The sequence below is a fragment of the Branchiostoma belcheri genome, unplaced genomic scaffold (genome assembly GCF_001625305.1).
Source record: "Branchiostoma belcheri isolate BF01 breed outbred unplaced genomic scaffold, Haploidv18h27 scaffold62, whole genome shotgun sequence".
Taxonomy (NCBI): domain Eukaryota; kingdom Metazoa; phylum Chordata; class Leptocardii; order Amphioxiformes; family Branchiostomatidae; genus Branchiostoma; species Branchiostoma belcheri.
The window spans coordinates 259,620-312,395 of record NW_017804265.1 but is presented as its reverse complement, the minus strand read 5'-3'; the positions used below and the strand labels follow the sequence as shown (position 1 = coordinate 312,395).

The window sequence follows — 52,776 nt, the reverse complement described above, 5'->3', positions numbered from 1 at the left end:
CATTTTCCGGCCAAATAACACGAAATTTGGCATGAAGGTAGAGTGGGCAAATACCTCGACGCGGTTTTTTCATTTTTTGTAAAATTAGTTTTATTTTGGGTTTTTGGTCCATTTTCTAGGCAAAAAATAATACATTTTGAGATCTGGTTCCCAGGTACTAAAACCAAATTACCTGAATTTGGTATGGGGATACCTTGGACATATGTCTACAAAAAGTCATTCAAGCTTTTGACATACACCACTTTATAATTGGGAAAATAAGGCTTTTTGGCTATTTTCGGACCAAAAATGTACATTTTTGGCTCCTGTGCCCTAATATTAAATCCGAATGACCTGAAATTTGGTATGGGGATACCTTGGACACATGTCCAAAGAATGTCATTCTCGATTTTGACATACACCACTTTAAAGTTATGTAAAATAGGGCTTTTTGGCTATTTCCGGCATTGGAAGGTTCCATTGCTGCATGGGGGTGTAGACTATTGGCAGCCATCGTAGGATAGATCCATTTTCGGTATGGGGGATGTGGTGAAGCCATCTGCTGCATTTGCTCTCAAGCAAATGTCGGCCTTTCTAGTTGACAGTTGTCATCGATACTAGATAGGGATTTTAGGAACAATGGCAGTAACGTCATTAATATATCGTCACTGCTTACAGGAGCATCATCATCAGCCATGCCATCATCTACGGGATCATCAGCATCAGCCATGCCATCGTCTACGGGATCATCAGCATCAGCCATAGACATGCCATCGTCTACAGGATCATCAGCATCAGCCATAGACATGCCATCGTCTACAGGATCATCAGCATCAGCCATAGACATGCCATCGTCTACGGGATCATCAGCATCAGCCATGGCATTGTCTACGGGATCATCAGCCATGCCATCGGGATCATCAGCCATGCCATCGTCTACGGGATTATCAGCCATGCCATCGTCTACGGGATCATTAGCATCAGCTATGCCATCGTCTACGGGATCATCATCATCAGCCATGCCATCGTCTACGGGATCTACAGCATCAGCCATAGACATGCCATCGTCTACGGGATCATCATCATCAGCCATGCCATCGTCTACGAGATCATCAACATCAGCCATGCCATCGTCTACGAGATCATCAGCCATTTTATCGTCTACGGGATCACCACCATCGTCTACGGGATCAACAGCATCAACCATCAGCTATTTTCCTGATCTATATCCAGACATCTGTGAAGCCGACAATGATACAACCGGATCGCACGACAATAACACAACCGGACTACACAGTTACTCGTGCGTCCTGGAGCTCATACGACAGGTCGGTTGTCGTGCGTCGGTCGGGTCGGCCCTGGTGGGTGACGTTATGACAGGAAACTCCAGCCTGTGGTCGCTGGCGGACCTGAGGTCGTACTTCAGCCGTGTGAGGGCCCGGGCGGACGCCGGGGACAGCATGAGCGCTTACGCCTGCTACCAGGAAGGTTAGTAATCTATATAGATGCTACTTCAGAACATTGTGTAGAGCAGTCGGAAGAGTAGGATTCTCGAGCTATGTGTTACTGGTTTACTGTGCACTGAAGCTAGATGTTATTGTAACGCTGAAGTCCCAAGCATAAAACAATTGTGACATACATTGGTGTTTTGCAACGTAGCGTTACATGCGATTCCAAATGTAAATGGTTATACATGTATATGATGATCAGGGCTAATATGACTGGTTCACTGTGCCCTGAAGCTAGATGTTACTGTAACAATGTAGTCCCAAGCATAAAACAATTGTGACATACATTGGTGTTCTACAACGTAGCGTTACATGCGATTCCAAATGTATGGTTATACATGTATATGATGATCAGGGCTAATATGACTGGTTCACTGTGCCCTGAAGCTAGATGTTACTGTAACAATGTAGTCCCGAGCGTACAACAATTGTGACTCACATGATGTATTGGTATTGTTACAACATAGTGTTACATGCGGTTACAAATGTATGGTTATACATGTATATGATGAAATAATTTACTGATGACAGTGAAACGGTAGGTTTAGTCGTGCTAACAGGGGTTCCAATCACCTGCCGTTTCAGGGTGCGACGATGGCTGGTTCTACAGCCCTGAGTCCGTCTCCAACACGTCCTCATGTTACCTGCCGGTCACCAACCTGTCATCCTACCGCAACGCCAGCGACTTCTGCCGCGCACACGGGGCTAACCTGACGGCCATCAACACTGTCACCGAGGCAGAATTCCTCCTATCTCTACTGAAAAAGCAGAACATCACAGCAAACTGGTACGTTGGCCTTCGACACGATGGTGTGAGGAACTTGAACGAAACCTTGTGGGAAAACGGTGACTCCTTGCACGACGACGTGAGCACCTGGCTTCAAGATGGAGTAAACGTCTCAAGTAACCAAAGCTGGTGTCTACAGTTGTGTGGATCGTGTTTAAGAAGAGAATCTGCATGGACAGGTGTGTCGTGTGAGAAGGTAAGACGGATCTTATTGGCCATTTGATTGATTTAGATAGTCTTTTTGTAAGTGCTCGACTTCATCTTGTTCTCAGAGGCTCCTTGACGATACCCTCTGACTACTGAGACAAAATTATGTTACTTACTCAAGCTTATGTAACTTGTAAGAGATACGAAAAGGTTTACAGCTGTAATTCCTTTGGTTAATTAGCAATCATTAGTCCTGTTTACATGATATTGTATGGGGAGGGAGTTTTTCTTCACATGTATCTGTTTCTATTTTAAGTTAAGTATTAAGTGGGTAGTAACTTGAGTGCAGTCCAACTTTGTCCTTGTCTTTGTATTGTTTCTTCAATGGAAAAACAGGTAGGAGGAAGTGTCTGTGAGAAGCCGGCCCGGAGCGATGTGGATGAGTTCTCGGCCTGTGCCCGCCCGCTGCTCCGCTGCCCTGAGGACGGAAGGTGCCTGACCAGGCTAAACCTGTGCGACGGCGTCTCTGATTGCGAGACCCTTGCGGATGAATCTAATTGCAGTTGAGTACATCTATCATCATCTATCATCACATTCATCTTCCTTGATACTTACATGTTTGGGGCTGTTTTTTTAAGACTTGCTCTCACCTAGAGTTTTCGACCAGTCACTCTGGTCTTCCTCAGTAGACCGAGGAAGACCAGAGGGTCAGTGTTGGAACGAGTATGTGTACCTTCTACTTCAAAGACTCGAGACGCCGAAAGAGAGAGGGTGAAGTAATTAATTATAAGACGATTTTAACTTAAAAATCAATATAGAAGGAAGACCCGGGGTTCTTTGTACGTCTGTTTCATGGATCTAGATTTATAAACTGATTAAACGGCATATCCTTTGTTTCTAGGCATCTGCCAACAGGGTGACTTTGGAATCTGCCGGGACTTTCTGGACTACAACGTGACGTCATTTCCGAACGCGTTCGGTCATCGCAATATTACAGAAGTCTTCAGCAACACATCGAGCGAATTCTTTGCAAAAATCCTTAATATTTCGTCTCACGAGGCTTTACCCAAATTTGTTTGTTCCACACTTTTTCCTGAGTGCCAGGCCGGAGGGATTCGCGTTCTTCCATGTAGAGATCTTTGTAAGGAAGCAAAATCGTCCTTCAAGTCTTTCAAGTCCGAAATGCAGGTTTTAGGTTTGTCATGGCCGGAAGTTTGGGACTGTTCTTTGTTCCCAAAATTTCGGAAAAGTCAAAACTGCTTCAGAGGTAAGCACAATCCTTTTAACATTAATTTTCATTTCAACCATCTTACTGGTTGATGCATATTTTCAACACAATACATTTATATTAATGAAATATTGTAAATGATATTTCATCTTTTGTTTGGATTTCAATGTTAACGTTAATGTTATACAAAATATTCTTTTGTGTTGATGTTGTTTGATGTTCAGTAATGTTTGGTGTCTATAGATCTAACAAAGGTGTTTTTTTCTCCATGTTAAAGGTATCATACACAGAATAACAGTAACACACGATCATTCCTGTTGTACACACTATTCGGGTACAGGTGGAATTTCCCTCTGTCTTCCTTACCTTCCTGTGTTGACTGTGATGTTTATGACAAGTTCTGAGTGTTTGTGTGAGTGTTTCAGTATGATTGGGAATGTATGGCATGAGTGGTATAGAGTAGCCATTATTATATTTCACTTCATACCATGGTATGGATGAAACATATTGTTTTGTGAGTTAAAATAATCACGAAAATGATTGAAACACTGTGAATTTGTATTATTTTGTCTCTCTTATTCTCAAATCATGGCACTTAATCGTGACTTACGGCAAAAAACAACAACAATTACTCAAGCAACCGGATATGATTTTTGAAATGGCCAGAGGTTTCAGGTACCATCCATGCACTATCTTCGTCTGTGTCACTGCCAGGTAGTGGATGCTACATGAAACGTCTGACCTGTTATTTGGCGTAATTATACGTCACGATTATGTGCCCCGATTTAAGGGTAAGAGAGACAAAATAATACAAATTTAAAGAGTTTCAACCAACCAGTTGCTTGAGTAACTGTTGTTTGGCGTATCTTATTGCCTGAATTACTTCATCAACTCATTATACTTGTTTCCTCCCCCCCCCCCCGCCCCCTGTAGGTTACGATGCCGGCTGTTCCTCCCCTAGTTTAGTGCTTATCGGCGCGGCTCCGTCGTTTCAGTGTACGGACATAAACCGAGCGGACCGGCTACAGCTGTCCTCAAAACTCACACTGGATAACTGCTCACAGAACGTCGAGGTCGGTTTGCCTCCATTTTCTAAAAATGACTCAATCGTTTAAAAGGCTCAACAAGTGAGATAACTTACATTGTACTAGCCTCTGTCAGGCTTCGGGAGGCGGCTGGAAAGAGTAGATATCGGCCAAACAGAGAGATAGTATGCCAGGGGAGTTGGTATGCTGGAAAGGACAGTACCCAAAATCTCTCTAAGCCTGGTAGAGGCTAAAGATAACATGCATTGTACATCACTTCTACGTTTAATGATGAGGCACTTTACATCCAAACACTAAAGCTACAATATAAAGTTAGAACCTTTGTTCCAACACCTAGAGCTTTTGACCAGTCACTCTGGCCTTCTTGGATAGAAGCCACGTGACAAGCCTCACAGGGTCAGTCTATTGAAGAAGACCAGAGTGACTTGTCAAAAGCTCTAGGTGACTTTTAAGTGAAAGTGTCTTTTATGTTTCCCAATCATCAGGTGAGGTACAACTGGACGATAAATTACCTCTTGTCGTCGGGGGAGATGGAAGCCGTCCCCCTACCCTCGGACGTCCGGCTGAACCTGTACGATGTGTTCGTGCCCGCTGGAGTCCTGGACTACGGTATCCTCGGCATCAAGCTTAACGCCACCATCTGTGGAGACTCCGCCGAAATTTGCGACGTCTTCATCGGCGACACCGATGCGCTAGGTTGCTTAATTTTTATGTTTACCGAGGGAAAACATATTGTTTTTGCTCAGTTTCTTCTTCTTCTTCCGTTCCAAACACCAACATCGATATCTTTTTTAATTAGAGCCTAAAAGAAAATGAAATTCAGTATGCTGGTAGGTTGGTAAATAAGACACTGAACTTTGGTCATTTTGGCCAACATAGATGTAAGAAATAATTTTACTGGCCAAACAAATTGGTGCAAAAAGTTGTATTTTAAGTCAAAAATCGAACTTTAGAACCCGTTTCGAACTTAAGAACAACGTTCGAATTTTCCACAAGGTAGTATTTCACGCAATATTTTGTAACTAATTTGTGACATACGTGTACGTGCTAGGTTGCTTCATGGTCGTGGATTCGCCCCTGGTGGCCCGGCTTGCGGGCGGAAGTTCCCGGTCGGTCCCGAGCGGAAGTGACGTCACGCTGGACGCGTCAGGGTCACATGATCCCGACGCAAACGTCACCAGCGAGGAGCTGACCTACGACTGGGGATGTGAGCTGGCACCATGTAAGTCTCGTCTTGTTTGAAGTTAAAACTTTTGTTGCAACACAAAGAATAGTTCTCACCTAGGGTTTTTGATAAGTCACTCTGGTCTTCTTCTCGTCCTTACAGGTGTTCGGCGAGATCGGCTTCAAAATTACCCAAGTTTAACTTAAATTCGTTTCGATTCGTATATACATGTGTACAACTAGACGTGCTATAATGCTGGTCAGAATGCTCCCGAACGTCAGTCGAACCTGGTCGGCTGGTGTTCAGGGGCAAGGTAGGGGGAAGGTCCTGGATGGGTGACAGGGTGTCATTGCTTTACTCAGGAACATTATTCCTTGCGCCTTGCATATTGGCACTGATTTATTCCAACATGTAATCACCAGACGTGGTGACGACACACTCAAGTTTCTTCAACTTATATTAATGCCGCCACCAACACAGGGGACAAATACATTACAGGACAATACTCATTTACACATGAGCTAAGTGAGGAAAGTCGTGTAAAGTGCCTTTCCCAAGGGCACAAGATCGGTGGCATGCCAGGACTCGAACCCGGGACTCTTAGTTCCGATTCGCACACTCTGCCGCTACGCCACACATATTGGCACTGATGTTTTCTTGTTTGCAACCCTTCCTACAGCTGGGAGTGACTGCGGGCTTCCTGCAGGTACCCTGGATCTGGAGACATCCGTCCTGAATGTCAGTGCAGCCGACCTGGTGCAGGGTCAAGTCTACAGCTTCTCTGTCCTGGTGTCGTTCACAGGACGCCTCTCGTCTGACCGCGTCACGCAGAAACTGACCATACTGCAGCCTGAGGTTCCCACAGTACAAATAAGGTACTATGCAAGTTATCATATGTAACTGTGTTGTAGTTACATGTTTAAAGTTAAAACTTTTGATCCAACACAAAAAGTTCTCTCACCTAGAGCTTTCCACCAGCCACTCTCGTCTTCCTCAGTAGATTGATCCAGTTCGTGCTACTATGCAAGTTATTACTCAAACATCAGGGCGCAACGGCAGAGCGCTCGACTCGGAACCAAGAGGTCCCGGGTTTGAGTCCTGCCATGCCACCTATCTTATGCCCTTGCAATTGGGAAAGACACTTTACATGACTTTCTTCACTTCAGTCAACACTCATTTTTACGTGAGTGAACTTGAAATGAGTAATGACCAAGACCATGAGGTAAACATGAGTATTGACCATGACCATGAACATTAACCATGGGCTGTAACCATTGTAAAACTGTTCCAGCTGCAAGTCGAACTGTGACGTGCGCGTGAACCCCTCCGAACGGCTGGTGTTGGAGGCGGGCTGTACCAATTGCGCCGCGGGGGACAGACTGACGTACGCGTGGAGTCTGAGTCCGGGCGGTCCGACCGAGACGGTTCAGCGGCTGGACTGGGCAAGGACTACCACAGGGAGCACCACACGCTCTCTCGGCATCAAGAGCGGAACCTTTCTGGTACGTCTAGACAGAAAGTTACATTTGTGTACCCGTGCCTGAGAAACTTATCTTATCAACCACAAAGTGACACTCATCTTCAATTTTATCAAAATTACAATATTGCCAATGCCGTTTTATAGTAGAGTGCACAGTCCAGTGGTTAGCGATCCTGTCTTTGGACCAAGAGGTTGGGAGTTCGAATCCCGGCTGTTGTTGCTCACCCAGCATGTACACTACTGGAGAAGGACGTTAGGCTGTGTTCATTGTGCTTGTCGAAAAGAGGAGAATTTCCCCGGTACAATGAACCGGTAACTACAGTAACTGTACATAGCGTTTGTCTACTCTGTCACGACCAGTGAGAGATTAGCTCTTCAGTGAGCTAAAACTGAATCGAGATCACTTTCCTTCCTGTCCCCAGGGTGCGGAGACGTACGTGGCGCGTGTGGAGGTGAGCAGAGCCGGTGTGACGGGGTTCGCTGAGTTCACGTTCACCACCAACACTCCTCCTGCCGCGGGGACGTGTGAAATATCCCCACCGAGAGGCACAGAGCTCACCGACCTCTTCTCCATCAAGTGCACAGGTGATTATAGTATTTAGTCTGGTATGTAGAAAAGTGAGTGATGTAGGAAAATGTGGAGTGAATTGTCGAAATAAAACTTTAACTTTGTCTACTTTTGAAAGCAGCTAAGTGACGCAGACGAGTGTTCTGTTCTCAGCAACTGAGCCTTTGGTCTAGCGTCTACCAGGAAAGAGTAGAAATTGGCCTACTGACAAATGATATGCCAGGGCAGTTTGCTGCTCCCGAAGCCTGTCGGGGGTCGCTAGGATCTTTGAAATCCAATAATTGCTATCTTCATCGTAAGCGGCAAACTGGTCACTTAGCCCGGACCAACTCCCCTGGCATGTCAATTTCTACTCTTTCCAGCCGCTTCCCGAAGCCTGGTAGATGCTATACCTTCGGTGGATTCCTATCTCAAGAAGAAGGTAAGCTCTACTTTCAACAAAGAACAGTGTCTTTAACTGTGAACATGTACCGAAGAGCATCTCACCAGATTGTTGTTGTTTGTTCCTCAGGTTTTGCGGACCCCGACACGCCTCTGACGTACGAGTTCTCCTACCAGACGGGCGGGGAGAACGTCGCCAGCTTCAGCACCACCGGGCAGGACAACTTCGTCATTCTGGGCAGGTCTCCGGTAAGAGAAGTTTAATACTAGTATTAAAAGAGACTCTTTTACACAACCGATCGTTTTATTTAGCCGACAATTTGGTGACCGCATGTTACCTTGCTCAGGGCAAGCCCCATTCTCACTCTGATAACATTGTACGGATCGAGCCGAATTGATTCGCTTTGATCCGGCTTCTATCCTGCTGCGAGCCTGATCAAGCCGGATTGAGCCGGATCAAAGCCGGATCAAAGTGAATCAATTCGGCTCGATCCGGACAATTTTATCAGAGTGGGTCTTTGACTGGATCACATTGCACAACACAGGTGTCGCTGCTATAGATACAGTCCAAAACACAAAATATTTCCATATCTGTACGGCTACAGGGAACGGTGTCTACCATGCGGTCCCAAACGTATAGGCGTGTAATATGTACATCCAAATCTTTATCAAGAAAAATGGAAATTACGACGTGTCTATTGCAGTATGTTACTGTTAGTGATGCAGAACCTACGCCTGCATACTCCACAGACTTCTCTCTATACTTAGCAACTGGAAAACCACACAAACATTAATTCATCTCTGAAAATATCTAGGAGGCAGAACTGGAGGAACAACCTTTACCAGCCGGTCTGGAGTCCAGGAACTATGCAGTAACCGTCAGAGTCACCGCCAGGGATTCACTTGGGGCTGAGACAGAAGCTATCCTCAGTGTGATTGTAAGTTAATTTAGTTAATTTACGGATGCATAACAGCACTTGGAGCAAAAGACCATTGACATTTAACATTTCAGCATTTGTTTGTGTGTGTGTGTGTGTGTGTTTGTGTGTGTGTTTGTGTGTGTTTCTGTGTGTGTGTGCGTGCGTGTGTGTGTTTGTGTGTGTGTGCTTTGTGTGTGTGTGTGTGCATGCGTGTGTGTGCTTGTGTGTGTTTGTGAGTGAGTGTGTGTGTGTGTTTGTGTGCGCATGCGTCTGTGTGTGTGTTTGTGTCTGTGTGTGTGTGTGTGTGTGTGTGTGCGTCTGCGAATGTGTATGTGTTTGTGTGTGTGTGTGTGTGTGTGTGTGTGTGTGTGTGTTTGTGTGTGTGCAACAGGCTTTAACCCCAGTATTGATGCAGCCGTACAATGATGCACAATGAAACACATTTTCTCCTGTGTATAAAGGTGAGGCCCATTTCGGACGCTGACTTCTCTACCACGGTGAGTCGGCTGATTGGAGACCAGAGTAGAATCAGCGAGTCTGCCAGTACAGGAGACACGCAGGCGGTGGTGTCCATAGCGTCTTCTGTAGGGACAGCTCTCAACGCACAGTCAGGAACGGGATCGGGAAGCAAGCGAGATCGAGAAAGGGTACTTTCTTCATTTTCTTTTTTTCAGGCATACGAACCTATAAATTTTAAACAAACATGTCCTAATCGCCAATTTAGCGCGATTGACCTAATTGCCTAATCTCCAAGCAGATCTTTTGGTGCCTGGAAAGATAGAATCAAATTGACCAGACAGTGACAAAATGGTAACTGTCTATCCAATGGATATATCCTGGCCAATTTGATTTTGTCTTTGGAGCCCAAAACCGATGCAATGGCCATGTGGGTAGAGTCCTCGCCTTGCATTCGGTAGACCGTAAATTCGATCCCCGACCGAGGTATACCAAAGACTTTTAAAATGGTACATACTGCTTTCTCTGCTCAGCACTCAGCATTGGAGAAAGAGTATGGGAGTTAAACACACGCTAATACTACCAGTGGATTAGCCCCTGCTGTGGTGATTATATGATGATATGAATCTTTATTGCATGTTCTTGCCCAGATGGGCTAAATGCACAAGAGGACATGCAGTATGCAAAACATGAGTATTTCATACTGGAACGCTATATACTAATGCAAAGTGCTAGGAATCTATACATTACAACAATTATAATTGCACAACTGTGTGGCCCAAGGGCTAGGAAACGGAGACTGACGCCGCCATATGGTTGCGGGAGGGCTTTAACTTTAACAAACTTTGGAGCCACCAAAAGATCTGCTTGCAGATTACTAACCGCCAGTCTATTCCAGCTACGGGAGGCGCTGTTGACGAGGTGGATCTCTGACGCAACCGATACAGTCCGCACGCTAGACACGGTGGAGCAACTGGCGTCGACCATCAGCGTTGTGACCGCCACTAAGGACGAACTGTCAACAACATCACAGGTTAGGGGAACTGTTTGCCTACACTTGGCCTGTTTTAGGCACTGGTAATACCACGAGGAGATTGTTGTTGTCATGAAAGATCATCTGTGTTGGTAAATACATGATTAAAGTCAAAACTTTTGTTCCAACACAAGAGATTGTTCTCACCTAGAGCTTTCGACCTGTATCTCTGGTCTTCCTCAGTAGACTGACCCACTGAGTCTTGTCACGTGGCTTTTCTGAAGTGTGACGTCCAACAATGAGGCTGCTGTTGTTGTTGTTACCTCCGGGGAAGGAGATATCCTTCTGACGAGGGGCACTGCTTTCGGTTACTGCTTACTGTGTCCCTGACGAAAGGTGCTACCTGAAACGTCTGACCGTTTCCAAAATCATATCCAGCCGCTTGACTAACTTTTTTGGCGTTTGCTTTCGGTTATGTTTGTGTGTTAAGTTGTACCTCACGATAGGTTCACATTGTCTATCCTTATCTGCCCACAGTTGGGTGGCGCGGCGTCGCTGTCCCGTCTGGCGGTGACGCTGGTGGAGAGGGCCGGGGACGGCGCCGGCACGGACGCGGTGGAAAACGCCGCGAAAACCATCATAACAGGTACACTTCCAGTCTCGTTTTAGACAGTAATCATATAGATCTTCATATACATCTATTTCTTATGTTAACCGAAGGAAAAGATATTGTTTTGCTAGCTCTGTTTCCTCCTCCTTCTTCTCCAAACCAAAAAGGCCAATGACCTGAACCAGACATCTCTCACCATGGTAACTAGTGTTGGGGTACATCATGTTGCAATTTTATAGCAGGAGGGATTTAGACTCCTGTCTGACCATATATATGAATGTGTTTGAGTAAGAATTAACAAAGCAGACCATATGCGAAGGTATTTTTATCTTCTTCTTTCTTAAATGTCGACGATCATGATTATGATAATTCTGGCCAAGGGTGTTATATGAACGTCCTTGTTCTCGCATCCTCTTTTTGACAGAAAAAAACGGTGCCTGTTGTTTTCCTTTAGGGTTAGTGAACATCATGCAGGCATCGTCTTTGACATCTTTGGAAGCCCGCGATGACGGAAACGACACAAGCAAGTCAAGCGTGCTCACACAGGTCCGTAGAGTCACAAGTATTTCCTAGTAGTAGTGGTTGTGGTAGTAGTAGTGGTGGTGGTAGTAGAAGTAGTAGTAGTAGTAGTAGTAGTAGTAATATGGCAATTTTTAATAGAGAACGTCTGTATGTCCGATGCACACAGTGACTAGTATATTGTATTTTTGTCTGTCCACCTTGCGTCCTACTCTTGTTACCTAAACATGAGACAAAGGATTGTCCTAGGTTTTTAGCTATGTATTTAATATGTCATTCATCTTGTATGGAATAAAGATGATTTTAACCCCCCAGTAGTGGTAGTAGTAGTAATAGTAGTAGTAGTACGGTAGTAGTTCTAGTAGTAGCGGTTCTAGAGGCTGTAGTAGTAGTAGTAGTAGTAGTAGTAGTAGTCTACTAGTAATTAGTGTAGTAGTAGCAGTAGTAATAGAAGTAGTAGTAGTAGTTGAGTATTAGTAGTAATAGTATTAGTGGTAATACTACTAGTAGTTGCAGTAAATGTAGTAGTAGTAGTAGTAGTACTAGTAGTAGTAGTAGTAGTGCTAGCAGTAATAGTAATACAGTAGGTGATACAGAAATTTGGGTATAAACTGTACACAGCAGCTATATTATATATATATATATGTATTTTGTTATTTGTGTCGGCAGACCGGGGCAGCCTCTACCAGCGTGTTCTCCACCCTGCGAAGCTGCACTACTGTAGTCTTCAGCAAGATGACGACCGGGCAAGAACCTGTTGTCATCAACGCGGATGGATACAACATGGCACTGCACAAACAGGAGTGCTCCGGTCTGGGGGGCCTGGTAGTCCGGACCTCAACAGAGAGTGACAACTGGTTCAAACTTCCGGACACCGTCACCGCGGACTTATACGGCAACAGTAGTAACTGTGGGGACGTCGACACAGAGGTGCGTTAACGTAACTAAAGCACAGCAGGAAATTGAAGAACTCATATTTCCGTAAATATTTTTGTGAGCTCTTATACAGAAAATTTCCTTGTGTACATGTAGTATTTGTACAATTTGTACCGAAACCACTATACTTAATCTAGCCATTGTACAGCCAAGCCGAGCCAAGAAGAGAAGAAGATAGTATAATCAACAGGCTAGGGAATACGGGAAAAAGGATTTAAGGAAGAAGGAAGAATTTAATAGCCAAACGTTTAAGTGTTATTCCAACACTCTTCATCAGTAAAATGTTAACATAGGATTTCCGGAACGAGAATATGGAATTTGACTCTTTAAAATGTCTTTGACATCTCCAGATGTCTGGCACCAACATCAACCCTTACGAGTTTGCGGAGTCGTCTGCGGGTGTGAGCAGTCACGTACTCAGTCTCTCACTGTTGGACGTGCTGGGCGAGCGGAACGTCAGCGGACTGAGCCAGCCTATAGACATCATGATCTCACGGGGCGCCTCTTCTGTCCAGTCCGAGAGAGCAGCGACCGCCCCGGTTGGATCTGGGCGGCTTAGCGTAAGTTAGCGTAACCATCCATCTACCATATTAGAGAATTCTGTCATGCCGCACGAAAGGGGGGAGGGGGTAATTGCTGCCGTAGAGAGCCTTCGCTAGATGTTACATGTCCAACAAAATAATAGCGTACCATCTCTGGTCTGCCACATCCAGTTTCTTTCCCAGTTTAACGTAAGCTGCCAGTCTTTTCAGATCCATAATGACAGCAATCTTTACGTTCAAGTTTAGGGGTCGTAAAGGTGGAGAAAGTGGGAAGAAACGCCGCCTTTACGCTTAGTTTAAACATGCATAAATACTACTTTTCGTGCCGTGAATGTACACATGAATTGTAAGGGCAATATGCTTCTTTTTCTAATTCTTCTTAAGTTTTGTAAAAAGCTACTCCTAGCCCAATCCTAGCTATTCTTAATCCCAGCTTTCTTTAACTTCGTCTTTTCCTATATGAACAGGTGCACAATGTAACGTCGACGTTCAGTGGGATGTCGGGGAATTCCTCCATCTTTATCCACATCGAGCCGCTTGTTACGGGTTTCCCCATCCATCTGTACCTCAAGAACAGCGTGAACGTTTCTTACGACGAGCACGACATGAACATCAGCCTCCCGGTCAGCGCTGCCTTGCGATATTCGGTGGAACTGCCCGACAGGACGGAGAGTTCGGACGATAACACCTGGCTCATTCAGCCTGATGATCTGCTGAGGTTTAACGAGTCAGAGTGGTATCTTGGTTAGTGAATTATAGTATTAGTATCCCTTTCGTAATAGTGGTAGTAGTAGTATTAGTGTTAGCATTAGTAGTAGTAGAAGTAGTATGTAGTAGTAGTAGTAGTAGTAGTAGTAGTAGTATGTAGTAGTAGTCGTCGTAGGAGTAGTAATAGTAGTAGTAGTAGTAGTAGTAGTAGAAGTAGTCGTAGCAGTAGTAGTAGTAGTAGGAGTAGTAGTAGAAGTAGTAATAGTAATAGTAGAAGTGGTAGTAGAAGTAGTAGTAGTAGTAGTAGTAATAGTAGAAGTGGTAGTAGTAGTAGTAGTGGTAATAGAAATAGTAGTAGTATTAATAGTAGTAGTAGTTGTAGTAGTATTAGTGGTAGTCGGCATCCTTCCATCTCGAAAGATCATGGTTGCACTAGCTAGATCTGGGAAGAATATACAATGGAAAACATTCATAATTCGTCGGTAGCAAAGACCGACATCGTTTGGCAAAGGTATGATATCGTGGAACTCCAGTTGACAATGCGATCCTTGTCCTTCCAGGCGTGGCCCATGAAGTACCATCAGGCACAGGAACCATCACAGATTCTGAGGGACAGAACGTCCAGCCTAGCGACTTTATGCTGAACTACACCATAACTATCTTCTCCAGCACGTGCCTGTACTTCGCTGACGATGAAAACATTTGGAAGGGAGACGGGTGCCAGGTTTGTAACAGCCATTCTCTCTCGAAGGTTATTGAACCAAACAATAGCTAGAAAGGTAACATTTGCAAAGCAAATGCATGTTTACCTTCACATATAGTCTGTTCTGTTAATTCTTACTCAATCACATTCATATACCGGTATATGGTGACAAGGGTCCAAATCCCTCCTGCTATAAAATTGCAACATGATGTAACCCAAAACTAGTTACCATGGTGACAGACGTCTGGATCAGGTCATTGTTGGGAGAAGAAGTATTATTTACGCTCATATCTACTATCATTCTATAATTTTCTGTTTTCTAACAATTAGCCTTAACTTCGTGTATGAATTCGCAATAAAGTTTGTTTCCTTGTTGTTTCGGTACAGACGGGACGACTCACCACGCCCTCCAGAACCCACTGCCTGTGCAACCACCTCACACCCTTCGCCTCCGGGTCCAGTTTCTTCGTGGCGCCCAACTCCATCGACATCGTGGCCTCCATCCTGGCGTTTAGCGACATCGCGAGTAACCCTGCCGTGGTCATCACCATGGCCGTCATCGTGGTTCTCTACATCCTGGTCGTCATCTGGGCGCGCAGGAAGGACAAGAAGGACCTGGAAAAGGTAGAACTGATCTTCATGAAAGTTCATCTGCGTTGGTAGTTACACTTTTGTTCCAACTTCCAACACACGAGATTGTCCTCACCTAGAGCTTCCCACATGTCCCTCTGGTCTTCTTCAATAGACGGACCCAGTGAGACTTGTCACGTACATGGCTTCTGTGTAGTGTGCGTCAACACTGGGTCAAAGGTACATGTAAAAGGCTACTTACTTCAAGGTCCATCACCCATCACTCAACTGCGACGGGGGCCGACATATCATTTAACATAAAACTTTGACCCAGTGTTAACGTCACACTTCAGAGAAGCCACGTGGCAAGTTTCATTGGGTCAGTCTATTAAGAAAGACCAGGGGGACTGGTCGAAAGTAATATCCAAGCATATCCTACGGTGGCAAAAGGCAGTATCAAATTGGCCAGGCAGTATTCATTCGCCAGAGATGATCCATACGCCACCCAAGGGCGTCTTTTGCTACCCTAGGATCTGCCTGGAGACTAGTCGAAAGCTCGTGTTGAACAAATGGTAGAACTCGTGAATGAAAGAACTTCACCATCCCTTGTTTTTGTGCCGATTCAGGTTGGCGTGACAGTGCTGCCCGGAGTGACGGGGTACCGCTACCGCTACATCGTCACGCTGTACACGGGGTTCAAGAGGTTTGCCGGAACAACTGCCAAGGTGAGCCTTCCGATAGTACAAGAATACAGAATACAGGTTTTGGATATTCACTCAGAATCTGAAGGTTCTGAGTTCGAATCCCTAGGAGGCCACACAATTGTGTCCTTGAGAAATTAGCTCTGGACAAAATGGACAAACCCTTTGGTCGATAAGAATATTTTCTTGTAATCTAACGGTTTCTATACTTAGTTTGTGACAGCCTGAGTTTCGTGACTGCCCTACGTAGGTCAAATCTCTTTATGTTTGAAAGGTAATTTTCTTGCTTTATAATGCTTCTTCTAGGTAGAGAGAAAGGACAGTTTGGAATTATTTCGAAAAGAGCAAAGAAAATAAGACTGACTCTACTGTTGTATTATTTGTCAGGTTGCCATCATAGTTACCGGTGAAGACGGGCAGAGCGAGCCCCACCTCCTGACCGATCCTGAGCGCCGTGTGTTTGAGACAGCCGGCGTGGACTCTTTCCTCATCACCACGGCCCAGTCCATGGGTCCTCTGTCTTCCGTACACGTCTGGCACGATAACTCAGGAGACAAGCCGTCCTGGTGAGAACATGTACAGTAGGGGCATTATCATCAGATAGCTTTAAACAATGTTTAGAGTTAGATGTTCAAGGGTTGGGTGTAACAAGTTGTTCGGTGTCATGTTGCCAGCTGCCGCCGCGCCGCGTGCCTGCGAAGCTGGTGTGCGACGCCGAAGGGCGGTTATACCGGCTAGTGTACAGATACAGATACAGAACATGCTCGTATATAATAGAGGGGATTCATTCCTCAAGCTAACCGACATCTCGCACACGCAGTCGTCCCTCAGTAAGACATCTGGAGCCGCATAGTTCCCGTTGAGAAGAAATGGCCCAAGCATGGGGCTCTGAGGCACACCTGAAGTAACTTGAAGCCATTTTTGGACTGACAAAACAGTTGCGTACGTCACTATTAATTTAGAAACTAAAATGTAATTCCCGTATTTGTACAGGTTCCTAGACCAGATCACCGTGTATGACCTGCAAGAGGAACAGAAGTATGTCTTCGTGTGTAACAGGTTTGTCAAGCTACCTTAGTCATTACTGGGAATTTGAATATTTACCTGCAATTATCGTGTCCATTTGGTGAGTACATGCGATGTGTGATAACATACCAGGACGGGTCATTCTTAGTTGTTTCTCCACCTGTACGACCTCCCAGGTGGCTGGCTGAAGACGACGATGACGGCCTGACAGAGCGTCACCTTCCCGTGGCGTCTGAGAGGGATCTCAAGGACTTCTTCTACGTCTTCTCCAACAGGATGGCCAAAGATTTCAGGTCATGAAAGTTCATTTGTGTAGCTAGTAACATTTTTATGTCAAAACTTTTGTTTCAACACAAGATATTTTTTCTCACCTAGAGCATTCGACCAGTTACTCCGGTCTTCTTCAGTAGAACAATCTCTTGTGTTGGATGAAAAGCTTTATTTTCAAATCACTTTGTTTCTGCTAGTAAATGCCATGTGGCTACTCTCCAAGCAGATTCTGTGGGGCTAGGGTAGTATATTGCCAGTCGTGGCGCGGTCAGTGATCACAGGCTACCAAGAGGTACACGCGGGCAATATAGACTCCCTGTGCCCCAGATCTGCTTGGAGATTGCCTGCATGCATTCCTGTGTTTATTTCTCATTGTATTTCTTTCTCCAGAGATGGGCACCTGTGGTTCTCCGTGGCCGGGCGGCCAGTCCGCAGCATGTTCACCCGTGTGCAGCGCGTGTCCTGCTGCCTGTCTCTGCTCCTGTGCACCATGGTCGTCAATATCGCCTTCTTCGGAGTGGCGGACGCCGCCGCACAGAACACGGAGGAAAAATTTGACGTCGCAGGATTCACATTCACATGGACAGAGGTAGTCCATTCTGTAAAAGGGTTAATGTCCCACCCCGAGGTGTATATGGTGAGATAATCCCCTGTCAGGAACGATAACCACCGAATAAACCACCGAGTGAGCATGGCGAACGAGGTGGTTTATGAGGTTACTTTTGAGATTACTTCTGAGGTTACGGCCTGATAACCAATGGGAAATGGTGCCTTCTGATTGGTCGACGTCTTCTGGCTATATGATAATAACATGTAAGACATGGGGAAGGTTTTGATTGGGGTTTGCTTGTTTGAAAATGCTCCTTGTTTGACTATGTTTGATCAAGTTTGATCAAGTTTGCTTGTTTGACCATGGGCCCTGTCTGTGAAAATTTGACATACTTCATTGAGTATGTGACCAGCTGGTCAATTCTAAATAAAACTGATTCTGATTCTTGTCTCATTTTTGTTCCAGCTGATGATCAGTGTCCAGTCTGCCCTGATCGTCCTCCCCATCAATCTGATCATCGTGCAGATTTTCCGCAACTTGAAGGTCCGCCCGGGGCAGGATGGGAGGGAATCTCCTCTACGTCATTCGGCCGGAAAAAGACGTCCGGGCGGTAAGGTCTAAACAAGCGATTGCGAGAAACATTTATAATCTCCAGGCAGATCTTTTGTTGGCTACAAATACAGTATCTTATCACCTCACCATTTGCCACCCAAGGCTGGCGTAAAATAAGATACCAGTACATTAAAGAGAACCAGATAGAATTCCTAGATAAATCTGCAGTAACATTGGTCTCTAGTACAGAATAAGAGACCCATACACGACACCTGGTGGAGTTCGGAACTGGTTCGACAGGAACACCGAGTTTCACAGGGTAAACTAGCACCAGCTTACCAACTTACTCTCTAACGCAATACCAAAATTCCTACGCCCCAGAGGCGTCGCCAAAAATTTGAACTAACGACAGTTTCCTTTTACCCACAGGCGCTGTAGATACAAGCAAAATGGACCCTGTCTGTGAACCAAACGCCGCGACCGATGAGGCTCAGACAGCGATGTCCACCTACTCCTCACGGTTTATGGTCAGCGAAGTGGACATCGGCAGCGTGTGCGGCGAGGAGGAGATGGAGACATTACACGAGCATGCTGATGAACAGGTATTACAGATCTAGCATGAAACTTCATCTGTGTTGGTACAAGTCATTATGATATAAAGACTAAAATTTGAGGTCCCTAATTCATTTCATTGTTGGAGAGAAAGTCTCTCTCTCCAACACGGAAATAAATTACCCCAAAGTTTTTGGCTGACTCCTTCAACCTTGTTCACGGAATGGACCTGACAGAGACGGGGGGCGACACAAGTTATCTGGCACGTTTGACCCGCCACTACGGTCACGTGTCCCTGACGTCACGTTCCAAGAGTAGACGGGTCGATTCCGTGAACAAGGGTGACGGAGTTAGCCGAAAATTTAAGGCAATTGATCAAAAGTGCCAGGGAGTTTATATCGTCCACCGTCTCTATTAAGTGATGCCTGGAGTGCCCTGATAGGCATTAAAGACGTATGGATTATCTTCTCTAACAGGTGCTGCACCCGCACACGCCGGAACCAACGCCAGTACAAACCACCACCCCGCCTGGGCAACAGAGCAACGTCCGCATGGCAGATGATGTCGTCATCAGGTGCAAGAGCCTGCCCTCGCTGAAGATACGCGTGCGCTCCGCCAAGGCACGAAGCTATACACAGACAGAGAACTATGCGGACAACATCCGGGAAGCAGCTCAGCTGATGGAGGAGCCAGCCAGCATCACAGACGCACAGACTAGTAAGATTGTGTCAAATCTTTAGAATACAATCATTTTATCATGATTATAGTTTCTCTGTTTCTATCTTGTCGTTTCTAGTAACAAAATAGCTGTATGCCGTGACAGTTACATTGAATTTCGCTCTTTAGTGGAATGCTTGGGCTGGAACGGCGAAGTGAAGCACACATTTACTCGGAACCATGAGGTCCCGGGTTCAAATCCTGCCATGCCACTGATCTTTTGTTCTTTATATAGGAATGAAACTTTCTTAGGCGTCAAATCCGTAAATATAAACCATGAGTCCGTTCCGTTTCCAATTTGTCATCATTGTCAGTAAGGAGACAATATTGTTTCTGTTTCAGGCAAAGAACCCCGCTTCCGTCAGATCATCCAGCAGAACAAGTCTCTCTTGAAGAGTGAGATGATCGCCGAGAAGACTCGGCTGGTGGATCACCTCGTGGCCAGGTTTGTAGCCAGCTACTTGTCAAACAGAACGTTTTAAAAAAGTTCTTGGCGACGTCTCAGGGAGGAGCCTAATGGTACAATTTGCAAGAATTCTAGGAATCGTACAGGAATTTTGTCCACAGGCATGGAATGTCCATAGGAATGTCTCCCAGTTAGAAAAGGGGTAAGCCACCACCATATGGTATGTTTTTGTTTAAATGAATAAAGTTTGAAAAAAATCTCGTCGCCAGGAACACTCTGACGAAACTGGAGAAGGAGGCGATCCAAACTCTCTCCCAGAAAGAGACGGAAGACAAGGTGAACAATTTCCTGCTGACGAGGATCGAGCGACAGGACGAAGGGGCGTTCTCTAACTTCTGTGCCGCTCTGACGCACGGGGCGAGACAGGGGTACCTGTCCGAGCTGCTGAAGGCTGGGGACAGGGAGGATCTTCCAGGTAGTTTTTTTTAAATGTTTATCAAAGGAAAACATATTGTTTTTGCTCTGTTTCTTCTTCTTCTTCTTCTTCTTCTTCTCCAAACCAAAAGATCAATGGACTGAACCAGGCTGTCTATCGCCATGGTAACTGGTGTTGGGTTACATTATGTTGCAATTTAATAGCAGGAGGGATTTAGACTCCCGTCTGACGACATATATATGAATGTGTTTGAGTAAGAATTAACCTTACCTGTTATCTGCAATTAATTTAGACATAGGACTTGTAATAAACTTATACATTGTAATACTAATAGAAAGATTGAGATACTTGTTGCTCAGACCATTCTGTCATTACTTCCCAGCCCTACTAGACTACCTGTACGCCGCGGCTCTTCACATAGCCGGCCGGCCGACAGCTGACATCATGTGGAGGGTCTTCCCGCGGCATCTCGGTCTGTCTGACGACGCCATCGAAACATGCCATCGCCAGAACCGCTTCCTACAACACAAGGTGGTTTTTGTTATTATTATTATTTCTTTTTTTTACAATGAAAACGTACATCTATTACAAAGGACACTTACATGTCATACGATGAGAAAATATCTAAAATCATAAAGAATATCACATCAGTTACTAGAGAATTATTTCAGCAGTGACAAGTTTTTGAAGCATAAGAATACTAACCTCCAAATTTTCGATGGCTATCAGTCCATCTTGTTCACGGAGTGGCCAAGTCTCGCGAAAGCGCGAGACTAGGCCCGAGACTAGGCCACTCCGTGAACAAGATGGACTGATAGCCATCGAAAATTTGGAGGTCAGGATTACGTTACACATGAATCTCTTCAACAATATTACATCAGTTGTCCAACTCCTGGTTAAAAATATCTTGTTTCATCTTTAAGTATGGCGGCAAGTGACAGACCGTTCCCATCTTTCTTTCCATCAACCACAAGGTCCTGCACTGCCTCCTCATGTGGTACATCAACCAGGGAAGACGGAGGACGCCTCTAGAGGTCATCCACCTCCTCAACTCCGTCCACGAGAAGACGAAGTGTTCCTGCAAAGCGGCTTGGATATGGAAAGTCAACTCGAAGGGGGAAGCAGTGCCCGAAAGCGCAAATGTTGATGATTCTCTTGTTGACGAGGCGTCCCAAGCAAAGCCAGAAACGTCCGGAATTGAGGAGTATGAGAACACAACATCCAGGGGGAAAGACACCGAAGATGCGACATCGTCTATCTCCTTCGGCACCCTTGAGCTTGACATGCCGCCCAGACCCTACTCAGCTGGCGAAATCCGGACCTCAGCGAGGCTGTCCATGGGGGATTCTGGACAGCCTGTTACGAGGCTGGCCATGGGGGGTTCTGGACAGCCTGGTCTTCTAATTAGCTCCGCTAGCAAGATCCGACCGCCTGCAACTCTAGATCTCTCCCAGCTGCCATCTAGCGACAGAGTCTACCAGCGCGAGACGTCCCTCAGCTCGTATCGGGAAGACACGTCGGACGGGTTTTTCGAGATCCAGTTCAGTGAACCCGGAAGTGGGATGGACGCTGAGGCGGGAAATGACGTCATGCAGGATTCGAAGACGGTGGAATTTAGGGACTTTCTGAAAAGTGCAGACGGTGGTGAGTAACCTTGCTTCTTGGATTATACAGAACTGGTAGTAATATAAATTGAAGAATGTATGTATGTATGTATGAATATATTGTGTACTTACTCAAATTTAATGTAAGTAATTTGTGTGTCATAATTTTTTTATGTTATGTGTATGTTTCATGTATGTATATGCTACTTAAGACTCCGGAAGAGTAGTGAAGGCATGTATATCTATATATGTACTATCACTAATCGACTTTGAAACAATAAACAATATCAACGTTCCTCAAGTCTTGAAACGTTGGACTTGAATTTCTTATCAATATTCTTGAATTGTCCTCATCCTCGTTTTAAACAATATAATGTGGATATCTGCGTGACGTTTTAACAACATCAAGACTTACAGCAAATCAACATGTCTTTTGCATATCTTTCATCCCGACAGATACAACATCTTCAGTTATCACAAACACCGAAAAGAAGAAGGAACCGTTTCTCCTGCCTTGGTGGTTTCTGTTTGTTGGTAAGTACTAAGTAACATCATCTTTCCACTCGGTCGACATTCAACATTAGATTGAATCACACCATTACAAGTTCGGGAGGCTAAATTCGTGAATGTGTGACATTGGGGCTTAACAGCCGTTTCCCGAAGCCAGTTAGAGGCTACACCTGACGAGCGTGTGTTTTTTTCCTAGATGGTCCCTGGTGCTGGTAGTGTGCCTGCCCTTAATTACTTTTACAATGATAGTATGATGCTAAACTTTCTTCCAACTACTCCTAACTATGGTTGGGGGCGATCGGCTAGTGTTCGGGAGGCCAAATTTGTAAATGTGACAAGGGCATTACATAGAATGTGCTGACCTGATGACCATGTATTTTCCCCAGGCTGGTCCCTGGTGCTGGTTGTGTGTCTAGTCTCCGCCTTCTTCACCCTTCTGTACGGTAACAGTTACGGGAAGAACAAGGCCGAGGCCTGGCTGCTGACGTTCTTCACGTCCTTCCTGCTGGACGTGGTGATTCTTCAGCCGGTTAAAGTCTTGGTGGTGGCGGTCGTGCTCGCCATTATCGTTAAGGTACTTCACTCTTTATTACTTTCACCATGTTCAAGGTCTAGGTGTGACAAGTCGATCGGTGTAATGTAACCAGCTGCCGCCGCGCCGTGTGCCTGCGAAGCTGGTGTGTTACGCCAAAGGGCTGTTATACCGGCTATACAGATACAGATACCATGCATGAATGTTGTGTTTTTCGGTAGTGTGGTTCTGTTTGATTTGATGACCTAATATTCACATAGCTAAGCTGGCGTCCACTGTACATTTTGAGCCCAATGTAACTTATAAATTGATAAAATGAACATTGTCATGTCTTATATCGATCCCTGTGGCTGAGATAGCTGCACTGTAGATATATCTGCCTAATAAGTATCCTTGTGTCAACCTTTGGTGGCTTGTTGCTTGTTCAGAGTGTCGATACTGGAGACGATGACGCCGTGACAGCGAAGCTGGGACAGGATGAAGAGTTTCTGCACATCGCATCTGCGGAGGTGGGCCACACGATATTACTGTGTGTGTACGTGTATGTGTTTGTGTATGCGGGTGTGCGTGCGTGTGTGTGAGTTTGTGTATGCATTTGTGTGTTTAATGCATTGTAAGAAGGACACCCTAGCATACATGTAGATAAATATAAATCAGACTAGCAACTAGAACACCTTTGCTTGTCAATAGGTGACAGCGAAAGGAAAAAAATCATCTTTTGAAAAAATAAAGTTTGTAAAATTTAAACATACCACACGAACTATATTTCAGGAGGCCAACATCGAGCGACCGACACCGCCCGTGACGGACCCACAGAAACTGGCTGCCGCCCGGCAGCTACGCGCTAAACAGCGGCAGATGTACTCTGTCATGGTGGAGGTCATTTTCTACCTGCTGTTCGTCTGGGTCACAGTTTCCATCGCTAACGGACACAGGTCCGAATCCGCCTTCCTTCAGAACACCGACATCAAAGAGACCTTCCTGGCTCCGGTCACTGAGGACGACGGTTTTCTAGATGTAAGATTTACCGATTTTTAAAATTCATCTCAACATTTAAACACAACAAGAAACTTAAGGTAACAATTGTAAAGCATATGCATAATGTTTACCTTCTCATATAGCCTGCACTGTTAATTCTTACTCAAACACATTCATGTATATGGTTAGACAGGAGTCTAAATCCCTCCTTCTATAAAATTGCAACATGATGTAACCCAGCACTAGTTACCATGGTGATAGACTGCCTGGCCCAGGTCATTGACCTTTTGTGTTTGGAGAATAGGAAACTGAGTGGGTAAAACAATATGTTTTCCTCGGTAAACATAATAAATGCTTTCTTACCCTGCTACTGTGTAGATTGGGAACCTGGATGACTTCTGGGGGTGGCTGGAGGACGGGCTGTTACCCGGCCTGACAGAAGAATGGTACAACGGCGCCACCGTCGACGACAGCGCCTACACGGCTGGACTCGTCCATTATCTGGTGGGGGTGACCAGGCTCCGTCAGATACGTGTACGATCAGGTGAGAATCGATGTCATATATAGAAGTATAATTTTTTTTTACATGACTAGAATCATTAGATGAAATTTTCTGGCTTGCTCTGAGACCCAGTCCTCGGGATTAATAAACTGGTGGAAGTACCAACTACTTAGTACCTAATACCATCTCAGAAAAGAACAAGGTATCTCTATGCCTTCAAGTACCAGACTTATCAACCAAGGATCGAGGTGTTCAAAATTAAAAACTATTTTTTTCCTAGAACTACCCTAGCGTGGAACTCGCTCCCACCAAGTACAGTAGGGGCATCATCATTATATAGTTTGAAACAATGTTTAGAGTTAGATGTTCAAAGGCTTTTGTTGAGATGTAACTTTTATCTGTTGTTTTGTTTGTTAATTTATCTGTTGTTTTGTTTTGGACACACAGACGCCTTGTGCACCATTTCCCCCAGTGTTGTCAGCATTCTTGACGACTGTAACGTGGAGTATAGCTGGGACAATGAAGACACCCGCCCTATTAACAACCGCGGCGTCAACCAGACCACGTCTCCCTGGGTCTACCAGACATCTGCAGCGCTAAACGGTACGGGTAGATCTGACCAGTACAGTAGATTGTTTAAAGTTAAAACTTTCTAACACAATAAAGTTCTCTCACCTAGAGCTTTCGACCAGTCACTCTGGTCTTCTTCAGTAGACTGACCCAGTGAGACTTGTCATGTGGCGTCATTGAAGTGAGACGTCAACACTGGGTCAAAGGTATCTGGTAGACGATGCATATATCGGCCCCCGTCGCGGTTGAGTGAGGGATGATGGGCCCTGATAATATGCCCTGTAAATAGCCTCTTTCACCCTAATCAGGATATAGTCTTGTTCTGTGTCCATCTTTTTATTTGGCCAATTTCTTGTAGAGGCTATTACTAGTATAGGGATCTTACAGATTGTGAGACTTACAAGGACTACCTCTCACTTCCCCAGGGTACCCGTTCTGGGGTACCTTCGCCCTGTACTCAGGCGGCGGTTACGTTGCAGAGCTCGGGACGAACTCCAGAGAAAGCTCCGCCATCATCCAAAACCTGAAGGACAACGCTTGGCTGGACGACAACACTCGGGCCGTCCTGGTGGAATTCACCATGTACAACGCTTACGTGAACCTGTTCTCTGTGGTTTGTTTGTTTATTTGTTTATTTAACCAGAGAACATATCGCCCTTAAGGGCGGTTTTCAATGCATCCTCGGGACAATCCCCAAACACAATAAAATAATAGCAATACAACATTAATCGCTGAAGAAACTTATGTACAATCAAGGGGCAAATTATAATAAGGTAACTTAAGCATGAACCTAAGTAACAGAAGAATAAGCGGTCCAACATAGATATACATCAAATAATATTAAATCTATCAAACAGAAATTGAACAAATAATAAGTGAAAGGACGAATTTGCATATCAAAGTACAATTGGCAGGCAGACTTGTTTGTATATTTGTTTGAAGCATAAGAGTGTACTGCCTGATTTCAGGTGACGCTTGCCCTGGAGTTACCGGTGTCCGGGGGCGTGTTCCCCCGCGCGGACATACAGACTGTCCGCCTGTATAACTACACGTCCCAGTACACGCTCTACATCCTGGCGTGCGAGATTCTCTACATCTTCATGCTGGTCTTCTACCTGTACAGGGAAGGTCAGAAATGTTATTACGTTTACCGAAGGAAAACATAGAGTTTTTGCTCAGTTTCCTGAGCAAAACACATAAGGTCAATGACCTGAACCAGACGTCTGTCACCATGGTAACTAGTGTTGGGTTACATCATGTTGCAATTTTATAGCTGGACGGATTTAGACTCCTGTCAAGAATTAACAGAGCAGACCATATGCGAAGGTTAACATTATGCATTTGCTTTGCAAATGTTACCTTTCTAGTTTTTTTTTTGTCTATGTCACAAAAATAGCTTCCAATTCACATGGTTATAAAGAAAGGTGGTAATATTTTATCATGCGTATGAAGTGGCCTTATTAGTCTGTTACACACTTTAAACCAAGAAAACAATTATTCCTTTTTTCAGTGAAGGAACTTCGTCAGAAGAAGTGTCAGTACCTCAGTGAGTTTTGGAACTGGGTGGAAGTACTGGTGGCCCTGCTGTCCCTGTGTGCGGTGGGACTGTTCGCGTGTCGGATGGTCATCACTGACAGGGTCACGGCATATCGCAGGAGCAACCCCGGCAGATTCGTCAACTACAGGTGGGTTGGATTACCTTCGCCATGTTTTCGGTGGCGTTCGTGTGTGTGTGTGTGTGTGTGTGTGTGTGTGTGTGTGTGTGTGTGTGTGTGTGTGTGTGTGTGTGTGTGTGTGTGTGTGTGTGTGTGTGTGTGTGTGTGTGTGAGGGTGTGGGTGTTTCTCTCTGTGTGTGTGTGTGTGTGTGTGTGTGTGTGTGTGTGTGTGTGTGCCCACGTGCGTTCGTGCGTGTTTGTATCTGGTAGGTAAGTCTTGCATGATGAGACATCAAAATGGCTAGATTTTGTAACATGCATCTAACACTATGTTGTAACAACACCAGTAACACCTAGCTTCAGTGCACAGTCAACCAGTGTCATGTTATGCGTTGAACAAGTGGTTGCGAATAAACCTAACTATTTAGAGAAAAGTAAAGGTTTTTGTTACATCTCATCCTCAGTGAAGCGGCATTTTGGGACGCTGTGTACGGTTACGTCATCGCCGTCATCGTCACCCTCGTCATCGCCAAGTTCGTCAAACTGCTCCGATTCAACCGCCGGATGTCTCTCATAGGTACTGATTCTGAACTTTATTATTTTTTTTATATTCCAACATGTAATCACAAGACATGGTGACGGCACACTCAAGTTTTGTTAACTTTTAATGCCGCCACCAACACAGGGACCAATGCAATACTCATCTTCACCTGAGCGAAGTGAAGAAAGTCGCGTTAAGTGCCTTTCCCAAAGGAACAAGATAGGTGGCATGTCCGGAGTCGAAAGCGGGACCTCTTGGTTCCGAGTCGAGCACTCTGCCCCTACGCCACATGACCCCTGAACTTTATTTGCTTTTGCCTCATATGGGCCGTGGCAACATATATACATAAAATCATGCATACATATAAACATAAAAACATAATAAGGAATAAATGAATCAACTAAATAACATATATAAAGAAAATATAACTTAAAATTCAAACTCTAAACGTCGTTTAAAGCTATCTAATGATAATACCCCTACTGTACTTGGCGACAGCGAGTTCCACTCTGCGATAGCTCTAGGAAAGACTATATCTGTATAACCGCCCTTTGGCGTAACACACCAGCTTCGCAGGCACGCGGCGCGGCGGCAGCTGGCTACATTACACCGAACGACTTGTTACATCTAAACCTTAAACATCTAACTCTAAACTAATGTCTTAATCAAAGGAATATAACTTCTGAACGTTGTTTCTCCCCGATAGGAGACACGATCAAACACGCTGCGCCGAAAGTCCTGGGTTTCGTCGTCATCTATATCGTGGTCATCATGGCGTTCGCACAGGCGCTTTTCCTGGTCCTCGGGAACACGTCGGAAAGCTTCGGCACCTTCCTGAGCTGTCTGGAGACGCTGTGGAACATCCAGCTGGGAGAGTTCGAGTTTAGCGACTTCTGGGACGGGCACTGGTAAGAAAAGGAACAGCTCACACCGGATGCGCATTTTTTTCAGATAAAATTTGAGTTTTCTATGTAATTCCTACGTAATGCTATCAGTGAAAACACATTTGGTGTTCCCCTATCCCTGGTGCTGACTGCGTTTCCCTGTCCCTGGTGCTGACTGTGTTTCCCTGTCCCTGGTACTGACTGTGTTTCCCTGTCCCTGGTGCTGACTGTGTTTCCCTGTCCCTGGTGCTGACTGTGTTTCCCTGTCCCTGACTGTGTTTCCCTGTCCCTGACTGTGTTTCTCTGTCCCTGACTGTGTTTCCCTGTCCTTGGTGCTGACTGTGTTTCCCTGTCCCTGACTGTGTTTCCCTGTCCCTGGTGCTGACTGTGTTTCCCTGTCCCTGGTACTGACTTTGTTTCCCTGTCCCTGATTGTGTTTCCCTGTCAAGGGTGAACATTCCTAGACAATTTACAATGTTTAAAACTGTCTCTGACTATGTTCCCTGTCTCTGTTTTCCTCTCCCTGTCCTTGGTGCTAACTGTTTTTCCCTGTCCCTAGTGCTGATTATTATTGCATGCGTTTTCCTGATGATGGTTTTATTGTTTATGATATGTCAGCACCCAGTATGTAAAACAATGCTGTTCTAATCTGTTCCCAGGCTCCTCGGCCCGACCCTCTGGTTCTGTTACGTGGTGACGTCCAACTGCATCCTGGTCTTCACGTTCGTGGCCATCATGATGGACAGTTTCGAGCGCGTCAACGCCAACATCGGCAAACAGTCCAACGACCACGAGATCGTGGACTTCATGGTCAAACAGTTCAAGGACTACATCGGATGGAAGAAGGAGAAGAACAAGAACAAGAGTAACATCATCTCGCCTGGTCCAGGTCCGCAGAGCTCTGACGATCTGACAGAAGAAGGAAAACAACCCAAGTTGACAAAGAGTCGAGAAAGTTGGGTAGATGTCAAGAGTCAAGGAAAAGCAGAAGAAGAAGAGGAAACTTTTGTAGAAAACGAAGATGAAAAGAACATGAAAGACCCGTTCTATTGCATATTATAGGTGTCCTTCAAGAATATTTGGTGTTTTTTGTGTGTTGCTAGTACACTACATGATACAGAACATTTGGCCAGTAACATGTGAAGAAAAGAACGTGAAGGATCCATTCTATTGCATATTGTAGTTGCCGTTTGGTTTGATCAAGAAACGGTGAATTTTGGCGTGCTGCTTGTGTGTTGCATGTAAAATGCATAGTTTAGACCATTTGGTCGATGACATGTGTCCCACCCATGTACACAAATATGATTTATGCTTTTTTTCTGTTTCTGTCATGAATAGTTAAATTCCTTACTGTCATATGATTTGATAGGATTTGTTATTGATATGATTGACGTTAGTGATATTTGTGTGACAAAAAACACATTGTTAGATGATTTCCTACATGTACATTACAATGCTTATGATGCTTTTTGTACAAAATTTCTGCTCAGCAGCCTATGTTTTATACATAGTTAGCATACCAGTATGGTACCCAAGACTTACACAAGACTAAAGTGACCTAACCACTTGTATTATAGTGTGAAAAACAAAGTGTGCAAAAGAAATCGAGCAAGCACGTGTGTGGTACAGTAATGATAGTCTAACAAACTGTTATAAACAGTAACTTTGCAAAGAATTTTTTTTTTACTTTTCTGATTTGATCATGATTAAACAAACACACTGAAATGACAGTTATCTGTGTCTTTTTCCGTCCATATAATGATTGTACAGTAATGACAGTTTAACAAACAGTACCTTCGCTACAACTGGTTTTTACTTTTTTGCTTTAATCATGATTGAATATTACTGAAAATAAATATGACCCCAATGACATTTCATTGAGGTAACGTTAACAGTTAATAAAAGGGTTTATAAAGACCGATGAGACCAAAAGAAACAGATTATTTCAGACAGTTACAACAATTTCTCCATCCTTTCGTCATTTAGAAGATCACCATAAGACTACGTTTCTACTAAGATCACAAAACCCACTAATTATGCAGAATGTGGGACTATTCATTATCCACTGCCTTCAAAGAAGAAGTCGAACCCCATAATAGCTAGCGTAGTTGTAGAAGTAGAAGTTTTTTCCAGACAGTTGTTACCTGTCTCCTGTTACTGTATTGCAATGAGTATTATACTTGATTGATTGTACAAGCAATTAGCCTTCGGGCATGATTTTGCAAATAAAATTTCTATGAAATAAAGGCCCTGTTGATCTACAGCCTTCTATGTACTATATAATGTATATATGTACTAAAACACGTCAATCCCTCGCTTTTCTGGGTGTTCTGTTGTGTCAAACAAAACCTCTAGTACAGTAGCCACAGCTGCAATACTTAATACATGGAACTGATGGTGAGTTCAGCACCAAGGAGGGGTCCACACTTGGGGCACCCCACTTAACAAATGGGGGACATTCACAAGTTTAGGGAAATAAACACTTGCTGTGGCAGAAGGTATCCAGATCCTTAAGACAGAAAACAAGTCTAAATGTATGCGGCGAGAATAATAACTTTTGATTGGTGGCGGAATGGTGATGATTAATTATCAAGAGCAATAATGATTAATCTCGTTACCACCCCTATGTAATTATCACACATGGTACGGTCCGTTCGCTGCAGCTGCAGCATAGCTGACGCGTTGACGTGTGGCGTGTTGTGCGCGAATTCTCTCCAAGTTTTGGGGTAAATTTCGGCTTTTTGTCCACAAATTATCCGTCTGAAGTGTACAGTATATCGTCCGAACGTTTCCAGGTAGGATTTATGTCGTTCTTTGGATGTTTGGGGGAGAAAATTCGTGTTTCCTGGCAGGGCGAATTTTGGAGAAGAAGCGAAAATGGCGGCTGGCAAGGCGGGAAGGACGGCGTGGTGCTGAGAAGACTCGTTCTCTGCGAGGTAAGGCAACAAATTATCTCCTTGAATGTGCATGTTTGTACTTCCAACAAACCTGTAGCAACAGACCACGTTATAATTTGTTACGTTAACAGTATATATTCCGTAGAAATTTGCATTTCGTGGAACGCTATTCTGATCTATTCCCGTACACGTGTTGTTACAGGCCATTTTGTACTTGAGTATTTTTGATACCTGGTTGTTTTCTTGACTAACAAAGGTTTGGGCAACGACGTTCTATCACAAGGAAGGACTGACAACAACAATTTTAGTTACTTTTCAGCGATGTTCTTTAGCGGGTGTGAAAACTTGGGATCAGGTCTTTTCGTCCCCTAGTGCATTGTTCTCTAATTCTTTCGTCCTCGTCATGGATGTTTCGTCCTCGTGGTCATGGATGTTTCGTCCTCGTCATGGATGTTTGGTCCTCCTGGATGTTTCGATGCTTGTTTAAGCAGCAGAGATTACTATTAGTAGAATAGTGTTACTACATAACCACGTTACAGCTCTAGACTCTTCTCTGTTCGGCAGGTATTTAACTCCGATGAACACCGGCTAGCTGTAGTCAAACCCAATAAAATAATAACAAGCATGGCTGACCCTGGCTTCAATTACTAGTAATAGGCTGCTACAAAACTACGTATCCTACAATAACCTCTTTGTGAAAATGTTTTGATTTCTCTTATATTTCTTAATAAAGCCATAAAATAATTCAAAGTTGGTGTTGTGTTTGCCGCTATAATTTGCTGCATTGGTCCGTGAAGAACAAATAGTCTGTCCTTCAAATATGATATCACCGCTTCACTTCCGCAAATAGCTTCTCTGTCCTTCAAACACGATGCTCTGCTCTATTAAGAAGTTCACAAGGGCCGCACTCTTCAATTGTTCTACAATTGATGAAACGGCAGACTGTCAACTCTCAAGTGTGTAGATAAAAAGCAAAATAGCAGTGGCCAGTCATTCTTGGTTGCCAAATTGTACAAGCACCATATCTGATCCCCATCCATGTGTTTTTTGCGAGAGACCCATTACATCACGTCAGCACGCGGGGGAACAATAGCAATGAACGCAGCAACCAACCTTCAGATCCAGTCAAATGTACGACAGAGGGCGGTGGACGACCTGTTCAAGTCAGCCAGCCAGATGGTGGAGGAAGTCGTGAGAATATAGACATACAGGCACCGAACCTGGATCTTCCCATCATGGCAAACATGGTGAGCTTTTTATTCAAAATTTAATTTATTTAATACCTTCTGTCTCATGTTTGTTTCATTTATAAAACTGTATGTTTTTTTCGTATGTATTGACTTTGTAATTTGTTTTACCCTTTGCATTTAATTCAGTATGATTTATGAAAAGATGTACTTCCAGATCTTCATGGCAAGCAAGCCGAGGCAAGAACTCTGCCCCAAGGATCCAACAGATCTGGACTTCGAACTCAGAGCAGACATCCACTACGATGGGCACCGACACCTAGTCTTTGCCAGCGACCACCAACTCAAGCTGCTGTCCAGGATAAAGACGTGGTACAGTAGTTGCCGCTTTTTTGCAAAGCCAATTTGCTAGCACATTTTTTTTTTTTCAATTACCCGGCCTTTCCGATTAAGAGAGGCTCAAACTCTTGGACTTCATTGAAATTATGGGGGTGGGGGGTGGACAGGGAATTGAACACAAATAACTTTTTGTCTTAAAACAAAGATTACAAATACGGGTCATAGTTACCCATTAATAACAGTGAACTTTATTCAGATCAGTAAATTTACTTGTAATTTTTGTTTTCATTTTTGTTTTTTCATGTATATGGATGCCACCTTCAAGGTGGTGGGACAGCCATTCTACCAAAGTCTGTTCTGCATCCACACATTTGTGCAAGTCTAGAGGACAAGAAACAAGTGCCTCTAGCTGTCACCTTCATGTCCAACAAAGACAAGAGGACTACAAGAAGGTATGGAGGTTCTTACTTTGTGTGATTTCTGACTTGATATTCCTGGGAATTCCTTTGATTGAGTTTGAATTGGACATTAGTTGCCTGTTTCATATTATTGTACCGTACGTACCATCTTCAACAATGCACAAGCCTTCGGGTTTTATATATATTGAAGCACAGTCAAACCCTTCCAAGCTGGCCATCTCTTCAAGCTGGCCATCTGGCCATGGTGAGCACTTTGTCTCAGTCCCAAAATTTTTCCCCATTTTTCCCCCAAGCATTAAGCAACCTGTCAAAGGTGACCACATTATTTTTGATGATGATTACTGATGATAACTAATGAGAAATCATGGAGAAACAGGCCAACTGACTTGCCTTGACTCCTGGATGATGATTTTGTTTGACGTTAATTCTGCCATGTGCCACCCTCCCCACACAACTGAAGATGCTTACAGCATTTGACATTGTCTTTGTTCGACATTCTTGACTTGGAAACCATTTATGTCTCAGTAATGTTGTGAGGCGGTCTTCTTCAAGGAGACCACCTGTCCAAGGTGTTCACTTTTCTTTGGTCCCCTGTTTGGCCGCCTTGGACAGGTTTGACTGCACAATTATAATGAATGAATGAAGACCTAGTTTATTGTACGCAAATACCCACTGGGTTCAATACATTGGTCACAGGAAAGACATCACAGTTTGCAATGAATATATACAATGTACAAGCTAGTGCTAATGCTATGTACTATGGACATATAGTCTAATAATTACGATAATTTGGCTTCTTCTCGCTTCTTAGTAATGATGTAGATATAAGTTAACAAATTATTGTGTTTTATAATTGAAGGTTTGTCTAAAGCCATTAGAAATATGAACTTATCTTTGTTACTAAGATGTATGAAATGGGGAAACATACATTGCAATAGTTCATAAAGCTCAGCTCTCTCTTCGTTGTATAAACTACATTCTAATACAAAGTGTTCCTCATCCTCTATCCTATTTAGATTACAATGCCTACACATTCGTTGCTCAAAACTATCCCCTTCTTTGCCTTTTTAGGTTCTGAGGAAGATCCCGTGACTACTGCCAGGAGAACTGAAGGTAACGGCACTCGGCATGGACTTCGAGCAGGGTCTGTGGCAGCCAGTCCTGATCCGTCCTGCCTGGGAAGACCAGGAGAGGGTGTGCTTTCCACTGGATTGCAAGATACCGAGATGTATGTACATACAATATATAACTTTGTTCTTGTCATACTTTCACATTTTATATCTTATTTTGAATTAGAGGGGATTCATTCCTCAGCTAACCGACATCTTGCACACGCAGTCGTCCCTCAGTAAGACATCTGGAGCCGCATAGTTCCTGTTTAGAACTTTTATTCAGCTTTTATTCACATTTTATATCTTAAGTTTGTTTTGATCCAGCTCAAAGCCAGTTTCTATAGGGAAGGTCATGTGACTTAACATGCCTTATAGTTTAAATTTTTGTCTGTAGACAGTGGACACTCGGGTGTATTTCTCATTTCTTAAGTTTGCAGTGTTGTTTTCAATTTTGTCCATTATGCTAATAACATAGATACCGGGTATGTAGTGCTTTTTGAGCTGAAAATACATTTAAATGTTGGTTAACTAGATACTTAAATGGAGCAAACAAACCACTGAATAGCTGCTAGATTGGAGATTTTAGAATCTTGTAAAATTGCCTTTTGTACATATTTTGGACTAGATAGTGTATGTTTTGGCAACATGTTTTCCCTTCTGTAAAATTGGGGTTTTGATGTTGGCACTTGTTGAATGTGACCTGATTTATGTAAAGTTAACTTGTTTGTTGTGCGACATCATTTCTTGCAAGGCCGATTGCTGTTTTCTATACACTGACTTTTGTTTCTCCCGTCTTCCAGATGTGGACCCAAATCCTGGTCTGAGCGGAAGGAAGAACCAAACTTATATGGGCAGGGCTGTGTGAAAGAAGATGGGGAGGTGTGAGTATGGTTTCTTTGTTAACACGAGACAACACTCTACATGCCTTGAGCTGCACACATGCACACTCGCCTTTCTCTCGTTTGCCCAGTTCACTCTACTCTGAGGGACTTTGCATGCTTTTTTCCGTGAGGAGCCTTTTAACTTAAATTGTAGCCGGCAACTTTAATTCGACATTAAGCGTCACTGAAAAATTGTTCGTATTGCATAGTTGAATATGCGAAATTGCCCAAAAATTGTTGCTTGTTTTTTTTACACTAAAAATTCTCTGGACATGTGGTTGGTTAAAACTGTCCAATTTTCCCGCCAAAAAAAAAAAACTGGCACCCTCACTTGGTTAATTAATTGGATTAAGTTTTCCCGCCAAAAAACTTAGTATATGGAGCACTCTAACCTTGAACTTGTGCCCCCCTCCCCACTCTTCCTGCCCACCTCCCACACTTCTTCCACAACTCAGAGTATGTTAGTTGGACTTCTTCGAACATGTAGTCACCACACTCTGCTACACAAAGACTTTGTTCATCGAGTGCAGTTTTTCCCCACTTATACTTTAGAATAGTCTCTTGCTCTCCTGGTCGGTCAATTGCACTGGTATACTGATGTGTCGAAGCATCAATGTCTCCAGAAAGACATCCCACGGGGAGTACACTTAGTGCATTGACTGACCAGGAGAGCGAGAAACCATTCCAAAGTCTTAGTGGTGGAAAAACTGCACTCGATGAACAAAGTGTTTGTGTAGCAGAGTGTTTGTGTAGCAGAGTGTGGTGACAACATGTTCGAAGAAGTCCGGAGAACAGTGTAACTAACATACTCTGAGTTGTGGAAGCAGTGTGGGAGGTGGGCAGGAAGAGTGGGGAGGGGGGCACAAGTTCAAGGTTAGAGTGCTCCATATACTAAGTTTTTTGGCGGGAAAACTTAATCCAATTAATTAACCAGGTGAGGGTGCCAGGTAGTTTTTTTTGGGCGGGAAAATTGACTCGAAAAGAATCAGCAAAACAAACCTACACCCATTATTCACTCAAAGTTCTTTCAGACTAGATTTAACGGTATCAGCTATTTTAAAACCTGCCCAAATTTTACACCGAAAACTACCTGCCTGAACGTAAGAAACTTAAAACACAGAGGCTACATTTTAAGTAGAAAGTTTTTATGTAATTTGTCAACTCAACCTCTCACTGTGACAGATCTACTGTAACAGTATTTTTAGTTGTACATGTGATCAACTTTAAATGCATGGGAGCGTCTTTTTAGCGAATGACCACAAATGACCATTCTGGGGCTCTTCTTGTCGCACGAATCTGATTTTTTTTTGTTGTGGCCATGTCCAGATTGTACTCCTATTTATTAATCCAAAGTTTTATAAATCATTATTGACAGTTTTACTTCCGTCTTTTAGCAAATGACCACTTAACGCCCTGTAAAATATCAACCCTAAGACATGTGGGCCAAAATCCACCACCACAGATGATAAAATTCAAATAGGTGTCTCCTGAATTCCTACGATTTTTCCGTGCTGTACTGTGACGCTTTTAAAGTACCTTTTTCGGGCAAAGTATACATCACAATATTTCGGCAAAAATGGTACTTTAAAAGCGTATACAGCACGGAAACTTTGCAAGAAGGAGATGCCTATATTTTGGACTTGTTTCTGGTGGTCCGGATTTTTAGCCAAGTTGTGCGAAGGCCAATAATTTGCAGGGCATTAAGTGGTCATTTGCTTAAAAGACAGACGTAAAACTTCAATCTATAAAACTTCAGATTAATAAATGGGAGCACAATCTGGACATGACGAAAGCAAGAAAAAATCAGATTCATGCGACATGGAAGGCCCCAGAATGGTCATTTGTGGTCATTCACTAAAAAGACACACTCAACTCTTTTAACTTACAATTTTAAGTCAATTGAGACTATATGATTATTAATGTTTATCTTTTGCAGAGACCATCAGGACCAGGAAAGATATCCTGCCCCACTGTCAAGGCCATACCTGCTGGACACTGGACTTTTATCAATTGCTAACTGTTCCTCTATCTACAGTTTAGCTATACTAAGATTGAGTTTAACCTCCTTCTACCTACACTGTCTTGACTGCAAGTAGTAGAAAGCTGAACTTGAGAGTAATTATAATCCTTGCAAAAAGACTAGTAGACTTGTTTTGCTGATTCCTCCCTTTGAAACATCACACACAGCTTACCTGTTAGTAGTACATTGAATTTCACTCTACAGAAAGAAAGCACAACACTGCCTTTTCCATTTTCTGTAAAGAAATAGGACATATTCTAAACAATCATTATGTGACAAAAGTACTTTCCCAGAAATCCACTCTATCATTGTTTAAAAAAGAAAAGTTTGTGAAACGCCTATACTGTGTTTTTGTATATATTTTTTAATATGAATAATTCTGTTTCACCATGTATACTGTCATATCTTCGCACAAAGGACTTTTTCTTAAAGGAATTTAAAAAGAGCAGATCGTAATACAGTTTTGTCATTGTTTTGAACATTTCATATTCTGGACTTTCCTTGGAAGAAAAGCTTACATTTTGTACTGTCATATGTTCCAAATCATGGTTGGTATTATTTTTTTAAAGTCAGAAAAAGAAAACAATTTTGTCAGATACCAACAAATGCCAAATCTTGACTGTGCATGTAACGTTACATCTTCACCAGTAAACATTAACAGCTAGAGTTCATGATCATAATGAAATGTCTCTTCATTTTTTTCCATTTTGAATGCTTTTATTTTGCTGAACATTGTTGCTTTATTGATTGTTTTGAATCACATATTTTCGTTTCTGAACATTTTCATTATTATAATAGAAATGGTTTTTTTAAAGTGTGGATGTGGATCATGATGAAGAGGATATCAGGGAAAACAGTTTGATCACAAATGATTTTGAAAATATATCCCATTGCTATACAGAATGAAACTACAGGCAATCATTACAAGTGCTTTCCTAAATAGGAAAATGTACTGTGTTCTCCGTCATATTCGCAATAAAAGATTAGTCACAACCTTAAACTAAATATTAATTAGGAATGTGAACTCTTTCAGAAAATGACAACAAATAGCAGGGAGGGCCTAGCTGAGTTTCAACAATGACTTTTACTAAAAAGTTTTATAATAAAAAATTCAGAGGATTCGCAAACATGCCCTTTCCCAACATCTTTCATTGTCATTTTTAAGGATCTGCATGGGAGGTCCCGATCGCGCTTTGCATGCTAAATTTCATACGGCAGCGACCGCGATTTACATTTTTCAGGTTGGTTTCACGTAGATTAAATTGATATTAAATCAGAGTTGTTCAACCTTAATTATGCAAAATTGAAATGACAAGGTGCAGAATGCTGCAAAGCAACGAGCACGTATTACGGTTCACTTGTACTGGCTGGACGTTTTATCACACAGATAACAGTTTAACGGTGAATAGATTGACCCGACTTTCCATTATGCAAACACTAAAACGGCTGATTACGCATTGCGGCATGCAGACCACATTTTTGAAAGAGTTTATAAATAAAAACCAACTCACAGTCAAGTCCGATGTTCTCTTCTCTCTTGTGGATAGGTTAATAGGTTCTTTAGAAACAGGTAGATCCTCCTCGAATAAAGAAAGGACTTCTAGAGTGTTGACAGGTACACAGGATAGCTGACAGGTCCCACAGCACACACAGGAGACAGGTCCCACAATGTCAGCTATACATTAGCAGCATCTTAAGCCTAGGGTGTAAAAGAAATACACATTCAGAAAGTTACAGGCCAAATATTAGAGAATAACAATTACTAACAATGTATCATACATTGCAATATTCAAATCGTTAGTTTGAGGTCTAAAATCTTCTTTGGGTTGCCGATTAGAGCAAATTCTCAGCATAAGCTACTTACCTTCCAAATTTCGTGACCCTAGCATGCATGTCCAGGTTATGAGATATCAAAACCGGAAGTTCTGCTGCAGTACCATAACAAGTCGCCAGGGGGTCCATGATTGAATGATTTCGAGATCTTATCAAGACCTACCTACATTCCAAATATCAAGACAATCCATATAAGCCTTCTCTAGTTATCGTTTTGACACTGACACACACACACACACACACACCAACACACACAGACACACACACACACACACCAACGCCCCCCCCCACACACACACCAACGCCTTCGAAAATAGCTTCTTGGCGAAGGTAATAAAGGTAATAAAAGAAGGGTATCTAAATGTATAGTCATGTTACATTGTAGTTTGAAGCGGACATGAAAAAAAAACGCCCCCGAACGGCGGCTTTACTAAGTGCAGGTTTAAACACAGGGAATTCTGTGATTTAGCTTCTTCTTCTCTCATTTTGAGGCAGCCGCCTTCATCTGCCTGAAGATTCTGCTGCCTTTCAAAGTTGTCGCTAATACGAGGCGGGGTTCGCCAGGCCTCTATTCAGGAAAAGTAGTCAAAGTGCATTTTCAAAGAGCACAAGATCGGCAGGCTTCGAACCCGGGACCTCTTGGTTTCAAGCCAAACGCTCTGCCGTTTAATATGCCACATGATCCCAAACAATTCATTTCATTGCAACGAGTTCGGCCCAAACAGTGACTACAACATAAAGGACATATTAAGTGCGGCTCACCTCCTTAAACGGACGTAGCTCGTCTTAAAGGACGAATTTTCACCACCGAGTTCTTCCCCGTCCAAGCATCGTGACTCGCCATCTTGCTCTGAGCAGCAGCGTGGTCTAACCACCTGATAAGGAATCACCATAATTTGCATGTTCTCAATTAAGTAATTAAGTTAGCTTGAACACCGGTGTGATTGTACCATCATAGGCCGTGTTTATGTGAAGTCACCCAAGGCGCTTTACATGTGGTTTACCCCGAAACCGGTTTCAAGTGGCTCCATCTGAACGCTCCAAATTACATTAAAAGCGCCTCTATCCAAAGCCACTTCTAGAGGTGGTTTCGAATCGGTTTTCCCGCATCGCGATTTGCGTCTGAACACAATGTGATTTCAATGTGACTTCACTTGGTCATGGATTATGGGGTGGTATATTTCTATATTTATATGCAATACCAAATTTTACGTGGCAGCAACTTAAAGAGCAGTAATGGTCAAATAATGTGTCCGTTCTAGGGCGAGCTTCACCGCCTCTGGGGGGACCACATCGGCATTCGGCCGAGATACGCTGGGAGGGGGAGACCAGCAAGCAGGTCGTTGACCTCTGACAATAATGACACGCTACCTAGCGTGTTTTCATCAAACAACAATGAATGTAGTTTCGGAGAATCGTGATCGGGCACGTTTTAAAAGGAATGTATGGCACGTGGACCAGATGTGAGGAATGCGAGTTACCCGAATCGCGGTTTGGGTGACTTCACTTAAACACGGCCTTACTTGTTAATGAATCAACATAATTTGCATTTCTTTGTTAAGCTTTAAACCGTATTAAACCAACACTATTATCATTATACCATTATTTGCCTTACCAATATTTTTCTTTCTATCATTCAACCTCAATTGGCGACGGTGGCACTGTCATGATTTTGAGAAAGTCCCGTTGTGGTCTGTGATGAGTTTATTGATAACATTTAAGGTCGCAAGACACATCCAAATGCCAGTTACTTTAATACTTTGTTCTATCGACATCGTAAACCATCCGCATTGTACTGTGCCAAAAGTTCCAACTGATGTGTACAATATCAGTCAGAACGACATCTTCAAGAACTAGAAAGGCCGACATTTGCTCAAGAGCAAATACAGCACATTTCACCCATTCTTTCTCCCCAACTAAATTCTTCTCGGGTCCCGGCCGGGCCGAATAGCCCGATAGCCGCAGGGTGTACTGCGGGGCCACGTAGGGGTCTCACCCGAAAGTGCCCCCCCCCCCCCCAAAAAAAACAGCCCGGAAACTACCCGACAGGGCGACTTTTTCCGATTGGGACCGAAGCTTAAGGCGGGACCGAAGCTTAAGGCGGGACCGTCTTGGCCTGTTTGCTATGTTACGTATGGTTACAGGTGTTACCCTGCGGTTGCATCATCACATTAGCTCAGGTGGAGGGTCCAAAGTCCTACGTTTCTATATTTAAATCTTTGTGTACGTTATCACTGACCTTTGTATTCACCACTTTAGGAAGCATGGCATCTAAGCACTTACACTGAAAATGTCTAAAATCTGATAATTGTACAATTGTTTGGCTGGGTTCAGCAAATGTCTCGTAAAGTGTCCTTTTTGATAATAAACAAAACTTTGCTATAGGATAGGCCTCTCACGTGTAAAATATTATATGTAATCTTCAGTTGAGACAACCGCCATACATAACTTGTATTAAAACTTGTGCTAAACACTTCGTTGTGTTAAACATTTCCATAATCAGTGACAAAATCTAAAAACAGAAAAAAAATCACAAAAGTCTAAATATTTCATGGAAGTCTCCGAATACTAGTTAATTTGTTGTTCTCAAAGAATACTTAAGTCTAATCGCAGACATTCTTTCTGTGTGCCAAACAAAAATCTTTTTCTTCCTTCAAACTTAAAAACAAATCCATTCTGGTGAATCAAACTAGACTCTGTGATTCCATTGCACTTCGTTCTTTCACGAGGACGCCATCTTGGTGACCTTGGCACTTGTGGAAAACGCATATTTCAACAATCGTTCATATGTGCATCTGTTTCTGACTATTACTATTGTTCACATCAGACTGTTCCACATCACGTCTCTATCACGTGTGTTTCACGTGTCTATCACGTGTCAGGGCCAGTTTGGCCAATTGTTACTAACATGGAATAATTCAGTTTTCACACAGTTTCCACTTGGCCGCTTGCTGTCACTTGGCCACCGACGAAGCCACCTCGAGCCATTGCTCTTCTTTTGTCTTCCCTCTCAGTCGCTTTTCCACGGTTCTGTCAGCCAGCATCACAACCAAAACAGGCACCACTGTGGTCAACGCAATGGCCGCCCAAAACCCCGAAGACCCTGGAAGAAAAAGTTACTAGGTGTTAACGTGATTCACTCATTGAACTAGAAAGGTAACATTTGTAAAGCAAATGCACCATGTTTACCATCGCATATCCATATGGTCTTCTCTGTTAATTCTTACTCAAATATTCATATATATGGTGAGACAGGAGCCTAAATCCCTCCTGCTATAAATTGCAACATGATGTAACCCAACACTAGTTACCATGGTGACAGACGTCTGGTCAAGGTCATTGACCTTATGTGAGGAAAGTGAGCAAAAACAATATGTTTTCCTGCGGTAAACATAACAACAATTCGGAGGCCTCACACGCCATGAAATATTAAGAGCTTTGGTGGATATTATCTTTTGTCTCGTTGTTTATGTAAATAAGGTTGAAATGAGCATGATAATAAATTAATGATAGATAAATAAATAAATAACAATAATAAATAGATGAGCATAGTTTTTCCTAACTTTTTCACAGTACTTTTATGTTCACTGTTTTCACGGCCACTACAGTACCGTGAACATTTAATAATACCGTCATCAAATCATTTAACCCCCCTTGCCCTTGCAGCCACCATGAAGATTGTGGTTGTAAAATTGTGATCATGTTCATTTTCCCCAGACCGTGAAATTTTCCTAACGTGAAGATAAAGTGAATTACAGTATGACGATATATTTCAGACCGGTTGACGCCTGTCGACCTTGTCTGAGTCCTCGGTCACCTCTAGCCGTAATACGATCCCGAGGCTTGTGTGGGGTTTTTGTGTATCCTGTATCCTGACTATAGGGAACGGGAAGGGCACGTAGTATTTAGTGACGTCTATTTTGTAATGGGAGCTCTATATGACGTCTACTATGATCTACTATCTGAGTAGGTTTTAAACAAGAGTTCGGAGATCTTATACCTGCAATATAGAGCTTTTGAGAATTTTATTTTATTTTATATTTTGTTTTGTTTACCTTTTTTTATTTTGTTTCATTGATGATGGAAATAAGGTTGTAATTAGAAAAATCTTTTTGATTGATAGCATTCTCTACTCAAATTACATATATTGTATATGTGAAAATCATATCCTTTACCGGAATCAGACGTTGTACTGCAGTACCAAAGAAAGCCGCTAGGAGGCCCATAATCGCCATTGACCTTCGTCCTCCAGAGATCTATCCACATACCAAATATCATCACAATCCATCCATGATTTCTAAAGTTATGCAAAAAAAAAACATGCATACACAAACTCATGGAACCCCTTAGATAGCCTACACTACATGTTTACATGTCTAGCTGCACGTACGCATATCACTGGCAGGTCATTGCCTTTCAGGCACTACTTAAGGGTGTCTGAATCATGCTGGGTTGATACAAGGGAGTTATATCTTGATATGACGTCCTTGGTAATAGTATTGCAGACACTCACAGGACGCGAATTTAGGCATTGCAGGGCCTCTTAGTCTTAGTAGCGTAAATAACATGAAAATTTATTACAGACACTCACAGGACGCGAATTTAGGCATTGCAGGGCCTCTTAGTCTTAGTAGCATAAATAACATGAAAATTTATTACAGACACTCACAGGACGCGAATTTAGGCATTGCAGGGCCTCTTAGTCTTACCAGCGAAAATAACTTGAAAATTTATACTTTAAATACATTTTATTTTAGGACTTTTAGGATTACACGAAAACGTACCGATAGGAAGGTGCATTCTGTACTCATATTGTCTTTGTCAGTTATGCAATTAGCCCTCGGGCATGAACTTTCAATAAAGAACGCCATATTGTTCCCACTTCGTCTCATTGATCAAGTATTGTTTACACACTGCTGTGGTGTGCCCCAGACACAAAAGGTCGCGCTGTGTACACAGGTGGCGGGCACCTAGGCCTGAACCAAGGACAGGTAATGTTGGAACATGCATGCTAACCTGCCACCTCTCCTTGTTTTTCTCACACTATTCAATCAACCAGCATGTAGCAAATGGGTATGCAGCATCAGGGAATGACAGTTTCGTATAACTGATAGTTTTTCCTCAGTGTCTCGAGAGGTGTGGACTTTACCCTCCAAGCAGATGTTACGATCCGTCTCCTTCTTTGTGTTAACACCTGTTTTTGCAACATTTGTTGCCCTTTTCTAGCATTGCATTCTCAATTTTGCACCTTCTCAGTGCACTTTATGCAGAAGACAAATCCTTGAAATATATTATACTAAAAAGCACTAAAATGTTGCAAAAACTGAGCTAAAACACTAGGATTAGACTGTTTCTCACATCTGCTTGAGATCGTAAATCTTTGCACTGACCTTAAGAGCCGTGTATGGTGAAGCCTGTACTGACTATGCATGCTAAACAAAACGAATGAGCTTTCAAATCTATAACAACTCTTGAAGGACACTCAATTGTATGAAAGACTGGAGCAGGCTAGTTTAGCTGAGATATTCAAATCTCCAAGCAGGTCTTTCGATGGCTGCAAATTATTGACACAGTGTCCATTTACCAGACAGTTTCCATTTACTAGACTGTCCTAAAAACATACCAGTAACGGTACAAAAAGATCTAGCCCGATAAAAACACACCAAAACAGGCGAAGCGTAAAACAGTTAATCTCCAAGCAGATCCCTCTCGGTGGCAAAAAGACAGTATCAAATTGGCCAGGCAGTGTCCATTAGCCAGAGAAGCTCCGAGGCCACCGACGATGGGGACCAGGACAAAAAAAAAACGGCCATATATAAAAAGGTAACGATCATTCCCCACAACCTCTGCTTGGAGAGTATAAAACAGTGTGCTTGGAGGGTATAGTACTAAGTACAAGGGAGTACTAACTTACCTATGTGATCCCGGCTGTGCATATGGTACCACAACAGCGTCGAGCGCCCGGTGAATACCCTCCCCTGCCTCGGCAGCCGCCTTCCTGCCGCCCGCAGCAGTTTAAAAGGAGCGTTGATCATCTTGGAAACATGTAGAGCGGGAGAAAAATAGTTCTGTGCTGGGTGTAGTGGGGGAGGTGAGCCTTCTGTCTGTGTGTGTTGTGTGGTCAGGGGTGAATGACATGACATTAGCATATTGCATGATGCAAGACTTAAGACGGGGTCATGTCAGGTCAGAGTACGTACGCGCGTGTTGGTGCAGTGCAAGCGCGTCCTCTTGCGTCGAAGCATAGAAATGCACAACAAAGGGTAAAACATTTGCAAAGCAAATGCATAATGTTTACCTTCGCATATAGTCCGCTCTGTCTTACTCAAACACATTCATATGTAGGGTGACAGGAGTATAAATCCCTTAGCCTGGGTACCATCCGGATTTTCGCTACGCAACGCTCGATTTTTTCGAGCGTTGCGTAGCGAAAATCCGGATGGTACCCAGGCTATAAATCCCTCCTGCTATAAAATTGCAACATGGTGTAACCCAACAGACTGGTTCAGGTCATTGACCTTTTTATTTGTTTGGAGAAGAAACAGAGCAAAAACACTATGTTTTCCTTATGTGAAGGTAAACATAAAAACGTAGTTACCTTCGCAAAGGCTATGTTTTTGGTAGTGTTTGTGTGTTTTCGTGTGTGTGTGTGTAACAAACTGAAAACAATACCTCCATTCACAGAGATCATAATGTAAAAAATAGTTTTATTGCAATTCACTCACTTGTAATAAATAGACATTGGATTATAGATAACAATCAAGATTTTTCTTTCTCAAATATCTTTAAGTTACTACAAATTTAAATAAATAGCCACATAAACAGTAACTTCCCTAATAGGAACAGTTTCTTTAAAATCAGGCATTGCAACATGATTGACTCGAAATAGCGTACATAAGTTACTGGGACTGCATGGGAGCGCATTAGGAAGTAAAAATGACCCTTTGCTCATTCATTTCACATGGCAGAGATGCAGAGAAAAGTGTTCCAACAAACTATGTTGAGACAAATATGTTGGGACCATCACAAGACAGCGGCTGCCATCATACAGCGTTGTTGTTTCATGTTAGGGACATTTCTCCAGGAGTCTGTCTGGGGATCATACATTTCTGCACAGCTCAGGGTGATCCTGGCACCTCCATCCTTCCTGGTTAGAGACTTACCTGCAAAGTAACAGACATCGATTAGCATAAACAAAAATCACCCATAATGTATTGTGCATTGCACTTTGGCAGAATGTCTCATAAAGGTCATATTCGCGTGTATAAGGTAAACAATCTGTCTGTAGTTTCCAAATGTTATGTTGGAAAATATTTCTTCTGCAACAAGCAAAATTCTGATGCAACGGTGACCAAAAATCCAACAAAAACCATGGAAAACTATAGTTTTGTGCAGGCGCAGTACGTTCTGCCAACATGCTCCTCCAGCTAGTACACTACACATGTACTTTTACCTCCAATTACATACAGCCTCCCATTCCATGTCAGTAGAGGACAGTATGTCCTGGACCTGTGCAGACGTGCGATGTATGTCCAGCTGTCTGACTCTGGGCTGTACACTTCTGCTGTGTCCAGCCGCCGGATGTGCTGGTAACCTCCTACAGCATACAGCTTCCCTCCTGTAAAAATTAAAGAACATGTACCTAAACCCTGTGTACCTAAACCCACATTTAGGTTCAGGTCCGGCTTCAAGTCCAGAGGTTTAGGTTCAGTTCCGGACTTGTAAGTCTGGACCTAAACCCATGGCATATGTATTACATAATTGCATGTTGGCAACCTTGCAATGTTGTTTGGGCAAAACTGTGGCCACATAACACGCAGGCCGACACTTGACGATGCCCGATGGCAATGTTTTCTTTATTTTGAAGCACAGATTTTGCAATCTATGGAAGGTTTTAGGTGGTTTGGAAAGAAAAGGGGTATGTGACATGGGTTTTTTTTTTAATAAGTATGGAATCGGTTCTTGACTTTAAGGTTTTTTGTGCTTGAACCTAAACATTTTTACAAGTCCGGAACCGGTCCAGCAAACTAGTACACAGCACTAGTAACCAGTGATGAGACCCACCTAGTTCTGCAAACCCCATCCCAGCTCTTCTGTCCAACATGCTTGCTTTCTCAGTCCACCTCTTCTCATGAAGGTCGTAACAGTGCATCGACGAAAAGACTTCAATCCGACCTAACACTCCACAGCAACTTCCAGTGTGCATCCCGCCCGCTACATACAACTTCCCATTCAATACGGCTCCTCCATGGTAGATCTTTGGCTCCAAAAAATCAGGCAGTCTTTCACACGAATCGTGATTGAGATCCAAAGCTAAGAACGTATGGGAAGATATGAGGTACACAATGTTGTCTGGTTGAGAATGGACGACCGTAGCTCCCTGGAATTCTTGCGGAAGACACGGTAGCTGGAATTCGGAGTTCATGCTAACCCAGTTATCATGTATGGAGCTGTATTTCCACATGTGGTAGGTGATTTTACTGTAGTGTGTAGCCTGGCTGGGGTTTTCAGTTTTCAGGATGTTAAGAACATAGAGGTTGTCGTCCACAGTAAGAGCATGTTGGGAGATGATGTGATGGGGTCCTGACATGGAGGGAGGGAGGTCTGCGATGTCAGACCATTCCTGTGTTTTCAGGTTGAATCTCTCACACTTCGGTGTGGGATTCCTTCCCCTGAAATATGTCAACAAACAATTTCACCTCATTAGAAACTTAAGGGTAACATTTGCAAAGCAAATTTATGCATCATGTTTCCTTCACATGGCCCAGCTTATAACAAACTACAATGTACTGGTTTGTTTGTTCTTACTCAAACACACTCAGATATATGGTGAACACTTGCAACATGATGTAACCCAACACCAGTTACCATGGTGACAGACGTCTGGTCCAGGTCATTGACCTTATTTGTTTGGAGAAGAAGAAGAGGAAACTGAACAAAAACAACATGTTTTCCTTCAGTAAAGCTAATATAAATGAGAGATAACTTACATTGTCCTTGATTGCGTGTGGCCTCCCAAGACATACAAGTATTTGGTGGGAACTCGGGCCTGTACCGGCAGTTGGTCACTTTCAGCCGTTTTGCCCTCTTGTACTCTTCTGAGGTATTCAACACATTCTACATGTAGGAGAAGGCAGTAGGTTATTAAACCAGGTGAGAAATTGTAGAAGTGAAGTACAAAATGAATACAGAAACTCAAGAAGTGGCTGACATATTCTAGTGATTTTTGATACTTTGGTAGCTTAAGTAATGATTGAATAATCAATGCTGATCAGTCAAAATCAGTCAAGTTGTTAGTTAAGTAAATGTCGACATCAGTTGACGTGGAAATCATTTGCATGATAGAAAAATGAGAAAATGCTACAACAGCCTTCTTTGGTAAGGTAAGGCTTTCAAACTCATGAAAACACAGAACTAACCTGGTGACTGTTGTAGACTGCTGTTGTCCAGGGCTTTCTGAAGAACATCATTTGAAACTTGGTTGAGTCGGACAGACTGTAGTACAGGTCTCAGCTCAGTAACTCTGGAGTCTGGGGAGTGATCTAACCACTTCAGCACAATCAACAATACAAGGTCCTCACCTGCACTACCTGTGAACACACAAAAACTGGAACATTTATAAGAACCAAAGAAGTCGTACCCTATTTTGTAAGTGAAACACATGAAAACCTTTTCAATGTTACCTACAAGAGTGCAAAAAAAAAAGTTAAAGGATTTCAAATCCTATTCTAAAGTGAAATCTGCATTTCTACAATGTGGAGTCGTGTGGCGTAACGGCAGAGTGCTTGACTTTGAACCAAAAGGGCCCGGGTTCGAGTCCTGACATGCCACTGATATTGTGCTCTTGGGAAAGGCACTTTACATGACTTTCCCCACTTAACTCAAGTAAAAATGAGTAATGTCCTGTCCTGTATTAGCCTCTATGTGTGGGACACAACACCAGCAACAGCTGCCTGTGTCCCACGTGTATTGTATTGTTGCAATTTCAATAAATCAAATCATTTCCACAAGAACACACCATGAGAGGGAAAACTGACCTAGCTCCAGGTCGTCCAGGCTGAGTATCTGAGTCAGGTGTTCTCCAGACAGCTGTAAAAACTCCTCGCCACCTGCTACAGCTGCGAACCTGGACTTGATGATCTGCAGGGCTGTGTTGACCAGACTGCTGCACATGTACGTCTCACCCAAACACTTCATCCCTAAAACAACACAACACTGTGGGGTCGTGTGGCCTGACGGCAGAGTGCTTGACTCGGAACCAAGAGGTCCCGGGTTCAAGCCCTCATACGCCACTGATCCTGTGCCCTTAGGAAAGGCACTTGACATGACTTTTATCACTTAACTCAAGTGAAAAGGAGTATTGTCTGTCCTGTATTTGTTTCTATGTGTGGGACACAACACCAGCAACAGCTGCCTTTGTCCCATGTGTATTGTATTGTTACAATTTCAATAAATCAAATCAAATAAGTTTATTGCATGTTCAGAAGAGGAAGAGGAAACTGAGAAAAACAATATGTTTTCCTTCATTAAACATAACTGCAATGATTACCTAGGCAGTTGGAAGTGTTTATGAGTCTGAGTAGAAGGTCTGTGCAGCACTTTTTGACGTCTGACAGCTGGAGCATGTCTGCTGCTGCCAACAGGTCCTGGACATTGTCAGGGGTCACTGAACATACAGACATAGTAAAGGTACTTCACTTCTTGCTCATGGTAGCAAAAGTTCACGGTCTGAGAAAAATGGAGGTGTTCACAGGACTTAAGTATATGTTCACAGTGGTGAAAGGTGCAGGAAAAACAAAGTTGGAAAATCTGTGAAAGGTAAGTTCACGGTACAGAAGTGACCACGAAAATCATGAACATATTAAAAGTACTGTGAAAAAAATTAGGAATTACGGTAGAACAATTTTTGGACACTTCCTCTCAACACATTCTTAAACATTTAACTCCTTAATATGTGTTACAAAATGTACATGACAGTTTCATTATAATGTAGAACATAGAATTATAGAATTTTTGTATTTATCATGCAAATTAAGACTTCTAAAGTTTCCAAACCTTCCAGTTCGCCAGTGTACATGTAGTTGATAAGTTGATCCACAGCTAAAGGTTCCAGCCCTCCAACCTCCACCTCTGTCTGCCTGGTCTCCAGCATACCGGCAGTAAACATGGCTCTGAAGTACTCACTCTGTTCCGCTAGTACTCCTCTGTGGGCTGGGAGGGATCTACCATTCACCTACAGGTACAACAGAGCTCCAAATTAATACGTCATGCAGTACCATAACAAGCCGCCAGGGGGCCAGTAAACATGGCTCAGAAGTATTCACTCTGTTCCGCTAGTACTCCTCTGTGGGCTGGTAAGGACCTCCCACACACCTATACAACAGTACAACCAAGAGCACAAGGCTGGTGACTTGGCAGGATTCGAACCCAGGACCTCTTGGTTCTGAGCCGAACATGCCGGCAGTAAACATGGCTCTGAAGTACTCACTCTGTTCTGCTAGTACTCATCTGTGGGCTGGTAGGGATCTCCCACACACCTAAATACAGATACAGCAGAGCTCCAAATTCAGTTTTGGGAATAGGTGCACTCAGGACTCATAATACTGGGTGCATGTGCACTTTGGTGCACCCAAATTTGAAGCTGCATCTGTACACCCAATTTTTTCTGTGGTGCAGCCAACTATTTTTGTAGGTTTACGTATATGAAGATACTAAAATTACATAGGATATAGCATATTATTGACATCTAAGTGTCAGAAAAATAATAAAATTTTAAGATTATTTTACATAAGACAAGGGAAAGGAAGGACCTTCAGCACTAAGGACAGGGGTAACCTCATAATTTGGGTGCACATGCACACAGTATTTCGATCCCTGCTGTAACAGACCACACCATAATCCAAAATCTTGCCATTCCGACAGTTCTTCACACTATATGGTCAATGTAACTCTCCCAGAAAGGGCAGTCTGGTACATACTCTTCAAATCATAGGAAACTCCTTGAGGCATATTAATGTATTGTTGTTAATAAACTTACTGTAATGACAACATCACAGAGCAGCCCGTCCTGTCGCTGGTTGTTCAGCCCGCTCAGAAGTTTCCTGGCGTGGTTCTTGGCAGACATGTGCAGCACATCCGTGTCTGGGGCACTCCTCACCTGACTGGGGAAAACATCTTCAAAGATGGCACGCTATGCACTACTCACCCCTGCACACACACAGCTACAGACACAGCAGATTTGTATAGGCTGTCCTGCCTAAAATCTAGGATTATGCTTAAGGCCAGAACTGTTTTTATCCCGCCAGGAAGCATAGTCCTTAGCCTTTTTGTTCAGCAAACTTGAGGGACCATCCAGCGTCATGTACTATTTGGTCCGCCATGTTTTGGGGGGTCTTCCTCAAGGCCTGGGGTTTTCCATATACAGTTAGTTATACAGTCCCCATATACACACGTATACGTAGAAATACACACACGATCACGAGGTATCACACACATACATGTAACGTTACGTGTATATGTGTAGCGTTACTGACACCACAACTAAACAAGTCTAGTGCTGTTTTCCATACCTCAAGAGCTGTTCTCATCCCAAGTTCCAAGTTCAGAACCGCCCCCCTCCCCAGTCACCCTTCATAACATTATGATGTGTGAACGTACTACCGGTAATACGTACTACTAAAACTTAACACGCAGCAATACTAATAAAGTAGCAGTTACCAAGACTTCTTGCCAGCCATGTCAATACGCTCTGCAACTACTAGCTACTTCTTGATGTTGTGCCTTTTTTCGACGCGCTATCGTGGTCCCGGAAGAAGGTCAAAGGTCAGTCATTCACCTGCAATTGCGCCCCCTGCCAGAAAGTGGTAGAACTGCAATCAGTCTGGTACCCCAATGCAATGCATTGTATTGATAACCTTGCTAACATTAATAACATTCATAACATTAAGACACAACACATTTACTGGACATCAAACTTTTAATAACATGCTTTAATAATATTATTGTACTTATCCCTTGTACAACTGCTTCTAACATGTGAGTTAAAAAAACATGAGCAAGATTTTTGCAGGTAACGTATCGTTACAATTCAACATCAATGCAATATACAGGGCAAAGATCAGCATTGATGGGTAAGACGTGCATTCTAACATTCTACATTCCCTCTTTTCATTTGGAACTTCCACTCCCTAAAATGTCTCATGATCAGCATGAATAAAACCAGTAACATCCGTGTCCATAATATCACCAGGGTCCATAATATCGCCACCTTGAGAAAAAGTGTGCTTAAAGATATTTTTACTGCAACATACCCTAGGTATGTACATTTGATGTGTGCAGGAGTGCATACCAAAAGTATGTTGCAGTAAAAATATCTCAAAGCACACTATTTCTCAAGGTGGCAATATTATGGACCCTAGTGATATTATGGACACAGATGTTAAACCCTATTCAGACTTATGACTGAAAGGGTCTGAATAGGGTTTGCCAGAAAACCAGTATTGGAAGAGTTCAGTACAGTGCAGATAGTACATTGTACAACCCTAACTCTAAGGCTGTCTTGCCAAATAATCAAACACTTGTTATTCAAATCCATTCAGGGCCTTACTAGGGTACTAGCTTCTACATTGTAACACTACATGTTTATTTCATCGCCTCCCCTAACATGGTACTGTACTTCTACATGTTGTACACATTTCATATCATGGTAGATAGATCTAGTAGGTAGAGAGAAGGATAGACACAGACTTCCATATGTACATCCATGTTTACATTCAGTCTGCCACATGATATGACGAAACATGGTCAGATATCACAAGGCCACAGCAAGTAATTTTTATGGATGACATCAGCGCGCGCATTAATTTTCGCCTGATTT

At 43.2% G+C, this 52,776-nt stretch overlaps 1 protein-coding gene, 1 long non-coding RNA gene and 1 pseudogene across 2 annotated transcripts; 1 reads left to right on the top strand and 2 right to left on the bottom strand.

The window, feature by feature from the left end:
• The first annotated feature begins 659 nt into the window (after positions 1-659).
• On the top strand, positions 660-29,274 carry LOC109483019. Its single transcript, XM_019785975.1, has 44 exons — positions 660-1,467; positions 2,073-2,470; positions 2,818-2,983; positions 3,323-3,736; positions 4,568-4,722; positions 5,181-5,391; positions 5,747-5,917; positions 6,540-6,735; positions 7,152-7,366; positions 8,420-8,538; positions 9,105-9,227; positions 9,671-9,856; positions 10,564-10,698; positions 11,176-11,300; positions 11,629-11,794; positions 12,437-12,697; positions 13,054-13,263; positions 13,713-13,989; positions 14,514-14,677; positions 15,044-15,280; positions 15,853-15,951; positions 16,315-16,493; positions 16,921-16,986; positions 17,130-17,246; positions 17,614-17,812; positions 18,239-18,383; positions 18,755-18,927; positions 19,354-19,594; positions 19,916-20,039; positions 20,270-20,475; positions 20,819-20,967; positions 21,411-22,080; positions 22,497-22,574; positions 22,937-23,124; positions 23,511-23,591; positions 23,899-24,099; positions 24,439-24,604; positions 25,010-25,165; positions 25,558-25,745; positions 26,101-26,260; positions 26,643-26,817; positions 27,252-27,364; positions 28,035-28,236; positions 28,872-29,274. Exons 1-44 carry the CDS (start codon positions 675-677, stop codon positions 29,272-29,274), a joined length of 9,201 nt encoding a protein of 3,066 aa, XP_019641534.1. The 5' UTR covers positions 660-674.
• An 11,312-nt stretch (positions 29,275-40,586) lies between these two features.
• Positions 40,587-45,035, bottom strand: LOC109483155. The gene is made up of 2 exons (XR_002140996.1): positions 44,815-45,035; positions 40,587-42,003 (listed from the first exon to the last, which is right to left on the bottom strand). It is a non-coding gene; the product is annotated as an uncharacterized LOC109483155 (long non-coding RNA).
• A 632-nt stretch (positions 45,036-45,667) lies between these two features.
• On the bottom strand, positions 45,668-51,710 carry LOC109483018 (annotated as a pseudogene).
• Between the last annotated feature and the right edge of the window lie 1,066 nt (positions 51,711-52,776).

Bases quoted from the DNA above. Each gene is read 5' to 3' on its own strand.
- LOC109483019 (XM_019785975.1), top strand. From the start codon at position 675: ATGCCATCATCTACGGGATCATCAGCATCAGCCATGCCATCGTCTACG. The intron at 22,575-22,936 runs GTAAGTACTAAG...TATTTTCCCCAG, and splicing joins TTGGTGGTTTCTGTTTGTTG to GCTGGTCCCTGGTGCTGGTT. The intron at 25,166-25,557 runs GTACGGGTAGAT...TCACTTCCCCAG, and splicing joins GACATCTGCAGCGCTAAACG to GGTACCCGTTCTGGGGTACC.